Source organism: Anomalospiza imberbis, chromosome 1 (genome assembly GCF_031753505.1).
Source record: "Anomalospiza imberbis isolate Cuckoo-Finch-1a 21T00152 chromosome 1, ASM3175350v1, whole genome shotgun sequence".
NCBI classification, from domain to species: domain Eukaryota; kingdom Metazoa; phylum Chordata; class Aves; order Passeriformes; family Viduidae; genus Anomalospiza; species Anomalospiza imberbis.
Window position 1 is genome coordinate 2,397,923 of NC_089681.1, and position 62,416 is coordinate 2,460,338.

General features: G+C 62.3%; 2 protein-coding genes across 2 annotated transcripts; one reads left to right on the forward strand and one right to left on the reverse strand.

Annotated features, from left to right (window-relative positions):
- Window positions 1-661: 661 nt before the first annotated feature.
- CYC1 (cytochrome c1) lies at window positions 662-14,537 on the forward strand. The gene is given in 9 exon segments (XM_068177213.1): window positions 662-787; window positions 3,834-3,907; window positions 3,909-4,043; window positions 8,016-8,142; window positions 10,229-10,386; window positions 12,468-12,486; window positions 13,042-13,183; window positions 13,671-13,771; window positions 14,380-14,537. Coding segments are annotated over 9 exon segments (987 nt in total). The 3' UTR covers window positions 14,485-14,537.
- Window positions 14,538-17,478: 2,941 nt separating this feature from the next.
- LOC137465270 (ranBP-type and C3HC4-type zinc finger-containing protein 1-like) lies at window positions 17,479-52,750 on the reverse strand (the record flags this gene model as incomplete). Its single annotated transcript, XM_068177224.1, has 13 exons — window positions 17,479-17,816; window positions 19,714-19,857; window positions 19,963-20,061; window positions 20,137-20,316; window positions 21,370-21,481; window positions 24,968-25,128; window positions 37,451-37,620; window positions 40,841-40,975; window positions 41,775-42,117; window positions 43,892-43,982; window positions 46,833-46,974; window positions 49,648-49,770; window positions 52,129-52,750. Coding segments are annotated over 13 exons (2,403 nt in total), but the record flags the coding sequence as incomplete, so codon positions are not given.
- Between the last annotated feature and the right edge of the window lie 9,666 nt (window positions 52,751-62,416).

Here is a 62,416-nt window from a genome sequence, read left to right on the forward strand (position 1 = left end):
TAATGATGGGCGTGATTGGACGGTGGGCGTGGCTTTTCTACAGGGGCGTGGTCAATGTGTACGGTGTATTCAACAATGGGCGTGGTTTGACTATGGGCGTGGCTTTTGTACAGGGGCGTGGTTAATTTGGGGCGGAGCATTTAATGATGGGCGTGATTGGAAGGTGGGCGTGGCTTTTCTACAGGGGCGTGGTCAATGTGCGGGGTATTCAACAAGGGGCGTGGTTTGACGGTGGGCGTGGCTTTTGTACAGAGGCGTGGTCAATGTGGGGGTATTCAACAAGGGGCGTGGTTTAACTGTGGATGTGGCTTTTATACAGGGGCGTGGTCAATGTGGGCGGGGCGTTCAACAAGGCGTGGCTTGACGGTGGGCGTGGCTCCTCTACACGGGCGTGGTTAATTTGGGGCGGGGCACTTAACGAGGGGCGTGGTTTAGAGCTGGGCGTGGCTTCTGTACCGCTGCGCGTCCGGTTTGGGGCGGGGCTTTTGCCGGTGGGCGTGGTTTTGCCGGTGGGCGTGGCCTGTGCGCTTCTCCCGCCGTTCCGCCGGGGGGCGCCGCAATAAAACCCGTCAGCGGCGGGTCACGTGCGTGTCGGTGACGTCACTCCCGCCGTCCCTGCGTCACTTCCGGGGCGTCGCGGCGCGTCCCCTCGACCTCGGCGATGGCGGCGCTGCGGGGCCTGCGGGGCCTCCCGGGGCTGCGGCTGCTCCCGGGCCCGCCGCGGCCCGGCCTCGCCGCCCGCGCGCTGCTGCGGCCCCGGGGCTGCCCCGCCGGCGGCCCCGGCACGGTGAGTGCGGGCCCCGGCCGCGGGAAGGTCACGGCGGGCGGCGGGCCCGGGGCCGCCCCCTCACGGGCACGGCGCGGCCTCGGCGCCCGGCACGGCGTCCGCCCCGCGCCGAGCTCCCCGGCGCTGCCCGGCGGCTCTCGGTGCCTGCCCCGCTGCGCCCGGTGCCCCCCAGCCGCGCTTCCCGGTGCCCCCGGGCCCTTTGCCCACCCTGCTCGGTGCCCCCGGTTCCCGGTGCCCCCGGTTCCCGGTGCCCCCGGTGCCTTTGCCCGCCCTGCTCGGTGTCCCCGGTTCCCGGTGCCCCCGGTCCCTTTGCCCTCCCGGTTCCCGGTGTCCCCGGTTCCCGGTGCCCTCGGTCCCTTTGCCCTCCCAGTTCCCGGTGTCCCCGGTTCCCGGTGCCCCCGGTCCCTTTGCCCTCCCGGTTCCCGGTGTCCCCGGTTCCCGGTGCCCCCGGTGCCTTTGCCCGCCCTGCTCGGTGTCCCCGGTTCCCGGTGCTCCCGGTTCCCGGTGCCCCCGGTGCCCCCGGGCCCTTTGCCCACCCTGCTCGGTGCCCCCGGTTCCCGGTGTCCCCGGTTCCCGGTGCCCCCGGGCCCTTTGCCCACCCGGTTCCCGGTGCCCCCGGTCCTTTTGCCCACCCTGCTTGGCCTCCCCGGTTCCCGCTGTCCCCGGTTCCCGGTGTCCCCGGTTCCCGGTGCCCCCGGTCCCTTTGCCCACCCTGCTCGGCCTCTCCGGTTCCCGGTGTCCCCGTTTCCCGGTGCCCCCGGCCCCTTTGCCCGCCCGGTTCCCGGTGCCCCCGGTTCCTCTCCCAGCCCCTCCCGGTTCCCGGTTCCCCCGGTCCCCTCTCCCGGTGCCCCCGGTTCCCCTCCCAGCCCCTCTCGGTTCCCGGTGCCCCCGGCCCCTTTGCCCACCCGGTTCCCGGTGTCCCCGGTTCCTCTCCCAGCCCCTCCCGGTTCCCGGTGTCCCCGGTCCCCTCTCCCGGTGCCCCCGGTTCTCCCCTCCCGTTGGGCGCGGGCTCCCCGGGAGTTGTCCCCCCGCGGTGCCCTCTGCCCGCCCTTCCCGCTGTTCCTCCCATTCTCCCTGTTCCCGGTATTCCCGGTCATTCGGGTATTCCCCCTGTTTCCGGTATTCCTGCTCTTCCTCCCGTTCCCGTTATTCCCGGTGATTCCGGTATTCCCGCTGTTCCCGTTCCTCCCGTTCCCGGTATTCCCGGCTAATCCCTTATTCCCATTTTCGCTGTTCCCGTTCCTCTTGTTCCCGGTAATTCCGGTATTCCCGCTGTTCCCGTTCCTGGTATTCCAGGCGAATCCATTATTCCCATTTTCGCTGTTCCCGCTGTTCCTGTTCCCGCTGTTCCCGCTGTTCCCGCTGTTCCCGCTGATCCCATTCCCGGTATTCCCGGCAATTCCATTATTCCCATTTTCGCTGTTCCGCTGTTCCCGCTGTTCCCGTTCCCGGTATTCCCGCTGTTCCCGGTATTCCCGCTGTCCCCGGGACCCCCCCCCCCCACCCCACTGCTTTTGTCCCCCCTCCCCCGACACGTGGGGTCCCCGGTGTCCCCCCAGGTGTCCCTGTCCCCCCCAGGTGTCCCTGACCCGGGTGTCCCCCCAGGTGTCCCCCCAGGTGTCCCTGACCCGGGTGTCCCCCCAGGTGTCCCCCCAGGTGTCCCCCCAGGTGTCCCTGTCCCCCCAGGTGTCCCCGTCCCCCCCAGGTGTCCCTGACCCAGGTGTCCCTGACCCCCAGGTGTCCCCCCAGGTGTCCCTCCAGGTGTCCCTGACCCCCCGTGTCCCCCCAGGTGTCCCTGTCCCCCCCAGGTGTCCCTGACCCCCAGGTGTCCCTGACCCCCCCAGGTGTCCCTGAGCCCCCCGGGTGTCCCCCCAGGTGTCCCTGTCCCCCAGGTGTCCCTGACCCGGGTGTCCTGACCCCCCGTGTCCCCCCAGGTGTCCCCCCAGGTGTCCCCCCAGGTGTCCCTGACCCCCTGTGTCCCCCCAGGTGTCCCTGACCCCCCGTGTCCCCCCAGGTGTCCCTGTCCCCCCAGGTGTCCCCGTCCCCCCAGGTGTCCTGACCCCCCGTGTCCCCCCAGGTGTCCCTGTCCCCCCAGGTGTCCCTGTCCCCCCCAGGTGTCCTGACCCCCCGTGTCCCCCCAGGTGTCCCTGTCCCCCCAGGTGTCCCTGTCCCCCCCAGGTGTCCCTGACCCCCCGTGTCCCCCCAGGTGTCCCCGTCCCCCCAGGTGTCCTGACCCCCCGTGTCCCCCCAGGTGTCCCTGTCCCCCCAGGTGTCCCTGTCCCCCCCAGGTGTCCCTGACCCCCCGTGTCCCCCCAGGTGTCCCCGTCCCCCCAGGTGTCGCTGACCCCCCGTGTCCCCCCAGGTGTCCCTGACCCCCCCAGGTGTCCCTGACCCCCCGTGTCCCCCCAGGTGTCCCCGTCCCCCCAGGTGTCCCCGTCCCCCCAGGTGTCCCCGTCCCCCCAGGTGTCCTGACCCCCCGTGTCCCCCCAGGTGTCCCCGTCCCCCCAGGTGTCGCTGACCCCCCGTGTCCCCCCAGGTGTCCCTGACCCCCCCAGGTGTCCCTGACCCCCAGGTGTCCCCCCAGGTGTCCCCGTCCCCCCAGGTGTCCCTGTCCCCCCAGGTGTCCTGACCCCCCGTGTCCCCCCAGGTGTCCCTGTCCCCCCAGGTGTCCCCGTCCCCCCAGGTGTCCCCCCCAGGTGTCCCCCCAGGTGTCCCCCCAGGTGTCCCTGTCCCCCCAGGTGTCCCCGTCCCCCCAGGTGTCCCCCCCAGGTGTCCCCCCCAGGTGTCCCCCCAGGTGTCCCCCCAGGTGTCCCTGTCCCCCCCAGGTGTCCCTGACCCCCCCGTGTCCCCGTCCCCCCAGGTGTCCCTGTCCCCCCCAGGTGTCCCTGACCCCCCGTGTCCCCCCCAGGTGTCCCTGACTCCCCATGTCCCCCCCAGGTGTCCCCGTCCCCCCAGGTGTCCCCGTCCCCCCAGGTGTCCTGACCCCCAGGTGTCCCCCCAGGTGTCCCCGTCCCCCCAGGTGTCCTGACCCCCCGTGTCCCCCCAGGTGTCCCTGTCGTCCCTCCCGGGCCGCTCCCGCTCCCGCTGCCGGCGGGCTCTGGCCGTGCTGGGGGCGGTGGCCGGGGGGGGGGTCCCTGGCGGTGGCGCTGTCCCTGTCCCTCGGGGGGGGCCCCGTGAGCGCGGGGGAGCTGGAGCTGCACCCCCCGAGCCTGCCCTGGAGCCACGGCGGCTACCTGGAGGCGCTGGACCACGCCAGGTGAGGGGGCACGGGGGTTTGGGGGGTCCTGGGGGGGTCCTGGAGGCGCTGGACCACGCCAGGTGAGGGGGCACGGGGGTTTGGGGGGTCCTGGGGGGGTCCTGGGGGCGCTGGACCACGCCAGGTGAGGGGGCACGGGGGTTTGGGGGGTCCTGGGGGGGTCCTGGAGGCGCTGGACCACGCCAGGTGAGGGGGCACGGGGGTTTGGGGGGTCCTGGGGGGGTCCTGGGGGCGCTGGACCACGCCAGGTGAGGGGGCACGGGGGTTTGGGGGGTCCTGGGGGGGTCCTGGAGGCGCTGGACCACGCCAGGTGAGGGGGCACGGGGGTTTGGGGGGTTTGGGGGGTCCTGGGGGCGCTGGACCACACCAGGTGAGGGGACACGGGGGTTTGGGGGGTCCTGGGGGGGTCCTGGAGGCGCTGGACCACGCCAGGTGAGGGGGCACGGGGGGTCCTGGGGGGTCCTGGAGGCGCTGGACCACGCCAGGTGAGGGGGGACAAGGGGGTCCTGGGGGGTCCTGGGGGGTCCTGGGGGGGTCCTGAGAGCGCTGGACCACGCCAGGTGAGGGGGGACAAGGGGGTTTGGGGGGTTTGGGGGGTCCTGGTGGCGCTGGACCACGCCAGGTGAGGGGGGACAAGGGGGTCTGGGGGGGTTTGGGGGGTCCTGGGGGGTCCTGGGGGGGTCCTGGAGGCGCTGGACCACGCCAGGTGAGGGGGCACGGGGGTCCTGGGGGGGTTTGGGGGGTCCTGGGGGCGCTGGACCACGCCAGGTGAGGGGGGACAAGGGGGTTTGGGGGGGTCCTGGGGGGTTTGGGGGGTCCTGGGGGCACTGGACCACGCCAGGTGAGGGGGGACAAGGGGGTTTGGGGGGTCCTGGGGGGTTTGGGGGGTCCTGGGGGCACTGGACCACGCCAGGTGAGGGGGGACAAGGGGGTCCTGGGGGGTTTGGGGGGTCCTGGGGGGGTTTGGGGTGTCCGGGGGGGGTCCTGGGGGCGCTGGACCACGCCAGGTGAGGGGGGACGGGGGGGACAAGGGGGTTTGGGAGGTCCTGGGGGGACAAGGGGGGGTTTGGGGGGTCCTGGTGGTGCTGAATCACGCCAGGTGAGGGGGTTTGGGGTCTGTGGGGGTTTGGGGTCCCTGGAGCACAGCAGGTAATGGGGGTGTAGGGATTTGGGGTCACGGGTTTGGGGTCTCTGGGGCACAGCAGGTAACGGGGGTGTGGGGGTTTGGGGTCTTGGGGGGTCCCTGGGGGGATTTGGGGTCCCTGGGTCTGTGGGGGTTTGGGGTCCCTGGGGTCTGTGGGGATTTGGGGTCTCGGGGGGTCCCTGGGGGGTTTGGGGTCCCTGGGGATTTGGGGTCTCTGGGGGTCTGTGGGGGTTTGGGGTCTCGGGGGGTCCCTGGGGGGTTTGGGGTCTGTGGGGATTTGGGGTCTGTGGGGGTTTGGGGTCTGTGGGGATTTGGGGTCCCTGGGGCACAGCAGCTGTGGGGGTCCCGGGGGTCTGGGCCCTGTCCCTGCCGCGTGCACAGCCGGATTTTGGGGTCTGGGACCCCTCTGTGTGCAGGGGGTGCCGGGTGCTTTTGGGGTGATTTGGGGTATTTTGGGGTGATTTTGGGGCCTCTGTCCCCGCAGTGTCCGCAGGGGGTTCCAGGTGGTTTTGGGGTGGTTTTGGGGTGATTTTTTGGGTGGTTTTGGGGTATTTTGGGGTGATTTTGGTGTCTCTGTGTCCCCGCAGTGTCCGCAGGGGGTTCCAGGTGGTTTTGGGGTGATTTTGGGGTGGTTTTGGGTGATTTGGGGTGATTTTGGGGTCTCTGTGTCCCCGCAGTGTCCGCAGGGGGTTCCAGGTGGTTTTGGGGTGATTTTTGGGTTGTTTTGGGGTGATTTTGGGGTGATTTTGGGGTCTCTGTGTCCCCGCAGTGTCCGCAGGGGGTTCCAGGTGATTTTGGGGTTATTTTTGGGGTGGTTTTGGGGTATTTTGGGGTGATTTTGGGGTCTCTCTGTCCCCGCAGTGTCCGCAGGGGGTTCCAGGTGATTTTGGGGTATTTTGGGGTTATTTTGGGGTGATTTTGGGTGATTTTGGTGTCTGTGTCCCCGCAGTGTCCGCAGGGGGTTCCAGGTGGTTTTGGGTTATTTTGGGGTTATTTTTGGGTGGTTTTGTGGTATTTTGGGGTGATTTTGGGGTCTCTGTCCCCGCAGTGTCCGCAGGGGGTTCCAGGTGATTTGGGGGTTATTTTTGGGGTGGTTTTGGGGTATTTTGGGGTGATTTTGGGGTCTCTGTCCCCGCAGTGTCCGCAGGGGGTTCCAGGTGGTTTTGGGGTTGTTTTTGGGTGATTTTTGGGTTGTTTTGGGGTATTTTGGGGTGATTTTGGGGTCTCTCTGTCCCCGCAGTGTCCGCAGGGGGTTCCAGGTGGTTTTTGGGTGGTTTTTGGGGTATTTTGGGGTGATTTTGGGGTGATTTTGGGGTGATTTTGGGGTCTCTCTGTCCCCGCAGTGTCCGCAGGGGGTTCCAGGTGATTTTTGGGTTGTTTTGGGGTTGTTTTGGGTGATTTTGGGGTCTCTGTCCCCGCAGTGTCCGCAGGGGGTTCCAGGTGATTTGGGGGTTATTTTTGGGGTGGCTTTGGGTGATTTGGGGTGATTTTGGGGTCTCTGTCCCCGCAGTGTCCGCAGGGGGTTCCAGGTGGTTTTGGGGTTATTTTTGGGTTGTTTTGGGGTATTTTGGGGTGATTTTGGGGTCTCTGTCCCCGCAGTGTCCGCAGGGGGTTCCAGGTGGTTTTGGTGTTATTTTTGGGTGGTTTTGGGGTATTTTTGGGTGATTTTGGGGTCTCTGTGTCCCCGCAGTGTCCGCAGGGGGTTCCAGGTGGTTTTGGGGTTGTTTTGGGGTGATTTTTGGGTTTTTTTGGGTGATTTTTGGGTGATTTTGGGGTCTCTCTGTCCCCGCAGTGTCCGCAGGGGGTTCCAGGTGGTTTTGGTGTTATTTTTGGGTGGTTTTGGGGTATTTTTGGGTGATTTTGGGGTCTCTGTGTCCCCGCAGTGTCCGCAGGGGGTTCCAGGTGGTTTTGGGGTTGTTTTGGGGTGATTTTTGGGTTTTTTTTGGGTGATTTTTGGGTGATTTTGGGGTCTCTCTGTCCCCGCAGTGTGCGCAGGGGGTTCCAGGTGGTTTTTGGGTTATTTTGGGGTTGTTTTTGGGTTGTTTTGGGTGATTTGGGGTGATTTTGGTGTCTCTGTGTCCCACACAGTGTCCGCAGGGGGTTCCAGGTGATTTTTGGGTGGTTTTGGGGTTATTTTTGGGTGATTTTGGGGTGATTTTGGTGTCTCTGTGTCCCCGCAGTGTGCGCAGGGGGTTCCAGGTGGTTTTTGGGTTATTTTGGGGTTGTTTTTGGGTGGTTTTGGGTGATTTTGGGTGATTTTGGGGTCTCTCTGTCCCCGCAGTGTCCGCAGGGGGTTCCAGGTGATTTTGGGGTTGATTTTGGGGTGATTTTGGGGTATTTTGGGGTGATTTTGGTGTCTGTGTCCCCGCAGTGTCCGCAGGGGGTTCCAGGTGGTTTTGGTGTTATTTTTGGGGTGTTTTGGGTGATTTTGGGGTGATTTTGGGGTCTCTCTGTCCCCGCAGTGTGCGCAGGGGGTTCCAGGTGGTTTTGGGGTTATTTTTGGGGTTGTTTTGGGGTATTTTGGGGTGATTTTGTTGTCTCTGTCCCCGCAGTGTCCGCAGGGGGTTCCAGGTGATTTTAGGGTTATTTTTGGGGTGGTTTTGGGGTATTTTGGGGTGATTTTGGGGTCTCTGTGTCCCCGCAGTGTCCGCAGGGGGTTCCAGGTGGTTTTGGGGTGGTTTTGGGGTGATTTTTGGGTGGTTTTGGGGTGATTTTGGGGTCTCTCTGTCCCCGCAGTGTGCGCAGGGGGTTCCAGGTGATTTTGGGGTTATTTTTGGGGTGATTTTAGGGTATTTTTGGGTGATTTTGGGGTCTCTGTGTCCCCGCAGTGTCCGCAGGGGGTTCCAGGTGTACCGCCAGGTGTGCTCCGCCTGTCACTCCATGGAGTTCGTGGCCTTCCGGAACCTCATCGGCGTCACCCACAGCGAGGCCGAGGCCAAGGCGCTGGCAGAGGAGGTGACCCCGGGACCCCTGCCCCCCCTGCCACGCCCGCTGTCCCTGCTGCCACCCGCAGTGTCCCTGTCCTGCTGTCCCCGGTGTCCCCGGTGTCCCTGTCCTGCTGTCCCTGCTGCCACCCGCAGTGCCCGCAGTGTCCTGCTGTCCCCGGTGTCCCCACTGTCCCTGTCCCACCATTCCCAGTGTCCCACTGTCCCTGTCCTGCTGTCCCCAGTGTCCCAGTGTCCCACTGTCCCTGTCCTGCTGTCCCCGCTGTCCCCAGTGTCCCTGTCCTGCTGTCCCCGGTGTCCCTGTCCTGCTGTCCCTGTCCTGCTGTCCCCAGTGTCCCAGTGTCCCACTGTCCCTGTCCTGCTGTCTCTGGTGTCCCCGGTGTCCCACTGTCCCTGTCCTGCTGTCCCTGTCCTGCTGTCCCTGGTGTCCCCAGTGTCCCCAGTGTCCCTGTCCTGGTGTCCCCGGTGTCCCCCATGTCCCCAGTGTCCCAGTGTCCCTGTCCCACCATTCCTGGTGTCCCCAGTGTCCCAGTGTCCCTGTCCTGCTGTCCCTGGTGTCCCCAGTGTCCCCAGTGTCCCTGTCCTGCTGTCCCCACTGTCCCCAGTGTCCCAGTGTCCCAGTGTCCCTGTCCTGCTGTCCCCAGTGTCCCACTGTCCCTGTCCTGCTGTCCCCGGTGTCCCTGTCCTGCTGTCCCCAGTGTCCCCAGTGTCCCAGTGTCCCTGTCCCACCATTCCTGGTGTCCCAGTGTCCCTGTCCTGCTGTCCCCGGTGTCCTGCTGGCTCCATCCCAGTGTCCCCACCCTGCTGTCCTGGTCCCTGTCTCACCTGTCCATGTCTCACCTGTCCATGCCTCACCGTTGTCTCACCTGTCTCACCTGTCCATGTCTCACCTGTGTCACTTGTCCCTGTCCGTGCAGGTGGAGGTGCAGGACGGCCCCGATGAGAACGGGGAGATGTTCCTGTGTCTCACCTGTCTCACCTGTCCATGTCTCACCTGTGTCTCACCTGTGTCTCACCTGTCCGTGTCTCACCTGTCTCACCTGTGTCTTACCTGTCCATGTCTCCCCTGTCTCACCTGTCTCACCTGTCTCACCTGTCCGTGTCTCACCTGTCCCACAGGTGGAGGTGCAGGACGGCCCCGATGAGAACGGGGAGATGTTCCTGTGTCTCACCTGTCCATGTCTCACCTGTCCATGTCTCACCTGTCCGTGTCTCACCTGTCCCACAGGTGGAGGTGCAGGACGGCCCCGATGAGAACGGGGAGATGTTCCTGTGTGTCCCCTGTGTCTCACCTGTCCATGTCTCACCTGTCTCACCTGTGTCTTACCTGTCCATGTCTCCCCTGTCTCACCTGTCTCACCTGTCTCACCTGTCCGTGTCTCACCTGTCCCACCAGGTGGAGGTGCAGGACGGCCCCGATGAGAACGGGGAGATGTTCCTGTGTCTCACCTGTGTCTCACCTGTGTCTCACCTGTCCATGTCTCACCTGTCTCACCTGTCCGTGTCTCACCTGTCCCACCAGGTGGAGGTGCAGGACGGCCCCGATGAGAACGGGGAGATGTTCCTGTGTCTCACCTGTCCATGTCTCACCTGTCCATGTCTCACCTGTCCGTGTCTCACCTGTCCCACAGGTGGAGGTGCAGGACGGCCCCGATGAGAACGGGGAGATGTTCCTGTGTGTCCCCTGTGTCTCACCTGTCCATGTCTCACCTGTCTCACCTGTGTCTTACCTGTCCATGTCTCCCCTGTCTCACCTGTCTCACCTGTCTCACCTGTCCGTGTCTCACCTGTCCCACCAGGTGGAGGTGCAGGACGGCCCCGATGAGAACGGGGAGATGTTCCTGTGTCTCACCTGTGTCTCACCTGTGTCTCACCTGTCTCACCTGTCCATGTCTCACCTGTCCATGTCTCACCTGTCTCACCTGTCCGTGTCTCACCTGTCCCACAGGTGGAGGTGCAGGACGGCCCCGATGAGAACGGGGAGATGTTCCTGTGTCTCCCCTGTGTGTCCCCTGTGTCTCACCTGTCTGTCTCACCTGTCCATGTCTCACCTGTCCATGTCTCACCTGTCTCACCTGTGTCACCTGTCCGTGCAGGTGGAGGTGCAGGACGGCCCTGATGAGAACGGGGAGATGTTCCTGCGGCCCGGGAAGATCTCCGATTATTTCCCCAAGCCCTACCCCAACCCCGAGGCCGCGCGGGCGGCCAACAACGGCGCGCTGCCCCCCGACCTCAGCTACATCGTCAACGCCCGGTGAGGGGGGCTCTGGGGGTCCTGGGGGGTCCTGGGGGGCTTGGGGGGCTTCTGGGGTCACCCCACAATGGCGCGCTGCCCCCCGACCTCAGCTACATCGTCAACGCCCGGTGAGGGCTGAGGGGGTCCTGGGGGACTCAGGGGTCCTGGGGGGCTTTGGGGGGCTTGGGGGTCCTGGGGTCTCGGGGGTCCTGGGGGGCTCTGGGGGATCCTGGGGGGCTCTGGGGTCACCCCACAGCGGGGCGCTGCCCCCCGACCTCAGCTACATCGTCAACGCCCGGTGAGGGGCACGGGGGTCCTGGGGGCCTCTGGGGGGCTTTGGGGGCTCAGGGGTCCTGGGGGTCCTGGGGGGCTCAGGGGTCCTGGGGGTCCTGGGGGGCTTGGGGGGATCCTGGGGGGCTTGGGGGGCTTCGGGGTCACCCCACAACGGGGCGCTGCCCCCCGACCTCAGCTACATCGTCAATGCCCGGTGAGGGCTGAGGGGGTCCTGGGGGGCTTTGGGGGTCCTGGGGGGCTCAGGGGGTCCTGGGGGGCTTTGGGGGGCTCTGGGGTCACCCCACAACGGCGCGCTGCCCCCCGACCTCAGCTACATCGTCAACGCCCGGTGAGGGGCTCGGGGGTCCTGGGGGGCTCTGGGGGGTCCTGGGGGGCTCTGGGGGTCCTGGGGGGCTTTGGGGGGTCCTGGGGGGCTTTGGGGGGCTTTGGGGGGCTCTGGGGTCACCCCACAGCGGCACGCTGCCCCCCGACCTCAGCTACATCGTCAACACCCGGTGAGGGGGGCTCTGGGGGTCCTGGGGGGCTTTGGGGGGCTCAGGGGTCCTGGGGGGCTTTGGGGTGCTTTGGGGGTCCTGGGGTCTCGGGGGTCCTGGGGGGCTCAGGGGTCCTGGGGGTTTTTTGGGGGCTTTGGGGGGCTCTGGGGTCACCCCACAACGGCGCGCTGCCCCCCGACCTCAGCTACATCGTCAACGCCCGGTGAGGGGCACGGGGGGCTTTGACCCCGTTATTGACCCCGTTATTGACCCCATTGACCCTGTTATTGATCCCATTGACCCCGTTATTGACCCTGTTATTGACGCCATTGATTCTGTTATTGACCCTGTTATTGATCCCATTGATCCCATTATTGATCCCGTTATTGATCCTGTTATTGATCCCATTGACACCGTTATTGACCCTGTTATTGATGCCATTGATCCCGTTATTGATCCCATTGACCCAGTTATTGATCCCGTTATTGACCCCGTTATTGACCCCGTTATTGATCCCATTATTGACACCATTGATCCCATTATTGACCCCGTTATTGACCCCATTATTGATCCCATTGACCCCGTTATTGACCCCATTATTGACCCTGTTATTGACCTTCTTATTGACCCCGTTATTGATCCCGTCACTGACCCCAGTATTAACCCTTTAGGCACGGGGGCGAGGACTACGTGTTCGCCCTGCTCACGGGGTGCTGTGACCCTGTTATTGATCCCATTGATCCCGTTATTGATCCCGTTATTGACCCCGTTATTGATCCCATTGATCCTGTTATTGATCCCGTTATTGATCCCATTGATCCCGTTATCGATCCTGTCACTGACCCCAGTATTAACCCTTTAGGCACGGGGGCGAGGACTACGTGTTCGCCCTGCTCACGGGGTGCTGTGACCCCGTTATTGATCCCATTGATCCCGTTATTGATCCCATTATTGATCCCGTTATTGATCCCGTTATTGATCCTGTTATTGATCCCATTGACACCGTTATTGACCCTGTTATTGATGTCATTGATCCCGTTATTGATCCCGTTATTGACCATGTTATTGATCCCATTATTGACGCCGTTATTGACCCCGTTATTGACCCCGTTATTGATGCCATTGATCCCGTTATTGATCCCATTATTGACCCCATTATTGATCCTGTTATTGATCCCATTGACCCAATTATTGACCCCGTTATTGATGCCATTGATTCTGTTATTGATCCTGTTATTGACCCTGTTATTGACCTTGTTATTGACCCTGTTATTGACCTTCTTATTGACCCCGTTATTGATCCCGTCACTGACCCCAGTATTAACCCTTTAGGCATGGGGGCGAGGACTACATGTTCGCCCTGCTTACGGGGTGCTGTGACCCTGTTATTGATCCCATTGATCCCGTTATTGATCCCGTTATTGACCCCGTTATTGATCCCATTGATCCTGTTATTGATCCCGTTATCGACCCTGTTATTGACCTTCTTATTGACCCCGTTATTGATCCCGTCACTGACCCCAGTATTAACCCTTTAGGCACGGGGGCGAGGACTACGTGTTCGCCCTGCTCACGGGGTGCTGTGACCCTGTTATTGATCCCATTGATCCCGTTATTGATCCCGTTATTGACCCCGTTATTGATCCCATTGATCCTGTTATTGATCCCGTTATTGATCCCATTGATCCGTTATCGATCCTGTCACTGACCCCAGTATTAACCCTTTAGGCACGGGGGCGAGGACTACGTGTTCGCCCTGCTCACGGGTGCTGTGACCCCGTTATTGATCCCATTGATCCCGTTATTGACCATGTCATTGACCCCGTTATTGACCCCGTTATTGATCCCGTTATTGATCCCGTCACTGACCCCAGTATTAACCCTTTAGGCACGGGGCGAGGACTACGTGTTCGCCCTGCTCACGGGGTACTGCGACGCCCCCCCGGGGGTCTCGCTGAGGGAGGGGCTCCACTACAACCCCTACTTCCTGGCCAGGCCATCGGCATGGCCCCCCCCCATCTACGACGAGGTGCTGGAGTACGACGACGGTACGGGCCTGGGGGGGCTTGGGGGGCTTGAAGGGGCCTTTGGACTGGGGGGCAGGTGGGAGGGGTCTGGGGGGGGCGGCTAGGGGGTCCTGGGAGGGGTCTGGGGGTGCCCCGGGAGGCCCTGGCTCATGCTGGGTCCTGGGGGTGTCAGGGGGTTCAGGAAGGGTCTGGGCAGCTCTGAGGGGGCCTGGGGTGACATTGGGGTACAGGGGGGTCCTGAGGGGGTGGGGGGGGGTCTGTGGGGGTCAGAGGAGGTCCCTGGGGGGCTTTGACCACACCAGGTATTGGGGGGGGGGGGGGGGGGGGTCCTGGGATCTGGGGGTCCCGGTGGGGTCCAGGGGGTCCCGGTGGGATCCACGGGGTCCCGGTGGGCTCTGTTGGCTCTCGGGGGGTCCCGGTGGGGTCCAGGGGGTCCCAGTGGGCTCTGTTGGCTCTCGGGGGGTCCCGGTGGGCTCTGTGGGGGTCTCACTGCCCGTGTCCCCCCAAGGGACCCCGGCCACCATGTCCCAGATCGCCAAGGACGTTTGCACCTTCCTGCGCTGGGCGGCCGAGCCCGAGCACGACCACCGCAAGAAGATGGGCCTCAAGGTGGGGCTGGGGGCTGGGGGGGCCTCAAGATGGGGCTGGGGGGGCCTCAAGGTGGGGCTGGGGGGGCCTCAAGGTGGGGCTGGGGGCTCAGAGGGGTCTGAAGGTGGGGCTGGGGGGGCCTCAAGGTGGGGCTGGGGGCTGGGGGGGGATTCAGGGTGGGGCTGGGGGCTCAGAGGGGATTCGGGGGGGGCTGAGGGGGCCTTAAGGTGGGGCTGGGGGCTGGGGGGGCCTCAAGGTGGGGCTGGGGGGGCCTCAAGGTGGGGCTGGGGGGGCCTCAAGGTGGGGCTGGGGGCTCAGAGGGGATTCGGGGGGGGGCTGGGGGCTCAGAGGGGATTCGGGGGGGGCTGAGGGGGCCTTAAGGTGGGGCTGGGGGCTCAGAGGGGTCTGAAGGTGGGGCTGGGGGGACTCAGGGTGGGGTGGGGGCGCTTGGGAGGGTCTCAGTGCGGGGTTTGGGGGCTGGAGGGACTCGGGGTGGGGCTGGGGGCTCAGTGGTGGTGGTGGTGGGGGGGGGTCTCTCAAGGTGGGGCTAGGGGGGCCTCAGGGTGGCTTGGGGCTCTCAGGGGGGCTCGGGACCCCTTTGCTCTGCCCCCCTGACCGCCGTGCCCCAGGTGCTGCTGATCTCGGGGCTCCTCGTGCCCCTGCTGTACTACATGAAGCGGCACAAGTGGGCGCTGCTCAAGAGCAGGAAGATGTTCTATCGGCCCCCCAAGTAGGGCCCGCGCCCCAGAACCGGGCTCCGGGGGGGCCCCCGAGCTCCCGGCCCCCCACGCAGCGGGGGGGGGGGGGGAGGGGAGGGGCATTTGGGGGGGGTCCTCGCCCCCCACCTCGTGTTCGACCCCAGCCTCGGCCCCCGCGGGGCTGCGGGGTGGGAATAAAGTCTGGGGTTCCACCGGAGAGACCCGTGTGGGGCTGGGCGTGTGTGGGGCTGGGTGTGTGTGGGGCTGGGTCTGTCCTTGGTGTGGGGCTGGGCGTGTGTGGGGCTGGGTGTGTGTGGGGCTGGGTGTGTGTGGGGCTGGGCGTGTGTGGGGCTGGGCGTCTGTGGGGCTGGGTGTGTGTGGGGCTGGGCGTGTGTGGGGCTGGGTGTGTGTGGGGCTGGGCGTGTGTGGGGCTGGGTCTGACCTTGCTGTGGGGCTGGGTGTGTGTGGGGCTGGGCGTGTGTGGGGCTGGGTGTGTGGGGGGCTGGGTCTGTCCTTGGTGTGGGGCTGGGTCTGTGTGGGGCTGGGTCTGTCCTTGGTGTGGGGCTGGGTCTGTGTGGGGCTGGGTCTGTCCTTGGTGTGGGGCTGGGCGTGTGTGGGGCTGGGTCTGTGCGGGGCTGGGCGTGTGTGGGGCTGGGTCTGACCTTGCTGTGGGGCTGGGTGTGTGTGGGGCTGGGCGTGTGTGGGGCTGGGCGTGTGTGGGGCTGGGTGTGTGGGGGGCTGGGTCTGTCCTTGGTGTGGGGCTGGGTGTGTGTGGGGCTGGGTGTGTGTGGGGCTGGGCGTGTGTGGGGCTGGGTGTGTGTGGGGCTGGGTCTGTCCTTGGTGTGGGGCTGGGCGTGTGTGGGGCTGGGTGTGTGTGGGGCTGGGTGTGTGTGGGGCTGGGCGTGTGTGGGGCTGGGTCTGACCTTGCTGTGGGGCTGGGTCTGTGCGGGGCTGGGCGTGTGCGGGGCTGGGTCTGTCCTTGGTGTGGGGCTGGGCGTGTGTGGGGCTGGGTCTGTCTTTGGTGTGGGGCTGGGTGTGTGTGGGACTGGGTGTGTGTGGGACTGGGTGTGTGTGGGGCTGGGTGTGTCCTTGCTGTGGGGCTGGGCGTGTGTGGGGCTGGGTCTGTGTGGGGCTGGGTGTGTGTGGGGCTGGGTCTGTCCTTGGTGTGGGGCTGGGTCTGTGTGGGGCTGGGTCTGTGTGGGGCTGGGTCTGTCCTTGCTGTGGGGCTGGGTCTGTGTGGGGCTGGGTCTGTGTGGGGCTGGGTCTGTCCTTGCTGTGGGGCTGGCAGTGGGGCTGGGTGTGTGTGGGGCTGGGTGTGTGTGGGGCTGGGTGTGTGTGGGGCTGGGCGTGTGTGGGGCCGGGTCTGTCCTTGCTGTGGGGCTGGGCGTGTGTGGGGCTGGGTCTGTGTGGGGCTGGGTGTGTGTGGGGCCGGGTCTGTCCTTGCTGTGGGGCTGGGTGTGTGTGGGGCCGGGTCTGTCCTTGGTGTGGGGCTGGCAGTGGGGCTGGGCGTGTGTGGGGCTGGGCGTGTGTGGGGCTGGGTCTGTCCTTGGTGTGGGGCTGGGCGTGTGTGGGGCTGGGTCTGTGTGGGGCTGGGTGTGTGTGGGGCTGTGGCTGTGCGGTGCTGGGTGTGTGTGGGGCTGGGTCCGTCCTTGGTGTGGGGCTGGGTGTGTGTGGGGCTGGGTCTGTCCTTGCTGTGGGGCTGGGTGTGTGTGGGGCTGGGTGTGTGTGGGGCTGTGTCTGTCCTTGGTGTGGGGCTGGGCGTGTGTGGGGCTGGGCGTGTGTGGGGCTGGGTCTGTCCTTGCTGTGGGGCTGGGTGTGTGTGGGGCTGGGTGTGTGTGGGGCTGGGTCTGTCCTTGCTGTGGGGCTGGGTGTGTGTGGGGCTGGGTGTGTGTGGGGCTGTGTCTGTCCTTGGTGTGGGGCTGGGTGTGTGTGGGGCTGTGTCTGTGTGGGGCTGGGTCTGTCCTTGCTGTGGGGCTGGGCGTGTGTGGGGCTGGGTCTGTGTGGGGCTGGGTCTGTCCTTGCTGTGGGGCTGGGTGTGTGTGGGGCTGGGTCTGTCCTTGCTGTGGGGCTGGCAGTGGGGCTGAGTCTGTCTGCTGCGTCCCCACCGCAGCCCCCGCTGGCTTTGGGCTCATTCAGCACCAGCTCCCCTTGACCCATCCCGAGAGTGACCTGTGTCCCCTCCATGTCCCCATCCCTGTCCCTGTCCCCTCCACGTCCCTGTCCCTGTCACTGTCCCCATCCCGAGAGTGACCTCTGTCCCCTCCATGTCCCCTCCCTGTCCCTGTCCCTGTCCCTGTCCCCATCCCCGTCATTGTCCCCATGTCCCTGTCCCCACAATGGTGGCCATGCTAGGGTGATTCCCGTGTCCCCGTCCCCACGCTGGGGATGTCTCCATGTCCCCGTCCCCACGCGGGTGGCAGTGCCAGGGTGTCCCCGTGTCCCCATCCCAGGGTGTCCCCGTGTCCCCATCCCCACGTGGGTGGCAGTGCCAGGGTGTCCCCATGTCCCCGTCCCCACACTGGGGGTGTCCCCGTGTCCCCGTCCCCACGCGGGTGGCAGTGCCAGGGTGTCCCTGTGTCCCCGTCCCCATCCCAGGGTGTCCCCGTGTCCCCGTCCCCACGATGGGGGTGTCCCCATGTCCCTGTCCCCACGCGGGTGGCAGTGCCAGGGTGTCCCCGTCCCCACGCTGGGGGTGTCCCCATGTCCCCGTCCCCACGCGGGTGGCAGTGTCAGGGTGTCCCCGTGTCCCCGTCCCCACGCTGGGGTGTCCCTGTGTCCCTGTCCCCACGCGGGTGGCAGTGCCAGGGTGTCCCCGTCCCCACACTGGGGGTGTCCCCGTGTCCCCGTCCCCACACTGGGGTGTCCCAGTGTCCCCGTCCCCATCCCAGGGTGTCCCTGTGTCCCCGTCCCCACACTGGGGGTGTCCCCATGTCCCTGTCCCCATCCCAGGGTGTCCCGGTGTCCCCGTCCCACGCGGGTGGCAGTGCCAGCCTGTCACACTCAGTGGCTTTATTGGCCCCCCCGGGCTGGGACCCCCGCGGGTCCTGGGCCCCCCGGCCCCTCCACGCCCTGGGGCCGTCCGTGTGTCCATCCTGGGCTCCGTCCGTGTGTCCATCCTGGGCTCCGTCCAGTGTCCATCCTCCCTGTCCCTCTGTCCGTCCCTGTGTCCGCTCTCTCGGTCCCCGCTGTGAGAGGCCGTGGCCTCTCCCGGCGCCGTCTCGGGCCCGGGGCCGGTCCCGTCAGTCGCTCGGTGTCCCCGGGGTGTCCCCGGGGGTGGCCTGGGGGGGTCAGTGGCAGTTCTGGCACCGGGGGTGGCACCTCTGCCCGTTGACGTTGCAGCGACAGCCGCCGCTGGTGTCCCCGGGACCCTGCGGGGACAGGGCAGGGGTCAGCGGGGAGCCCGCCCGGGGGTCACCCGGGGTCCCCCCTAACCCTGGGGTCACCCTGGGTCCCCCCCCCCCCACCCTGGGGTCACCCTGTGTCCCCCCCCCCCCCCCGGGGTCACTCTGTGTCCCCCCCCTCACCCTGGGGTCACCCTGTGTCCCCCCCCCTCACCCTGGGGTCACCCTGTGTCCCCCCCCTCACCCTGGGGTCACTCTGTGTCCCCCCCCTAACCCTGGGGTCACCCTGTGTCCCCCCCCCTCACCCTGGGGTCACCCTATGTCCCCCCTCCTGCCCGGGGGTCACTCTGTGTCCCCCCCCCCTCACCCTGGGGTCACCCTGTGTCCCCCCCTCACCCTGGGGTCACCCTGTGTCCCCCCCCCTCACCCTGGGGTCACTCTGTGTCCCCCCCCCCCTCACCCTGGGGTCACTCTGTGTCCCCCCCCCTCACCCTGGGGTCACCCTGTGTCCCCCCCCCCTCACCCTGGGGTCACTCTGTGTCCCCCCCCTAACCCTGGGGTCACTCTGTGTCCCCCCCCCTCACCCTGGGGTCACCCTGTGTCCCCCCCCCTCACCCTGGGGTCACCCTGTGTCCCCCCCCTCACCCTGGGGTCACTCTGTGTCCCCCCCCTAACCCTGGGGTCACCCTGTGTCCCCCCCCCTCACCCTGGGGTCACCCTATGTCCCCCCTCCTGCCCGGGGGTCACCCTGGGTCCCCCCTCACCCAGGTGTCACCCTGTGTCCCCCCCCTCACCCTGGGTCACCCTGTGTCCCCCCTCCTGCCCGGGGGTCACCCTGGGTCCCCCCTAACCCGGGGGTCACCCTGGGTCCCACCCCTCACCCTGAGGTCACTCTGTGTCCCCCCCCTCACCCTGGGGTCACCCTGTGTCCCCCCCTCACCCTGGGTCACCCTGTGTCCCCCCCCCTCACCCTGGGGTCACTCTGTGTCCCCCCCCCCCTCACCCTGGGTCACTCTGTGTCCCCCCCCCTCACCCTGGGGTCACCCTGTGTCCCCCCCCCCTCACCCTGGGGTCACTCTGTGTCCCCCCCCTAACCCTGGGGTCACTCTGTGTCCCCCCCCTCACCCTGGGGTCACCCTGTGTCCCCCCCCCTCACCCTGGGGTCACCCTGTGTCCCCCCCCCTCACCCTGGGGTCACTCTGTGTCCCCCCCCTAACCCTGGGGTCACCCTGTGTCCCCCCCCCTCACCCTGGGGTCACCCTATGTCCCCCCTCCTGCCCGGGGTCACCCTGGGTCCCCCCTCACCCAGGTGTCACCCTGTGTCCCCCCCCTCACCCTGGGGTCACCCTGTGTCCCCCTCCTGCCCGGGGGTCACCCTGGGTCCCCCCTAACCCGGGGTCACCCTGGGTCCCACCCCTCACCCTGAGGTCACTCTGTGTCCCCCCCCCTCACCCTGGGGTCACCCTGGGTCCCCCCCTCACCCTGGGGTCACCCTGTGTCCCCCCCCCTCACCCTGGGGTCACCCTGGGTCCCCCCCTAACCCTGGGGTCACCCTGTGTCCCCCTCCCTCACCCTGGGGTCCCCCATCACCCTGAGACCCCAGCACAGCTCTTGGGGACCCCCCCCGGGACCCCCCCTCACCGCCGGTCCCCATCGCGGTCCCTTGGTGACCCAGCAGATCTCGGTGTGGCACACGGTGCAGCGGATCCCCCCGGATCCCCCGGGATCCCCGCTCGCCCCAAACCCCCCGGGACCCCTCCCCCGGGACCCCCCCTCACCGCCGGTCCCCATCGCGGTCCCTTGGTGACCCAGCAGATCTCGGTGTGGCACACGGTGCAGCGGATCCCCCCGGATCCCCCGGGATCCCCGCTCGCCCCAAACCCTCCGGGACCCCTCCGGGACCCCCCCCGGGACCCCCCCTCACCGCCGGTCCCCATCGCGGTCCCTTGGTGACCCAGCAGATCTCGGTGTGGCACACGGTGCAGCGGATCCAGTCGCACCCGTCCTTCTTCTGCACCACGATGCGGCACGTGGGGCAGTGCATGGCCTCCCCCCGCTGCACCAGCGTCTGGAGGGGCACGGGGGGTGGGCTGTGCTGGGGGGCGTCAGGGCCGCGGGGACCCCCCCCCACCCCCGGGGACCCCTCCCCTCCCCGGGGAGCCCCCGCCCCGACCTGCAGCATGTCCCGCGTCTGGCGCGCCGCCGCGTCGTGGAGCGCCCGCAGCTGCAGCTCGTCCTGGTACTGCCGGCAGTTCTGGCCCTCGTGGATGGCCTGGGGGGGCCGGGGGTCAGCGCGGGACCCCCGGGACCGACCCCGGGACCCCCCCTCCACCCACCGCGGGCTCACCTTGCACAGGAGGCAGTTGAGGGCGCCGCACACCGGGCACGGGAACTCGTTCACCGCGTCCTCGTAGAAGCACCAGCCCGGGCAGTCCCGGCCCCGGCAGTGGAAGCTGTTCCGGCTGCGGCGCTCGGCCAGCGCCAGCCCCCGGGCCAGGAACCGCGCGTGCTCCTCGGGGGACAGCAGCTGCGACACCGGGGGGAGCGGCGTTGGACCCCCCGAGTGACCGTCACCCACCCCCGGGGACCCCGAGCCAGCCCCCGGGCCAGGAACCGCGCGTGCTCCTCGGGGGACAGCAGCTGCGACACCGGGGGGAGCGGCGTTGGGACCCCCCGAGTGACCGTCACCCACCCCCGGGGACCCCCGTGTCACCAGCCCCGCTCCGGGGGTGGCACGTCCACGTTGGGACCCCCCCGAGTGACCGTCACCCACCCCCGGGGACCCCCGTGTCACCAGCCCCGCTCCGGGGGACAGCCCGGTCCCCTGGGAGCTCCCCCGCGGGTGTGGCTGTGACACCCCCGGTGTCCCTGGACCCCCCCGGTCCCCCCCGGTGCTCTCGGACCCCCCAGTGCCCCCTGGTCCCCCCGGACCTCCGGTGCTCCCCGGTCCCCCCGATGCTGCCCGGTTCCCCCGATCCCCCTGGACCCCCTGTTCTCCCGGTTCCCCCGGACCCCCCGATCCCCCCGGTGCTCCCCGGACCCCCTGTTCTCCCGATCCCCCCGGTTCCCCCGATCCCCCTGGACCCCCTGTTCTCCCGGTTCCCCCGGACCCCCCGGTTCTCCCGGTGTCCCCGATCCCCCTGGACCCCCCGGAGCTCCCAGTTCTCCCGATCCCCCCGGACCCCCTGTTCTCCCGGTTCCCCCGGTGCCCCCGATCCCCCTGGACCCCCTGTTCTCCCGATCCCCCCGGTGCTCCCGGTTCCCCCGGTGCCCCCGATCCCCCTGGACCCCCTGTTCTCCCGATCCCCCCGGTGCTCCCGGTCCCCCCAGTGCCCCCGATCCCCCCGGTGCTCCCCGGACCCCCTGTTCTCCCGATCCCCCCGGTTCCCCCGATCCCCCTGGACCCCGCGGTGCCCCCGATCCCCCCGGACCCCCCGGTTCTCCCGATCCCCCCGGAGCTCCCAGTTCTCCCGGTTCCCCCGATCCCCACGGTGCTCCCGGTTCTCCCGGTCCCCCCGGAGCTCCCAGTTCTCCCGGTTCCCCCGGACCCCCCGGTTCCCCCGGTGCCCCCGGGCCGCACCGCGCGGATCTCGCGCTCCTGCAGGTGGCTGCCGCAGGCGTAGGTGACATCGCGGAAGGGACAGGCCACCACCGGCTCCGCGCTGAAGTTGATCACCTGGCGCAGGCACTCCCTGCGGACAGCGGGGACACCGGGGCGTCACGGGGACACCGGGGACACCGGGGGGCTCGGGGACACCGGGGACACTGGGGGGCCCGGGGACACCAGGGACACCGGGGGGCCCGGGGACACCGGGGACACCGGGGGCTCGGGGACACCGGGGGGCTCGGGGACACCGGGGACACCGGGGGGCTCGGGGACACCGGGGGGCTCGGGGACACCGGGGGCTCGGGGACACCGGGGACACCGGGGCGTCACGGGGACACCGGGGGGCTCGGGGACACCGGGGGCTTGGGGACACCGGGGGCTTGGGGACACCGGGGCGTCACGGGGGGCTCGGGGACACCGGGGGGCTTGGGGACACCAGGGGGCTCGGGGACACGGGGGGGCCAGGGACACTGTGGTGGTCACTGGGATGGAGTGGGGGTGGTCACTGGTGGTCACTGGTGGTCACTGTGGTGGTCACTGGTGGTCACTGTGGTGGTCACTGTGGTGGTCACTGGGATGGAGTGGGGGTGGTCACTGGTGGTCACTGGTGGTCACTGGTGGTCACTGTGGTGGTCACTGGTGGTCACTGGGGTGGTCACCGGTGGTCACTGGTGGTCACTGTGGTGGTCACTGGTGGTCACTGGTGGTCACTGTGGTGGTCAGTGGGGTGGTCACTGGTGGTCACTGTGGTGGTCACTGGGGTGGTCACTGGGGTGGTCACTGGTGGTCACTGGTGGTCACTGGGGTGGTCACTGGTGGTCACTGTGGTGGTCACTGGTGGTCAGTGGGGTGGTCACTGTGGTGGTCACTGTGGTGGTCACTGGTGGTCACTGTGGTGGTCACTGTGGTGGTCACTGGTGGTCACTGGTGGTCACTGTGGTGGTCACTGGTGGTCACTGTGGTGGTCACTGTGGTGGTCACTGGGATGGAGTGGGGGTGGTCACTGGTGGTCACTGGTGGTCACTGGTGGTCACTGTGGTGGTCACTGGTGGTCACTGGGGTGGTCACCGGTGGTCACTGGTGGTCACTGTGGTGGTCACTGGTGGTCACTGGTGGTCACTGTGGTGGTCAGTGGGGTGGTCACTGGTGGTCACTGTGGTGGTCACTGGGGTGGTCACTGGGGTGGTCACTGGTGGTCACTGGTGGTCACTGGGGTGGTCACTGGTGGTCACTGTGGTGGTCACTGGTGGTCAGTGGGGTGGTCACTGTGGTGGTCACTGTGGTGGTCACTGGTGGTCACTGTGGTGGTCACTGTGGTGGTCACTGGGGTGGTCACTGGTGGTCACTGGTGGTCACTGTGGTGGTCACTGGTGGTCAGTGGGGTGGTCACTGTGGTGGTCACTGTGGTGGTCACTGGTGGTCACTGTGGTGGTCACTGGTGGTCAGTGGGGTGGTCACTGTGGTGGTCACTGTGGTGGTCACTGGTGGTCACTGTGGTGGTCACTGTGGTGGTCACTGGGGTGGTCACTGTGGTGGTCACTGGTGGTCACTGGTGGTCACTGTGGTGGTCACTGGGGTGGTCACTGGGGTGGTCACTGGGGTGGTCACTGTGGTGGTCACTGGTGGTCACTGTGGTGGTCACTGGTGGTCAGTGGGGTGGTCACTGTGGTGGTCACTGTGGTGGTCACTGGTGGTCACTGTGGTGGTCACTGTGGTGGTCACTGTGGTGGTCACTGGTGGTCACTGTGGTGGTCACTGTGGTGGTCACTGTGGTGGTCACTGGTGGTCACTGTGGTGGTCACTGTGGTGGTCACTGGGGTGGTCACTGTGGTGGTCACTGTGGTGGTCACTGTGGTGGTCACTGTGGTGGTCACTGGTGGTCACTGTGGTGGTCACTGTGGTGGTCACTGTGGTGGTCACTGGTGGTCACTGTGGTGGTCACTGTGGTGGTCACTGTGGTGGTCACTGGTGGTCACTGTGGTGGTCACTGGTGGTCACTGTGGTGGTCACTGTGGTGGTCACTGGGGTGGTCACTGGTGGTCACTGTGGTGGTCACTGAGGTGGTCACTGGGGTGGTCACTGGTGGTCACTGGTGGTCACTGGGGTGGTCACTGTGGTGGTCACTGTGGTGGTCACTGGTGGTCACTGTGGTGGTCAATGGTGGTCACTGGGGTGGTCACTGTGGTGGTCACTGGTGGTCACTGGGGTGGTCACTGGGGTGGTCACTGGTGGTCACTGGGGTGGTCACTGTGGTGGTCACTGTGGTGGTCACTGGTGGTCACTGGTGGTCACTGGGGTGGTCACTGGGGTGGTCACTGGTGGTCACTGGTGGTCACTGTGGTGGTCACTGGGGTGGTCACTGGGGTGGTCACTGTGGTGGTCACTGGTGGTCACTGGGGTGGTCACTGGTGGTCACTGTGGTGGTCACTGTAGTGGTCACTGGTGGTCACTGGTGGTCACTGGGGTGGTCACTGGTGGTCACTGGTGGTCACTGGGGTGGTCACTGTGGTGGTCACTGTGGTGGTCACTGTGGTGGTCACTGGTGGTCACTGGGGTGGTCACTGGTGGTCACTGGGGTGGTCACTGGGGTGGTCACTGTGGTGGTCACTGTGGTGGTCACTGGTGGTCACTGGTGGTCACTGTGGTGGTCACTGGGGTGGTCACTGGTGGTCACTGTGGTGGTCACTGGGGTGGTCACTCTGGGGTGGGGGATGCTGGCACCGGTCATGGCAGTGGGGGGGGTCCCAGGGCCGGGCCCAGGTGTGTCCCAGGTGTCCCCAGGTGTGTCCCAGGTATGTCCAGGTGTGTCCAGGTGTCCCCAGGTGTCCCCAGGTGTGCTCAGGTGTGCCCCAGGTGTATCCTGGGTGTCCCCAGCTGTATCCCAGGTGTCCCCAGGTGTATCCAGGTGTATCCCAGGTGTGCCCAGGTGTGTCCCAGGTGTATCCTGGGTGTCCCCAGCTGTGTCCCAGGTGTGCCCAGGTGTCCCCAGGTGTATCCCACGTGTATCCCAGGTGTGCCCATGTGTATCCCAGGTGTGTCCAGGTGTATCCCAGGTGTAACCCAGGTGTCCCCAGCTGTATCCCTGGTGTGTACCCAGGTGTGCCCAGGTGTATCCAGGTGTGCTCAGGTGTATCCCAGGTGTCCCCAGGTGTCCCCAGGTGTCCCCAGGTGTCCCCAGGTGTCCCCAGCTGTATCCCTGGTGTGTACCCAGGTGTGCCCAGGTGTATCCAGGTGTGCCCAGGTGTATCCCAGGTGTCCCCAGGTGTCCCCAGGTGTATCCCAGGTGTCCCCAGGTGTCCCCAGGTGTCCCCAGGTGTATCCCAGGTGTCCCCAGGTGTCCCCCAGGTGTCCCCGGGTGTCCCCGGGTGTATCCCAGGTGTGCCCAGGTGTCTCCAGCTGTATCCCAGGTGTCCCCAGCTGTGTCCCAGGTGTCCCCAGGTGTATCCAGGTGTATCCCAGCTGTATCCCAGGTGTGTCCCAGCTGTCCCCAGGTGTATCCCAGCTGTGTCCCAGGTGTGTCCCCAGCTGTATCCCAGGCGTGCCCAGCTGTGTCCCGCCGTGGCCCCGGTACCGGCAGAAGCTGTGCAGGCAGTCGCGCAGCAGCACGGCCCGGCCCGCCGGCACCTCCTGCAGGCAGATCCCGCACTCGAGCGGCTCCGGGTTCGGCACCAGCTCCGCCTGCTCCGCCCGCAGCAGCTGCTGGAAGTTCTGCTGCCGCTCCGCCTCCAGCGCCTGGGAACGGGGGAAAAAACCGGGAAAATGGGAAAAACGGGAGCGGCTGCTGGAAGTTCTGCTGCCGCTCCGCCTCCAGCGCCTGGGAAGGGGGAAAAACCGGGAAAATGGGAAAAACCGGGAAAATGGGAAAAACGGGAGCGGCTGCTGGAAGTTCTGCTGCCGCTCCGCCTCCAGCGCCTGGGAACGGGGGAAAAAAACGGGAAAATGGGAAAAACCGGGAAAATGGGAAAAACGGGAGCGGCTGCTGGAAGTTCCGCTGCCGCTCCGCCTCCAGCGCCTGGGAATGGGGGAAAAAACCGGGAAAATGGGAAAAACGGGAGCAGCTGCTGGAAGTTCTGCTGCCGCTCCGCCTCCAGCGCCTGGGAACGGGGGAAAAAAACGGGAAAATGGTAAAAACCGGGAAAATGGGAAAAACGGGAGCGGCTGCTGGAAGTTCCGCTGCCGCTCCGCCTCCAGCGCCTGGGAACGGGCGAAAAAACCGGGAAAAACGGGGAAAATGGGAAAAACGGGAGCGGCTGCTGGAAGTTCTGCTGCCGCTCCGCCTCCAGCGCCTGGGAACGGGGGAAAAAACGGGGAAAATGGGAAAAACGGGGAAAATGGCAAAAACGGGAGCGACTGCTGGAAGTTCTGCTGCCGCTCCGCCTCCAGCGCCTGGGAACGGGGGAAAAAACGGGGAAAATGGGAAAAACGGGAGCGACTGCTGGAAGTTCTGCTGCCGCTCCGCCTCCAGTGCCTGGGAATGGGCTGAAAAAACCGGGAAAATGGGAAAAACCGGGAAAATGGGAAAAACGGGAGCGGCTGCTGGAAGTTCTGCTGCCGCTCCGCCTCCAGCGCCTGGGAATGGGGGGAAAAACCGGGAAAATGGGAAAAACGGGAGCGGCTGCTGGAAGTTTTGCTGCCGCTCCGCCTCCAGCGCCTGGGAACGGGCGAAAAAACCGGGAAAATGGGAAAAACGGGAGCGGCTGCTGGAAGTTCTGCTGCCGCTCCGCCTCCAGCGCCTGGGAACGGGGGAAAAAACCGGGAAAATGGGAAAAACCGGGAAAATGGGAAAAACGGGAGCGGCTGCTGGAAGTTCTGCTGCCGCTCCGCCTCCAGCACCTGGGAACGGGGGAAAAAAACGGGAAAAATGGGAAAAATGGGAAAAACGGGAGCGGCTGCTGGAAGTTCTGCTGCCGCTCCGCCTCCAGCGCCTGGGAATGGGGGGAAAAACCGGGAAAATGGGAAAAACATGAAAAATGGGAAAAACGGGAGCGGCTGCTGGAAGTTCTGCTGCCGCTCCGCCTCCAGCGCCTGGGAACGGGCGAAAAAACCGGGAAAATGGGAAAAACGGGAGCGGCTGCTGGAAGTTCCGCTGCCGCTCCGCCTCCAGCGCCTGGGAACGGGGGAAAAAACCGGAAAAATGGGAAAAATGGGAAAATAGGAAAAACGGGAGCGACTGCTGGAAGTTCTGCTGCCGCTCCGCCTCCAGCGCTTGGGAACGGGGGAAAAAACCGGGAAAATGGGAAAAACGGGGAAAATGGGAAAAACGGGAGCGGCTGCTGGAAGTTCCGCTGCCGCTCCGCCTCCAGCGCCTGGGAACGGGCGAAAAAACCGGGAAAATGGGAAAAAACCGGGAAAATGGGAAAAACGGGAGAGACTGCTGGAAGTTCTGCTGCTGCTCCGCCTCCAGCGCCTGGGAACGGGCGAAAAAACCGGGAAAATGGGAAAAACGGGGAAAATGGGAAAAACGGGAGCGGCTGCTGGAAGTTCTGCTGCCGCTCCGCCTCCAGCGCCTGGGAAAGGGCGAAAAAACCGGGAAAATGGGAAAAACCGGGAAAATGGGAAAAACGGGAGCGGCTGCTGGAAGTTCTGCTGCCGCTCCGCCTCCAGCGCCTGGGAACGGGCGAAAAAATCGGGAAAATGGGAAAAACGGGAGCGGCTGCTGGAAGTTCTGCTGCCGCTCCGCCTCCAGCGCCTGGGAACGGGGGGAAAAACGGGAAAATGGGAAAAACCGGGAAAATGGGAAAAACGGGAGCGGCTGCTGGAAGTTCCGCTGCCGCTCCGCCTCCAGCGCCTGGAAACGGGCAAAAAAACCAGAAAAATGGGAAAAACAGGGAAAATGGGAAAAACGGGAGCGGCTGCTGGAAGTTCTGCTGCCGCTCCGCCTCCGGCGCCTGGGAACGGGGGAAAAAACCGGAAAAATGGGAAAAACTGGGAAAATGGGAAAAACGGGAGCGGCTGCTGGAAGTTCTGCTGCCGCTCCGCCTCCAGCGCCTGGGAACGGGGGAAAAAACCGGGAAAATGGGAAAAACCGGGAAAATGGGAAAAACGGGAGCGGCTGCTGGAAGTTCTGCTGCCGCTCCGCCTCCAGCGCCTGGGAACGGGGGAAAAAACCGGGAAAATGGGAAAAACCGGGAAAATGGGAAAAACGGGAGCGGCTGCTGGAAGTTCTGCTGCCGCTCCGCCTCCAGCGCCTGGGAACGGGGGAAAAAACCGGGAAAAATGGGAAAAATGGGAGCGGCTGCTGGAAGTTCTGCTGCCGCTCCGCCTCCAGCGCCTGGGAACGGGCGAAAAAACCGGGAAAATGGGAAAAACGGGAGCGGCTGCTGGAAGTTCCGCTGCCGCTCCGCCTCCAGCGCCTGGGAACGGGGGAAAAAACCGGGAAAATGGGAAAAACCGGGAAAATGGGAAAAACGGGAGCGGCTGCTGGAAGTTCTGCTGCCGCTCCACCTCCAGCGCCTGGGAACGGGGGAAAAAACGGGGAAAATGGGAAAAACGGGGAAAATGGGAAAAACGGGAGCGGCTGCTGGAAGTTCTGCTGCCGCTCCGCCTCCAGCGCCTGGGAACGGGGGAAAAAAAAGGGGAAAATGGGAAAAACGGGGAAAATGGGAAAAATGGGAGTGGCTGCTGGAAGTTCTGCTGCCGCTCCGCCTCCAGCGCCTGGGAATGGGCGAAAAAACCGGGAAAATGGGAAAAACGGGGAAAATGGGAAAAACGGGAGCGGCTGCTGGAAGTTCTGCTGCCGCTCCGCCTCCAGCGCCTGGGAACGGGGGAAAAAACTGGGAAAATGGGAAAAACGGGGAAAATGGGAAAAACGGGAGCGGCTGCTGGAAGTTCTGCTGCCGCTCCGCCTCCAGCGCCTGGGAATGGGCGGAAAAACCGGGAAAATGGGAAAAACCGGGAAAATGGGAAAAACGGGAGCGGCTGCTGGAAGTTCTGCTGCCGCTCCGCCTCCAGCGCCTGGGAACGGGCGAAAAAACCGGGAAAATGGGAAAAACCGGGAAAATGGGAAAAACGGGAGCGGCTGCTGGAAGTTCTGCTGCCGCTCCGCCTCCAGCGCCTGGGAACGGGCGAAAAAACCGGGAAAAACGGGGAAAATGGGAAAAACGGGAGAGGCTGCTGGAAGTTCTGCTGCCGCTCCGCCTCCAGCGCCTGGGAACGGGCAAAAAAACCGGGAAAATGGGAAAAACGGGGAAAATGGGAAAAACGGGAGCGGCGGCTGGAAGTTCCGCTGCCGCTCCGCCTCCAGCGCCTGGGAATGGGCGGAAAAACCGGGAAAATGGGAAAAACGGGGAAAATGGGAAAAACGGGAGCGGCTGCTGGAAGTTCTGCTGCCGCTCTGCCTCCAGCGCCTGGGAACAGGCGAAAAAACCGGGAAAATGGGAAAAATGGGAAAAACGGGAGCGGCTGCTGGAAGTTCCGCTGCCGCTCCGCCTCCAGCGCCTGGGAACGGGGGAAAAAACCGGGAAAATGGGAAAAACCGGGAAAATGGGAAAAACGGGAGCGGCTGCTGGAAGTTCTGCTGCCGCTCCGCCTCCAGCGCCTGGGAACGGGGGAAAAAACCGGGAAAATGGGAAAAACCGGGAAAATGGGAAAAACGGGAGCGGCTGCTGGAAGTTCTGCTGCCGCTCCGCCTCCAGCGCCTGGGAACGGGGGAAAAAACCGGGAAAAATGGGAAAAATGGGAGCGGCTGCTGGAAGTTCTGCTGCCGCTCCGCCTCCAGCGCCTGGGAACGGGCGAAAAAACCGGGAAAATGGGAAAAACCGGGAAAATGGGAAAAACGGGAGCGGCTGCTGGAAGTTCCGCTGCCGCTCCGCCTCCTGGGAACGGGGGAAAAAACCGGAAAAATGGGAAAAACCGGGAAAATGGGAAAAACGGGAGCGGCTGCTGGAAGTTCTGCTGCCGCTCCGCCTCCAGCACCTGGAAACGGGCAAAAAAACCAGAAAAATGGGAAAAACGGGAGCGGCTGCTGGAAGTTCCGCTGCCGCTCCGCCTCCAGCGCCTGGGAACGGGGGAAAAAACCGGGAAAATGGGAAAAACGGGGAAAATGGGAAAAACGGGAGCGGCTGCTGGAAGTTCTGCTGCCGCTCCGCCTCCAGCGCCTGGGAACGGGCGAAAAACCGGGAAAATGGGAAAAACGGGAAAAATGGGAAAAACGGGAGCGGCTGCTGGAAGTTCCGCTGCCGCTCCGCCTCCAGCGCCTGGGAACGGGGGGAAAAACCGGGAAAATGGGAAAAACGGGGAAAATGGGAAAAACGGGAGCGGCTGCTGGAAGTTCTGCTGCCGCTCCGCCTCCAGCGCCTGGGAACGGGGGAAAAAACCGGGAAATTGGGAAAAACGGGAGCGACTGCTGGAAGTTCTGCTGCCGCTCCGCCTCCAGCGCCTGGGAATGGGCGGAAAAATGGGGAAAATCAGAAAAACCCCGGGCAGTAACGGGAATCACCCCGGGCAGTGACAGGAATGACCCCGGGCATGGATGGGAATGACCCCGGTCAGGAACGGGAATGACCCCGGACAGGGATGGGAATGACCCCGGTCAGGGATGACCCCAGTGAGGGACATCCCAAGGGGAAAGAGGAAAAGGGGAGAAAGAGACGAGTGGGAGGAGGAAAGGGGAAAACAGGGAAAAGAAAAGGGGAAAATGGTAAGGGGAAGGGAAAAGGGAAAAGAGGAGGAGGAAAAGGGGAAAGGGAAGAGGAGGAGGAAAAGTGGAAAAAGGGAAAGGGGAAAGAGGAGGAGGAAAAGGGGAAGGGGAAAGGGAAAAGAGGAGGAGGAAAAGGGGAAGGGGAAAAGGGGAAGGGAAAAGGGAAAAGAGGAGGAGGAAAAGGGGAAAAGGGGAAAGGGAAAAGAGGAGAGGGAAAAGGGGAAGGGGAAAGAGGAGGAGGAAAAGGGGAAAAGGGGAAAAGGGGAAGGGGAAAGAGGAAGAATAAAACAGCGGAAGGAAAGAGATCGGGAACGAGAAGAGCGGAAAGGAAGGAGAAGCGGGAAAGGGAACGGGGAGAAGGAAGGGGCGATGGAAGAGGGATGGGGAAGGGAAGGGGAGGCGTCCCGGCCCCAGCTGTGTCCCCAAATGTCCCCAGCCTGGCGGGGATTCCGGGACATTCTGGGGACACATGGAGGGGCTCCAGGGAATCCCCAGGATCCAGGTGGGAATGGGACCCCCCAAAGCCCAGAATCCCCCCAGCCCCCTCCCCACAGACGGAGCCGCCGGAGCCGGGGGTGGGACGAGGCTTTAATGGGGTGACAGAACCAGGACCCCCAAATCTGGGGCCACAGCTCCTCCCCATTGCCGCGGTGCCAGCTGAGGACTGGGGACCCCCGAAGCACGGGACCCCCAAACCTGGGACCCCAAAACCTGAGAGACCCCAAACCTGGGACCCCAAAACTGAGAGACCCAAACCTGGGACCCCAAACATGAGACCCCAAACCTGGGACCCCAAAACTGAAAGACCCCAAACCAGAGAGACACAAACCTGAGAGACCCCAAACCTGGGACCCCAAAACTGAGAGACCCCAAACCTGGGACCCCAAAACTGAGAGACCCCAAACCTGAGATACCCAAACCGGAGACCCCAAACCTGGGACCCCAAACCTGGGACCCCAAACTGAGACCCCAAACCTGGGACCCCAAACCTGAGAGACCCAAACCTGGGACCCCAAAACTGAGAGACCCCAAACCTGAGAGACCCAAACCGGAGACCCCAAACCTGGGACCCCAAACCTGGGACCCCAAACCTGGGACCCCCAAACCTGGGACCCCAAAACTGAGAGACCCCAAACCTGAGAGACCCAAACTGAGACCCCAAACCTGGGACCCCCAAACCTGGGACCCCAAACTGAGACCCCAAACCTGAGACCCCAAACCTGGAACCCCAAACCTGGGACCCCAAACTGAGACCCCAAACCTGGGACCCCCAAACCTGGGACCCCAAACCTGAGAGACCCCAAACATGACACCCCAAACCTGGGACCCCCAAACCTGGGACCCCAAACCTGGGACCCCAAACTGAGACCCCAAACGTGGGACCCCAAACCTGGGACCCCAAACCTGAGACCCCAAACCTGAGAGACCCCAAACCTGAGACCCCAAACCTGAGACCCCAAACCTGAGAGACCCCAAACCTGAGACCCCAAACCTGAGACCCCAAACCTGGAACCCCAAACCTGAGAGACCCAAACCTGAGACCCCAAACTGAGACCCCAAACCTGGGACCCCAAACTGAGACCCCAAACCTGAGACCCCAAACGTGGGACCCCCAAACGTGGGACCCCCAAACCTGGGACCCCAAAACTGAGAGACCCAAACCTGGGACCCCAAACATGAGACCCCAAACCTGAGAGACCCCAAATGTGGGACCCCAAATGTGGGACTCCAAATCTGGGACCCCAAACCTGAGACCCCAAACCTGAGAGACCCCAAACCTGAGAGACCCAAACCTGGGACCCCAATCCCAGGACCCCAAACCTGAGACCCCAAACCTGGGACCCCAAACTGAGACCCCAAACCTGGGACCCCAAACCTGGGACCCCAAACGTGGGACCCCAAACTGAGACCCCAAACCTGGGACCCCAAACCTGAGACCCCAAACCTGAGAGACCCCAAACCTGAGAGACCCCAAACGTGGGATCCCAAACCTGGGACCCCAAACCTGAGACCCCAAACCTGGGACCCCAAAACTGAGAGACCCCAAACCTGAGACCCCAAACCTGAGACCCCAAACCTGGGACCCCAAACCTGAGACCCCAAACCTGAGAGATCCAAACCTGAGAGATCCAAACCTGAGAGACCCCAAAACTGAGACCCCAAACCTGAGACCCCAAACCTGAGAGACCCAAACCTGGGACCCCAAACCTGGGACCCCAAACCTGGGACCTCAAACCTGGGACCCCAAACCTGAGACCCCAAACCTGGGACCCCAAACCTGGGACCCCAAAACTGAGAGACCCCAAACCTGAGAGACCCAAACCAGAGACCCCAAACCTGGGACCCCAAACCTGGGACCCCAAACCTGGGACCCCAAACTGAGACCCCAAACCTGAGACCCCAAACCTGAGAGACCCAAACCTGGGACCCCAAAACTGAGAGACCCCAAACCAGAGAGACACAAACCTGAGAGACCCCAAACCTGAGATACCCCAAACCTGGGACCCCAAACCTGGGACCCCAAATCTGGGACCCCAAACCTGAGAGACCCCAAACCTGAGAGACCCCAAACCTGGGACCCCAAACCTGAGAGACCCCAAACCTGCAACCCCAAACCTGAGACCCCAAACCTGGAACCCCAAACCTGAGACCCCAAACCTGAGACCCCAAAACTGAGAGACCCCAAACCTGAGACCCCAAACCTGAGAGACCCCAAACCTGCAACCCCAAACCTGAGACCCCAAACCTGGGACCCCAAACCTGGAACCCCAAACCTGAGACCCCAAACCTGAGACCCCAAACCTGGAACCCCAAACCTGAGACCCCAAACCTGAGACCCCAAAACTGAGAGACCCCAAACCTGAGACCCCAAACCTGGAACCCCAAACCTGAGACCCCAAACCTGAGACCCCAAACCTGGAACCCCAAACCTGAGACCCCAAACCTGAGACCCCAAACCTGGGACCCCAAACTGAGACCCCAAACCTGGGACCCCAAACTGAGACCCCAAACCTGGGACCCCAAACCTGGGACCCCAAACGTGGGACCCCAAACTGAGACCCCAAACCTGGGACCCCAAACCTGAGACCCCAAACCTGAGAGACCCCAAACCTGAGAGACCCCAAACGTGGGATCCCAAACCTGGGACCCCAAACCTGAGACCCCAAACCTGAGAGATCCAAACCTGAGAGATCCAAACCTGAGAGACCCCAAAACTGAGACCCCAAACCTGAGACCCCAAACCTGAGAGACCCAAACCTGGGACCCCAAACCTGGGACCCCAAACCTGGGACCCCCAAACCTGGGACCCCAAAACTGAGAGACCCCAAACCTGAGAGACCCAAACTGAGACCCCAAACCTGGGACCCCCAAACCTGGGACCCCAAACTGAGACCCCAAACCTGAGACCCCAAACCTGGAACCCCAAACCTGGGACCCCAAACTGAGACCCCAAACCTGGGACCCCCAAACCTGGGACCCCAAACCTGAGAGACCCCAAACATGACACCCCAAACCTGGGACCCCCAAACCTGGGACCCCAAACTGAGACCCCAAACTGAGACCCCAAACGTGGGACCCCAAACCTGGGACCCCAAACCTGAGACCCCAAACCTGAGAGACCCAAACCTGAGACCCCAAACCTGAGACCCCAAACCTGGAACCCCAAACCTGGGACCCCAAACTGAGACCCCAAACCTGGGACCCCAAACCTGGGACCCCCAAACCTGGGACCCCAAAACTGAGAGACCCCAAACCTGAGAGACCCAAACTGAGACCCCAAACCTGGGACCCCCAAACCTGGGACCCCAAACTGAGACCCCAAACCTGAGACCCCAAACCTGGAACCCCAAAACTGGGACCCCAAACTGAGACCCCAAACCTGGGACCCCCAAACCTGGGACCCCAAACCTGAGAGACCCCAAACATGACACCCCAAACCTGGGACCCCCAAACCTGGGACCCCAAACCTGGGACCCCAAACTGAGACCCCAAACGTGGGACCCCAAACCTGGGACCCCAAACCTGAGACCCCAAACCTGAGAGACCCCAAACCTGAGACCCCAAACCTGAGACCCCAAACCTGAGAGACCCAAACCTGAGACCCCAAACCTGAGACCCCAAACCTGGGACCCCAAACTGAGACCCCAAACCTGAGACCCCAAACGTGGGACCCCCAAACGTGGGACCCCCAAACCTGGGACCCCAAAACTGAGAGACCCAAACCTGGGACCCCAAACATGAGACCCCAAACCTGAGAGACCCCAAATGTGGGACCCCAAATGTGGGACTCCAAATCTGGGACCCCAAACCTGAGACCCCAAACCTGAGAGACCCCAAAACTGAGAGACCCCAAACCTGGGACCCCAATCCCAGGACCCCAAACCTGAGACCCCAAACCTGGGACCCCAAACTGAGACCCCAAACCTGGGACCCCAAACCTGGGACCCCAAACGTGGGACCCCAAACTGAGACCCCAAACCTGGGACCCCAAACCTGAGACCCCAAACCTGGGACCCCAAAACTGAGAGACCCCAAACCTGAGACCCCAAACCTGAGACCCCAAACCTGGGACCCCAAACCTGAGACCCCAAACCTGAGAGATCCAAACCTGAGAGACCCCAAAACTGAGACCCCAAACCTGAGACCCCAAACCTGAGAGACCCAAACCTGGGACCCCAAACCTGGGACCCCAAACCTGGGACCTCAAACCTGGGACCCCAAACCTGAGACCCCAAACCTGGGACCCCAAACCTGGGACCCCAAAACTGAGAGACCCCAAACCTGAGAGACCCAAACCAGAGACCCCAAACCTGGGACCCCAAACCTGGGACCCCAAACCTGGGACCCCAAACTGAGACCCCAAACCTGAGACCCCAAACCTGAGAGACCCAAACCTGGGACCCCAAAACTGAGAGACCCCAAACCTGGGACCCCAAAATTGAGAGACCCCAAACCTGAGATACCCCAAACCTGGGACCCCAAACCTGGGACCCCAAATCTGGGACCCCAAACCTGAGAGACCCCAAACCTGAGAGACCCCAAACCTGGGACCCCAAACCTGAGAGACCCCAAACCTGCAACCCCAAACCTGAGACCCCAAACCTGGAACCCCAAACCTGAGACCCCAAACCTGAGACCCCAAAACTGAGAGACCCCAAACCTGAGACCCCAAACCTGAGAGACCCCAAACCTGCAACCCCAAACCTGAGACCCCAAACCTGGGACCCCAAACCTGGAACCCCAAACCTGAGACCCCAAACCTGAGACCCCAAACCTGGAACCCCAAACCTGAGACCCCAAACCTGAGACCCCAAAACTGAGAGACCCCAAACCTGAGACCCCAAACCTGGAACCCCAAACCTGAGACCCCAAACCTGAGACCCCAAACCTGGAACCCCAAACCTGAGACCCCAAACCTGAGACCCCAAACCTGGGACCCCAAACTGAGACCCCAAACCTGGGACCCCAAATCTGAGAGACTCAAACCTGGGACCCCAAACCTGAGAGACCCAAACGTGGGACCCCAAACCTGGGACCCCAAACCTGGGACCCCCAAGGTCTGATGGTGCCCCCCCAAATACCCCCCTTCCCTAGAACGTTCCAGAACCACCTGGGGCTGAGCAGGGGGGTCCCGGGGGGGTCGGGATCGGGGGGGATCCGGCAGTTCTTGGATCCGGGATCCATCTCCTCATCCAGGGCCCACGGTGGGCACAGGGGATCCCGGGGGATCCGTGGGTCTGGGGGAGTCCTGGGGGGGTCCCGGGGGATCCCAGGAGTCCAGAGGGATCTGGGGGGGTCCCGGGGGATCCCAGGAGTCCAGTGGGATCTGGGAGGGTCCTGGGGGGTCCCAGGAGTCCAGCGGGATCTGTGGGTGTCCCGGGGAATCCCAGGAGTCCAGAGGGATCTGAGGGGGTCCTGGGGGGATCCCAGGAACTCTCGGGGGATCTGGGGGTCCCGGGGGGGTCCGGGGGGTCCCGGGTCAGCCAAAGTCGGAGGAGAGGTGGAGGAATCCCTGCAGGGCCCCGGCGGAGCCGTCCTCGCTCCGTCCCTGCTGCGGCGGATCCGGGAGAGCGCGGAGAGAGCGGAGAGGGATCCCTCAGGGGAGAGGGATCCCTCAGGGGAGAGGGATCTGTCCGTGCCCCCAGGATCCCCTCTGGGGGGCTTGGAATGGGGGCGGATCCTGGGAATGGGGACGGATCCCAGGCATGGGAACAGATCCTGGGAATGGGAACAGATCCCAGGAACAACCCAACGGCTCCTGGGCTGGCGCAGGGGAGGGACGGATCCCTGATCCCAGAACTGCCAGGTACTCCAGGTACTGACGGCGCCTCTGATCCCACAGATCCCACAGATCCCATAGATCCCACAGATCCCTGATCCCGTGTCCCCGTACCTGCTGGCACTGGCGGGCCCCGTCGCGCTGATCCCAGTGATCCCACTGATCCCACAGATCCCACAGATCCCTGATCCCGTGTCCCCGTACCTGCTGGCACTGGCGGGCCCCGTCGCACAGATCCCACAGATCCCAGTGATCCCACAGATCCCGTGTCCCCGTACCTGCTGGCACTGGCGGGCCCCGTCGTGCTGATCCCAGTGATCCCACAGATCCCACAGATCCCACTGATCCCACAGATCCCGTGTCCCCGTACCTGCTGGCACTGGCGGGCCCCGTCGCGCTGATCCCAGTGATCCCAGTGATCCCAGTGATCCCACAGATCCCGTATCCTGTGTCCCCGTGCCTGCTGGCACTGGCGGGCCCCGTCGCGCTGATCCCACAGATCCCACTGATCCCACAGATCCCTGATCCCGTGTCCCCGTACCTGCTGGCACTGGCGGGCCCCGTCGCGCTGATCCCAGTGATCCCACAGATCCCACAGATCCCACAGATCCCACAGATCCCTGATCCCGTGTCCCCGTACCTGCTGGCACTGGCGGGCCCCGTCGCGCTGATCCCAGTGATCCCACAGATCCCACAGATCCCACAGATCCCACAGATCCCGTGTCCCCGTACCTGCTGGCACTGGCGGGCCCCGTCGCGCTGATCCCACAGATCCCACAGATCCCGGATCCCGTGTCCCCATACCTGCTGGCACTGGCGGGCCCCGTCGCGCTGATCCCACAGATCCCACAGATCCCACAGATCCCGTATCCGTGTCCCCGTACCTGCTGGCACTGGCGGGCCCCGTCGCGCTGATCCCAGTGATCCCACTGATCCCAGTGATCCCACAGATCCCGTATCCCGTGTCCCCGTACCTGCTGGCACTGGCGGGCCCCGTCGCGCTGATCCCACTGATCCCAGTGATCCCACAGATCCCGGATCCCGTGTCCCCGTACCTGCTGGCACTGGCGGGCCCCGTCGCGCTGATCCCACTGATCCCACAGATCCCACAGATCCCGGATCCCGTGTCCCCGTACCTGCTGGCACTGGCGGGCCCCGTCGCGCTCCTGCTGCAGCCGCCGCAGCTCGGCGGGGTCGGGCCGGTGCCCCCCGGGCACGCGGTAGCCGTCGGGCCGGGGGGCGCTGCACATCTCGCAGCCCGGGCGCGTGGGCTTGTTCAGGAACGTGCACCGGGGGCACGGCCAGCCCGCCTGCCACGGGAACGGGATCGGGATTGGGATCGGGAACGGGGTCGGGATCGGGAACGGGATGGGATTGGGATCGGGATGGGATTGGGATCGGGATGGGATTGGGAACGGGATCGGGATTGGGATCGGGAACGGGATTGGGAACGGGATGGGATTGGGAACGGGACTGGGATTGGGAACGGGATTGGGATTGGGATTGGGATTGGGAACGGGATGGGATTGGGATGGGATTGGGATCGGGATGGGATTGGGAACGGGATCGGGATTGGGATTGGGATTGGGAACGGGATGGGTTTGGGAATGGGATTGGGATTGGGATCAGGATTGGGATCGGGATGGGATTGGGAACGGGATGGGATTGGGACTGGGATTGGGATTGGGAACGGGATGGGATTGGGATTGAGACGGGATTGGGAGCGGGACTGGGATTGGGATGGGATTGGGATGGGATCGGGATTGGGATCGGGATGGGATTGGGAACGGGATGGGATTGGGAACGGGATGGGATTGGGATTGAGACGGGATTGGGAGCGGGACTGGGATTGGGATGGGATTGGGATGGGATCGGGATTGGGAAGGGGATGGGGATTGGGATTGGGATTGGGATTGGGATTGGGATTGGGATGGGATTGGGAGTGGGATGGGATTGGGAATGGGATTGGGATGGGATTGGGAGTGGGATTGGCATTGGGGTTGGGAATGGGATTGGGAACAGGATTGGGATGGGAATGGGACTGGGATTGGGAACGGGATGGGATTGGGATTGGGATTGGGAACGGGATGGGATTGGGATTGGGATTGGGATTGGGATTGGGAACGGGATGGGACTGGGATTGAGACGGGATTGGGAGCGGGACTGGGATTGGGATGGGATTGGGATGGGATCGGGATTGGGAACGGGATGGGGATTGGGATTGGGATTGGGATTGGGATGGGATTGGGAGTGGGATGGGATTGGGGATGGGATTGGGAGTGGGATTGGCATTGGGGTTGGGAATGGGATTGGGAACAGGATTGGGATGGGAATGGGACTGGGATTGGGAACGGGATGGGATTGGGAACGGGACTGGGATTGGGAACGGGATTGGGATTGGGATTGGGATTGGGAACGGGATGGGATTGGGATGGGATTGGGATCGGGATGGGATTGGGAACGGGATCGGGATTGGGATTGGGATTGGGAACGGGATGGGTTTGGGAATGGGATTGGGATTGGGATCAGGATTGGGATCGGGATGGGATTGGGAACGGGATGGGATTGGGAACGGGATGGGATTGGGACTGGGATTGGGATTGGGAACGGGATGGGATTGGGATTGAGACGGGATTGGGAGCGGGACTGGGATTGGGATGGGATTGGGATGGGATTGGGATTGGGATCGGGATGGGATTGGGAACGGGATGGGATTGGGAACGGGATGGGATTGGGATTGAGACGGGATTGGGAGCGGGACTGGGATTGGGATGGGATTGGGATGGGATCGGGATTGGGAAGGGGATGGGGATTGGGATTGGGATTGGGATTGGGATTGGGATGGGATTGGGAGTGGGATGGGATTGGGAATGGGATTGGGATGGGATTGGGAGTGGGATTGGCATTGGGGTTGGGAATGGGATTGGGAACAGGATTGGGATGGGAATGGGACTGGGATTGGGAACGGGATGGGATTGGGATTGGGATTGGGAACGGGATGGGATTGGGATTGGGATTGGGATTGGGATTGGGAACGGGATGGGATTGGGATTGAGACGGGATTGGGAGCGGGACTGGGATTGGGATGGGATTGGGATGGGATCGGGATTGGGAACGGGATGGGGATTGGGATTGGGATTGGGATTGGGATGGGATTGGGAGTGGGATGGGATTGGGGATGGGATTGGGAGTGGGATTGGCATTGGGGTTGGGAATGGGATTGGGAACAGGATTGGGATGGGAATGGGACTGGGATTGGGAACGGGATGGGATTGGGATTGGGAACGGGATGGGATTGGGAACGGGACTGGGATTGGGAATGGGAGGGGATTGGGAACAGGATTGGGATGGGAATGGGACTGGGATGGGATGGGATTGGGATTGGGAACGGGATTGGGAAGGGGATGGGATTGGGAATGGGATGGGTTTGGGAACAGGATTGGGATGGGAATGGGACTGGGATGGGATAGGATTGGGATTGGGAACGGGATTGGGATGGGATTGGGAACAGGACTGGGTTTGGGAATGGGATTGGGATTGGGAATGGGATTGGATTGGGAACGGGATTGGGATTGGGAATGGGGCTGGGAACGGGGCACATCTCGCAGCCCGGCCGGGTGGGAATGGGCGGTGCCCAGGGGCAGTGTCCACCCTGGAACACTGGGATCGGGATCAGGGATTGGGATCAGCATCAGGGAAGGACCCCCCGACCCCGTACCTGCTCAGGTGAGGGCGGGCGGGGCTCAGGGGCCGCGGGATTGGGATCAGGGATCAGGATCGGGATCAGGGATCAGGATCAGGATCGGGATCAGGGATCAGGATCATGGATCAGGATTAGGGACCAGGATCAGGGATCAGGATCAGGGATCAGGATCAGGGATCGGGATCAGGGATTGGGATCAGGACCAGGACCCTCCTCCCCTGTACCTGCTCAGGTGAGGGCGGGCAGGGCTCAGGGGCAGTGGGATTGGGATCAGGGATCGGGATCAGGATCAGGGATCAGGATCAGGATCGGGATCAGGGATCGGGATCAGGACCAGGACCCTCCTCCCCGTACCTGCTCAGGTGAGGGCGGGCGGGGCTCAGGGGCAGTGGGATTGGGATCAGGGATCGGGATCAGGATCGGGATCAGGGATCAGGATCAGGGATCGGGATCAGGACCAGGACCCTCCTCCCCCGTACCTGCTCAGGTGAGGGCGGGCAGGGCTCAGGGGCAGTGGGATTGGGATCAGGGATCAGGATCGGGATCAGGGATCAGGATCAGGATCAGGGATCGGGATCAGGACCAGGACCCTCCTCCCCGTACCTGCTCAGGTGAGGGCGGGCGGGGCTCAGGGGCAGTGGGACTGGGATCAGGGATCGGGATCAGGATCAGGGAGCAGGATCAGGGATCAGGATCAGGATTAGGGACCAGGATCAGGATCAGGATCATGGATCAGGATCAGGATCAGGGATCATGATCAGGATCAGGGATCAGGGATCGGGATCAGGGATCAGGATCAGGACCAGGACCCTCCTCCCCCGTACCTGCTCAGGTGAGGGCGGGCGGGGCTCAGGGGCCGCGGGCGGGGCCCCGGCGCCGTCCCAGAGCTGCAGCGAGTCCAGGTGAGCCTGGATGTCCCCGATGTCCATCCGCTCCGGGGGCTCCTCGGGGACACGGCCTGGGGACAGCCGGACACGGCGCGGGCTGGCACCGGGAGGGACGGGAGGAGAAAGGGAGGAGGAAGGAACGGGGCAGGGCGAGGAGGAGGATGAGGAAGGAGCAGCAGGTTGAGGATGATGAGGAAGGGGCAGGGTGAGGATGATGAAGAGGAAGAGGCAGGCCAAGGCTGAAGAGGAAGGAGCAGGCCGAGGATGATGAGGAAGGGGCAGGCCGAGGATGATGATGAGGAAGGAGCAGGCTGAGCGTGATGATGAGGAAGGGGCAGGGTGAGGATGAAGAGGAAGGATCAGGCCGAGGATGCTGAGGAGGATGCTGAGGAAGGGGCAGGCCGAAGATGATGAGGAGGAAGGGGCAGGCTGAGGATGATGAGGAAGGAGCAGGCTGAGGATGATGAAGAGGAAGGAGCAGGCTGAGGATGATGAAGAGGAAGGAGCAGGCTGAGGATGATGAGGAAGGAGCAGGCCGAGGATGATGAAGAGGAAGGAGCAGGCCGAGGATGATGAAGAGGAAGGAGCAGGCCGAGGATTATGAAGAGGAAGGAGCAGGCTGAGGATGAAGAGGAAGGAGCAGGCTGAGGATGATGAGGAGGAAGGAGCAGGGTGAGGATGATGAGGAGGAAGGGGCAGGCTGAGGATGATGAGGAAGGAGCAGGCTGAGGATGATGAGGAAGAAGGAGCAGGACGAGGATGATGAGGAAGAAGGAGCAGGCCGAGGATGATGATGAGGAAGGATCAGGCCGAGGATGATGAAGAGGAAGGATCAGGCCGAGGATGCCGAGGAAGGCTCCGAGGCCGTACCTGTGCCAGGTGAGCCGTCCCCGTCCCCGTCGCCGTGCAGCCCCGCAGCGCGCAGCAGCTCCTGCGCCTGCCGCTGCCGCTGGGCTCCCGCTGCCTGAGCCGCTCCAGCTGCCGGAGCCGCTGCCGGTGCCGATCCCGGTGCCGATCCCGGCGCCGATCCCGGTGCCGGTGCCGCTCCCGGTGCCGGTGCCGGGGCCGGCGGCCGTGCCGAGAGCAGGAAGAGGAAGGCCGGGTCGCCGTCGCGGCGGATGCCGTAGGAGCCCAGGCTGCGCCCGTCCCGGCACAGGCTCTGCCCGATGATCCAGCGCTGCGCCGCGGGGGGAAAGCCGTACTCGCGGAACACCTGGGGATCGGGGGATCACACGGGATCGGGAGGATCACACGGGATCAGGGGGATCACACGGGATCGGGGGATCATCCGGGATTGGGGGGGATCATAAAGGATCGGGAGGATCACACGGGATCGGGGGGATCATCCGGGATCAGTGGGATCACCCGGGATTGGGGGGGATCACACGGGATCGGGGGGATCATAAAGGATCGGGGGAATCACACGGGATCGGGGGGATCACACGGGATCGGGGGGATCATCCGGGATCGGGGGGGATCATAAAGGATCGGGGCAAACCCATACTTGTGGAACACCTGGGGATCGGGGGATCACACGGGATCGGGGGGATCCTATGGGATCAGGGGGAAAGCTGTACTCATGGAACACCTGGGGGGTCGGGGGGATCACATGGGATCGGGGGATCATGTGGGATCGGGGGGGTTCCTGTGGGATCGGGGGGATCACACGGGATCGGGGGGATCCTGTGGGACCGGGGGGGTTCCTGTGGGATCAGGGGGATCATATGGGATTGGGGGGATCCTGTGGGATCCTATGGGATCGGGGGGAATCACATGGGATCAGGGGCAAACCCGTACTCGCAGAACACGTGGGGGATCACGTGGGATCAGGGGATCACATGGGATCAGGGGGATCCTATGGGATCAGGGGGATCCCATCGGGGATTGGGGTCACGGGGGAACCCGTACTCGTGGAACATCTGTGGGGGAGAGATCCCGGGGATCGGGGGGGATCGGGGGAAGCCGTACTCCTGAAACGCCTGGGGGATCGGGGATCATATGGGATCGGGGGGATCACATGGGGCATCAGGGGAGATCCCTTGTGGGATCCTGGGGGAGCCTGGAGAAATCCTGGGGATGTACCAGGAGATCCTGGGGAAGCCCTGGGGAGATCCTGCAGGAGATCCTGAGGAGATCCCAGGTGAGCCCCCAGGTAAAAACCCCAGGGGAGATCTCCAGGGAAACCCAGGGGAGACCCTGGGAGCTCCAGGGTGAGCCCCAGGTGAGATCCCGGGGGAGATCCCAGATGGGATCCCAGGTGAGATCCCGGGTGAGCCCTGGGTTAGACCCAGGGGAGATCCTGGGGGAGGTCCCAGCGGAGATCCCAGGTAAAATCCCAGGTGAGCCCCAGGTGAGATCCCAGATGGGATCCCAGGTGAGATCCCAGGTAAAATCCCAGGTAAAATCCCAGGTGAGCCCTGGGTTAGACCCAGGGGAGATCCCAGGTGAGCCCCAGGGGAGATCCCAGGTGAGCCCTGGGTTAGACCCAGGGGAGATCCCAGGTGAGCCCCAGGGGAGATCCCAGGTGAGCCCTGGGTTAGACCCAGGGGAGATCCCAGGTGAGCCCCAGGGGAGATCCCAGGTGAGCCCTGGGTTAGACCCAGGGGAGATCCCAGGTGAGATCCCAGGGGATCCCAGGGACCCTGGTCCCGCACAGCAGGGGCTGGCCCGGCTCCCAGGTGACCCCATTCCCTCCAGGTGACCCCCGGTGTCCCCAGGTGACCCCAGGTGTCCCCAGGTGACCCCCGGTGGCCCTGGATGACCCCAGGTGGCCCCCGGTGGCCCCAGGTGACCCCCGGTGGCCCTGGATGACCCCAGGTGTCCCCAGGTGACCCCAGGTGTCCCCAAGTGACCCCCGGTGGCCCTGGATGACCCCAGGTGACCCCCGGTGACCCCTGGTGGCCCCAGGTGACCCCCGGTGGCCCTGGATGACCCCAGGTGGCCCTGGATGACCCCAGGTGTCCCCCGGTGGCCCCGGTGGCCCGTACCTGCTCCTTGAGGGTGCCGATGGTGATGTGGGGCTGCACCCGCAGGGTGATGCTGGCCGAGGACGTGGCGTCCTCCACCCCCACCGGCATGCTGGCACGGGAGAGAGAGCGGGGTTGGGGTTGGGGTGTGGGGTTTGGGGTTTGGGGTGTGGGGTGTGGGGTGTGGGGTTTGGGGTGTGGGGTGTGGGGTTTGGGGAGTGGGGTGTGGGGTTTGGGGTGTGGGGTTTGGGGTACGCCATGCTGGCATGGGAGAGAGAACGGGTTTGGGGTTTGGGGTGTGGGGTGTAGGTGTGGGGTTTGGGGTGTGGGGAGTGGGGTGTGGGGTATGGGATTGGTGTGTGGGGTTTGGGATTGGGATTGGGGTGTGGGGTATGGGGTGTGGGGTTTCGGGTTTGGGATTGGAGTGTGGGGTGTGGGGTATGGGGTGTGGCATGCTGGGATCGGGGAGAGAACGGGGTTGGGATTGGGGTGCGGGATATGGGGTGTGGGGTTTCGGGTTTGGGATTGGGGTTTGGGGTGTGGGATTGGGGTTTGGGATTGGGGTTTGGGGTGTGGGATTGGGGTGTGGGATATGGGATTGGGATGTGGGGTTTGGGATTGGGGTGTGGGGTGTGGGGTATGGGGTACGGCATGCTGGAATCAGGGAGAGAACGGGGTTGGGATTGGGGTGTGGGGTTTCGGGTTTGGGATTGGGGTTTGGGGTGTGGGATATGGGATTGGGGTTTGGGATTGAGGTTTGGGTTTGGGGTGTGGGATATGGGATTGGGATATGGGATTGGGGTGTGGGGTTTGGGATTGGGGTTTGGGGTGTGGGATATGGGATTGGGGTTTGGGATTGGGGTTTGGGATTGGGGTTTGGGGTGTGGGATATGGGATTGGGGTTTGGGATTGGGGTTTGGGATTGGGGTTTGGGGTGTGGGATTGGGGTTTGGGATATGGGATTGGGATGTGGGGTTTGGGATTGGGGTTTGGGGTGTGGGCTATGGGATTGGGGTGTGGGGTATGGGGTACGGCATGCTGGAATCAGGGAGAGAACGGGGTTGGGATTGGGGTGTGGGATATGGGATTGGGGTTTGGGGTGTGGGGACAGGGGATATGGGATGTGGGAAGGACAGGGACACTCGGGAACGTGGGATACGGCATCTGGGAATGGGGGGGAGGGAGGGGGAAAAGGAGCAATGAGAAGGGAGGAAGAGGAGGAAGAGGAGAAAGAGGAGAGAGAGGAGGAAGAGGAGGAAGAGGAGGAAGAAGAGGAAGAGGAGAAAGAGGAGGAAGAGAAAAAGGAAAAAAAGAAGAAGAAAAACCAGGAAAAAGGGAAAAAAAGAAGGAAGGAAAAAGAAGGAAAAGGAAGAAATGACAGAAAAATGAGGAAGGAGGAGGAGGAGGAGGGAGAGGGCAGGGGAGGAACAGGGAGGAAGTAAGAGGAGAAAGACGGAGCATGAGGAAGGCAGAGGATGAGGAAGGCAGAGGATGAGGATGATGAGGGAGACGAGCAGAGGACGAGGATGAAGATGAGGACGACGACAACGATGAGGGTGATGAGGAAGGCAGAAAATGAAGATGACAACGAGGATGAGGAAGGCAGAGGATGAAGATGAGGAGGATGAGGATGAGGAAGGCAGGGGCAGAGGATGAAGATGAGGAGGATGAGGATGAGGAAGGCAGGGGCAGAGGATGAGGATGAGGAGGATGAGGATGAGGAAGGCAGGGGCAGAGGATGAAGATGAGGAGGATGAGGAAGGCAGGAGCAGAGGATGAAGATGAGGAGGATGACGATGAGGAAGGCAGGGGCAGAGGATGAGGATGATGAGGATGACGATGAGGAGTATGAGGAAGGCAGAGAACGAGGATGAGAATGAGAACGATGAAGATGAGGAAGACAGAGATTGGGGATAGGGGACAATGATGATGATGATGATGACGATGATGAAGAAGGCAAAAGTTGGGGATGGGAGGAAAATGACGATGATGATGGTGATGACGAGGAAGGCAGAGGCTGGGGATGGGAGGACAATGATGAAGATGACGATGATGAGGAAGGCGGAGGTTGGGGATGGCAGGACAATGATGATGAAGATGATGATGAGGAAGGCGGATGTTGGGGATGGCAGGACAATGATGATGAAGATGATGATGAGGAAGGCGGATGTTGGGGATGGGAGGACAATGATGATGAAGATGATGATGAGGAAGGCAGAGGCTGGGTATGGGAGAACAATGATGATGATGATGATGAGGAAGGCACAGGTTGGGGATGGGAGGACAATGATGATGATGACGATGATGAGGAAGGCGGATGTTGGGGATGGTAGGACAATGACGACGATGATGACGATGATGATGAAGGCAGATGTTGGGGATGGGAGGACAATGATGATGACGATGATGAGGAAGGCAGAAATTGGGGATGGGAGGATGATGATGATGATGATAAAGGCAGAGACTGGGGATGGGAGGACAAGGATGAGGATGATGATGACGACGATGAAGAAGACAAGGGTGAGAATGGGAGAACATTGATGATGAAGATGACGATGATGAGGAAGGCGGAAGTTGGGGAAAGGAGAACAATGACGATGACGATGATGATTGAAGGCAGAGATTGGGAATGGGAGGACAATGATGATGAAGATGATGACGATGACGGCGGAGGTTGGGGATGGGAGGACAATGACGATGATGGTGATGATGATGAAGGCAGAGATTGGGGATGGGAGGACAATGATGATGATGACGGTGATGATGAAGGCAGAGGTTGGGGATGGGAGGACAATGACGATGAAGATGATGATGAGGAAGAAGGCAGAGATTGGGAAAGGGAGGACAATGATGATGAAGATGATGACGATGACGGCGGAGGTTGGGGATGGGAGGACAATGACGACGATGATGATGACGACGATGACGATGATGACGATGACGAAGAAGGCGGGATCCCCACCTGATGTCGGCCCCGGCGCGCTCCCTCTCCCGCAGGCGCACGCTCAGCTCCGCGTGCCGCCGGGCCAGCGCCGCCGCGCTCTGCGCCGCCGCCGCCGCGTCCCCGAGCGCCACCGCCTCGGCCAGCTGCAGGGCCAGCTCCTCTGGGGACACACGGGGACACACGGGGACACCGGGGTGGCACCAGGAGCGGGAACGGGGACACACGGGGACACCGGGGACACACGGGGACACCGGGGACACACGGGGACACCGGGGACACATGGGGACACCGGGGTGGCACCCGGAGCGGGAATGGGGACACACGGGGACACATGGGGACACCGGGGACACCGGGGTGGCACCCGGAGCGGGAATGGGGACACACGGGGACACACGGGGACACCGGGGACACCGGGGTGGCACCCGGAGCGGGAATGGGGACACACGGGGACACACGGGGACACCGGGGTGGCACCCGGAGCGGGAACGGGGACACACGGGGACACACGGGGACACACGGGGACACCGGGGACACATGGGGACACCGGGGTGGCACCCAGAGCGGGAATGGGGACACACGGGGACACATGGGGACACCGGGGTGGCACCCCGAGCGGGAATGGGGACACACGGGGACACACGGGGACACACGGGGACACCGGGGACACATGGGGACACCGGGGTGGCACCCGGAGCGGGAATGGGGACACACGGGGACACATGGGGACACCGGGGTGGCACCCGGAGCGGGATCGGGGACACACGGGGGACACACGGGGACACATGGGGACACCGGGGTGGCACCCGGAGCGGGATCGGGGACACACGGGGGACACACGGGGACAACGGGGTGGCACCCGGAGCGGGAACGGGGACACAAGGGGACATACGGGGACACCGGGGTGGCACCCGGAGCGGGAATGGGGACACACGGGGACACACGGGGACACACGGGGACACACGGGGACAACGGGGTGGCACCCGGAGCGGGAACGGGGACACAAGGGGACATACGGGGACACACGGGGACACCGGGGTGGCACCCGGAGCAGGAATGGGGACACACGGGGACACACAGGGACACACGGGGACACCGGGGACACCGGGGTGGCACCCAGGGACACCGGGGTGGCACCCGGAGCGGGAATGGGGACACACGGGGACACCGGGGTGGCACCTGGAGTGGGAACGGGGACACACGGGGACACCGGGGTGGCACCCGAGCGGGAACGGGGACACATGGGGACACACGGGTGGCACCTGGAGCAGGAATGGGGACACCCGGGGACACACGGGGACACACGGGGACACCGGGGTGGCACCCGGAGCGGGAACGGGGACACACGGGGACACCAGGGACACACGGGGACACACGGGGACACCGGGGTGGCACCCGAGCGGGAATGGGGACACACGGGGACATCGGGGACACCGGGGACACACAGGGACACACGGGGACACATGGGGACACCGGGTTGGCACCCGGAGCGGGAACGGGGACACACGGGGACACCGGGGACACACGGGGACACCGGGGTGGCACCCGGGGACACCGGGGTGGCACCTGGAGCGGGAACGGGGACACACGGGGACACACGGGGACACACGGGGACACACGGGGACACCGGGGACACACGGGGACACACGGGGACACACGGGGACACCGGGGTGGCACCCGGGGACACCGGGGTGGCACCTGGAGCGGGAACGGGGACACACGGGGACACACGGGGACACCGGGGACACACGGGGACACACGGGGACACCGGGGTGGCACCCGGAGCGGGAATGGGGACACACGGGGACACACGGGGACACACGGGACACAGGGATGGCACCCGGAGCGGGAATGGGGACACACGGGGACACCGGGGACACCAGGGTGGCACCCAGAGCGGGAACGGGGACACACGGGGGACACACGGGGACACCGGGGACACAGGGATGGCACCCGGAGCGGGAACGGGGACACACGGGGACACCGGGGTGGCACCCGGAGCGGGAATGGGGACACATGGGGACACACGGGGACACCGGGGTGGCACCCGAGCGGGAACGGGGACACACGGGGACACCGGGGTGGCACCCGGAGCGGGAACGGGGACACACGGGGACACCGGGGTGGCACCCGGAGCGGGAACGGGGACACACGGGGACACACGGGGACACACGGGGACACACGGGGTGGCACCCGAGCAGGAATGGGGACACACGGGGACACACGGGGACACCGGGGTGGCACCCGGAGCGGGAACGGGGACACACGGGGACACACGGGGTGGCACCCGGAGCGGGAATGGGGACACACGGGGACACACGGGGACACTGGGGTGGCACCCGAGCGGGAACACACGGGGACACCGGGGACACACGGGGACACCGGGGTGGCACCCGAGCGGGAATGGGGACACACGGGGACACCAGGGACACACGGGGACACACAGGGACACAGGGATGGCACCCGAGCGGGAATGGGGACACACGGGGACACACAGGGACACCAGGGACACCAGGGACACAGGGATGGCACCCGGAGCGGGAATGGGGACACACAGGGACACGGGGGACACGGGGGGTGACACCCACAGCCCCTCAGAGCGGGAATGGGGACACACGGGGGACACCAGGGGTGGCACCCCCAGCCCCCGGGGCAGGACTGTCCCAGCCCGGGGACGCCGTGGGGACACCATGGGGACAGGAGGTGACCCCAGGGGCGGTTCCAGTGGGATTTCAGGGAACATCCCCCCGGGAAGGGCTGTCCCCCCCCATCCCTGCGCCGGTGGCACTTGGGGACAGGCCGGGGTGGCCCTGGCGTGTCCCACCCCCCGGGTCACCTGTCTGGGCCAGCTCCAGGACCTGCTCCTCCTCCGCGTCCGGCTCGGGACCCTCGGCGGGTGGCACCGGAGATGTCCCCGCGGGTGGCACCGGAGACGATGTCCCCGTGTCGCCCTCGGCGGCTGCGGGAGCACGGCGGGGACGGGGCTGTCACCGCTGTCCCTGCCGTCACCTCCCGGGACAGCCAGCCCCGCCAGGGGACACGGGGACAGCAGCAGGGGACACCCGTGACCCTCGGGGGTCACCCCGAGTGGCCGGCTCTGCCTGGCACGTGCGGCTGGGATGTCACCCTGTGCCGCGTCCCTGTCCCCATCCCCGTGTCCCTGTCCCCCATCCCCGTGTCCCTGTCCCCATCCCCGTGTCCCCATCCCCATGTCCCCATCCCCATCCCCGTGTCCCCATCCCCGTGTCCCCAGCCCCGTGTCCCCATCCCCATGTCCCCATCCCCATCCCCGTGTCCCTGTCCCCATCCCCGTGTCCCCAGCCCCGTGTCCCCATCCCCATGTCCCCATCCCCATCCCCGTGTCCCCATCCCCGTGTCCCTGTCCCCATCCCCGTGTCCCCATCCCCGTGTCCCTGTCCCCATCCCCGTGTCCCCATCCCCGTGTCCCTGTCCCCATCCCCGTGTCCCCAGCCCCGTGTCCCTGTCCCCATCCCCGTGTCCCCATCCCCGTGTCCCCATCCCCGTGTCCCCATCCCCATCCCCGTGTCCCCATCCCCATGTCCCCGTGTCCCCATCCCCGTGTCCCTGTCCCCATCCCCGTGTCCCCATCCCCGTATCCCTGTCCCTGTCCCCGTGTCCCCATCCCCGTGTCCCCACCCCCGTGTCCCCATCCCCTTGTCCCTGTCCCCAGCCCCGTGTCCCCACCCCCGTGTCCCCATCCCCGTGTCCCCACCCCCGTGTCCCCATCCCCGTGTCCCCACCCCCGTGTCCCTGTCCCCGTGTCCCTGTCCCCGTGTCCCTGTCCCCAGCCCCGTGTCCCCAGCCCCGTGTCCCTGTCCCCGTGTCCCTGTCCCCATCCCTGTGTCCCCACCCCCGTGTCCCCATCCCAGTCCCCACCCCCGTGTCCCCATCCCCATCCCCGTGTCCCCATCCCCGTGTCCCCATCCCCGTGTCCCTGTCCCCGTGTCCCTGTCCCCAGCCCCGTGTCCCCAGGCCACCACCTTGGCTGTCCCCCCAGCCCTGTCCCCACGTGTCCCTGTCTCTCCAATGTCCCCGTCCCCATCTCCCATGTCCCTGTGTTCTGACTTGTGTCCCCAGCCCTGTCCATGTCCCCAGTGTCCCCATGTCCCTGTCCTGTGTCCCCAGTGTCCCCAATGTCCCCAGTGTCCCCATGTCCCTGTCCTGTGTCCGCAATGTCCCCCCAGTGTCCCCAGTGTCCCCGATGTCCCCATGTCCCCAGTGTCCCCCATGTCCCCAGTGTCCCCAATGTCCTCAGTGTCCCCAATGTCCCCGGTGTCCCCAGTGTCCCCTGTGTCCCCAATGTCCCCAGTGTCCTCAATGTCCCCCAGTGTCCCCAATGTCCTCCATGTCCCCAGTGTCCTCAGTGTCCTCAGTGTCCCCGATGTCCCCAGTGTCCCCAGTGTCCTCAATGTCCCCCAGTGTCCCCCATGTCCCCAGTGTCCCCAGTGTCCCCAATGTCCCCAATGTCCCCAGTGTCCTCAATGTCCCCAGTGTCCCCCATGTCCCCGGTGTCCCCAGTGTCCCAGTGTCCCCAATGTCCCCAGTGTCCCCCCAGTGTCCCCAGTGTCCCAATGTCCCCAGTGTCCCCATGTCCCCAGTGTCCTCAATGTCCCCCAGTGTCCCAGTGTCCTCAGTGTCCCCGATGTCCCCAGTGTCCCCAGTATCCCCAGTATCCCCAATGTCCCCCCAATGTCCCCAGTGTCCCAATGTCCTGAGTGTCCCCAATGTCCCCAGTGTCCCCCATGTCCCCAATGTCCCCAGTGTCCCCAATGTCCCCCATGTCCCCAGTGTCCCCAGTGTCCCCAATGTCCCCAGTGTCCCAGTGTCCCCAGTGTCCCCAATGTCCCCAGTGTCCCCAGTGTCCCCAATGTCCCCGATGTCCCCATGTCCCCAGTGTCCCCAGTGTCCCCAGTGTCCCCAATGTCCTCAGTGTCCCCAATGTCCCCGATGTCCCCATGTCCCCAGTGTCCCCAGTGTCCCAATGTCCCCAGTGTCCCAGTGTCCCCCCAGTGTCCCAGTGTCCCCAGTGTCCCCAGTGTCCCCAGTGTCCCCGTGTCCCCAGTGTCCCCAGTGTCCCCCCAGTGTCCCCAGTGTCCCCAATGTCCCCGATGTCCCCATGTCCCCAGTGTCCCCAGTGTCCCCGTGTCCCCAGTGTCCCCAGTGTCCCCCCAGTGTCCTCAGTGTCCCCAGTGTCCCCGTGTCCCCAGTGTCCCCAGTATCCCCAGTGTCCCCCCAATGTCCCCAGTGTCCCCAATGTCCCCAGTGTCCCCAGTGTCCCCAGTGTCCCCAGTCCCACCTCTCCGTGCCTCCCTGAGGGAGCTGCTCAGCACCGTCCACCACTGCTGGGCCTCGCGCTCCTCGGGGAACCGCAGCGCCACCGCCTCCTGTCCCGCTGTCCCCGCTGTCCCCTCTGTCCCCGCTGTCCCCGCTGTCCCCTCTGTCCCCGCTGTCCCCTCTGTCCCCGCTGTCCCCGCTGTCCCCGGCGCTGGCAGCTGCAGCTCGTGGCAGGCGGGGCCGCACAGGCGGTAGGAAACGTCCCGCAGGTCACACTCTGCCAGGGGCTGGGGACACAGGGGACACCAGGGGACACCAGGGGACAGAGGGGACACCAGGGGGACAAGAGGGGACACCAGGGGACAGAGGGGACACAGGGGGACAGAGGGGACACCAGGGGACAGAGGGGACAGAGGGGACACCGGGGGACACCAGGGGACACCAGGGGACAGAGGGGACACCAGGGGACACAGGGGACACCAGGGGACACAGGGGATAGAGGGGACACCAGGGGACAGAGGGGACAGAGGGGACAGAGGGGACAGGGAGAAGGACGGGACAGGGACAGGGATGGGACAGAGCCAGGAAGGGACAAGGACAGAGGGAACAGGGATGGGACAGGAGGGGACAGAGATGGGGACAGGTGTGGGGTCACCATGGGGTCACCCCCGGTCACTCTTTGGGACACCTTTGGGGTGCCCTGGTCACTCTCGGGGTGCCCCGAGCCCCTCACGGGCGTGTCCCCATCCCCGTGTCCCCGTCCCCGTGTCCCCATCCCCATGTCCCTGTCCCCGTGTCCCCATCCCCGTGTCCCCGTCCCCGTGTCCCTGTCCCCGTGTCCCTGTCGCTGTGTCCCCATCCCCGTGTCCCCGTCCCCGTGTCCCCGTCCCTGGCCGGGGGTGACACGGGACAGCCCTGGGGGGTCCCCAAACCCCGGGACAGCCCCGGGACCCCCGGCCCCTCCCAGGGGACAATCCCGGGGGGGCAATCCCGTGAGACAACCCCGGGGGACAATCCCGTGGACAATCCCGGGGACAACCCCGGGACCTCCCGGGCTCTCCCAGGGGACAATCCCGGGACAATCCCGGGGGACAACCCCGGGACACTCCTGGACACTCCCATGGGACAATCCCGGGACAATCCCGGACTCTCCCGGGGGGACAATCCCGGACTCTCCCGGGGGACAATCCCGACTCTCCCGGGGGACAATCCCGGGACAATCCCGGGACACTCCCGGGGGACAATCCCGGGACAATCCCGGGGGACAACCCCGGGACACTCCTGGACACTCCCATGGGACACTCCCGGGACAATCCCGGACACTCCGGACTCTCCGGACACTCCCCGGGACTCTCCCAGGGGACAACCCCGGGACAATCCCGGACACTCCCGGACTCTCCCGGACACTCCCCGGACTCTCCCAGGGGACACTCCCGAGACTCTCCCCGGACTCTTCCGGGACTCTCCGGACACTCCCCGGACTCTCCCAGGGGACACTCCCGAGACTCTCCCCGGACTCTCCCGGGACTCTCCCGGACTCTCCCGGACTCTCCCAGGGGACACTCCCATGGGACACTCCCGGGACAATCCCGGACTCTCCTGGACACTCCCGGGGGACACTCCCCGGACACTCCCGGACTCTCCCGGGACAATCCGGGACTCTCCCGGACTCTCCCAGGGGACACTCCCGGACAATCCCGGGCCAATCCCGGACACTCCCGGACTCTCCCGGGGACAATCCCGGACACTCCCATGGGACACTCCCAGGGGACCACTCCCATGGGACACTCCCTGGCCAATCCCGGGACACTCCCGGACTCTCCCGGACTCTCCCGTGCTGTCGGGACCGCTCCCCCCCCCGCCCCCCATTTCCCCGGGCCCGGCCGGGGAGGCCCCGCCCCCTCCCTCCCCCCCCACCCCCGACCCCCGGGCGACCCCGCGGGCCCCTCCCCCGCCCCCTCCCCTTCCCCTCAACCGCGCCGCCCCCCCGCCTCCGCCGGCCGCAGCGCCAGGCGGAAGCGGCGCCGGCCGTCGGCTCCCGGTTGCACGCTGAGCTGCAGGCGGAGCGCGGCGCCGGCGGAGGCGGGCAGGAGGCGGCAGGGCGCGGCCAGCTCGGCCCGGGCCGCCATCAGCACCGTGGCGGGGGCGGCGGCCGGGCCCGGCCCCGGCGCTCCGGGCGCCGCCATGGCGGCGCCGCCACTTCCGGCCTCCCGCCCGCGCGGTCCGGCCGCCTCAGGGCTCCCTTCCGGGGGAGCGCCGGGAAACGCGGCCTCGCGCGCGGCAGTTCCGGGGGGAGGAGCGTTCCGCCGCGCCCCGCCCCGCCCCCGCGCTGATTGACAGGCGCTCCCGCCGTCTTTGTCCGCGCCGGCCAATGGCAGCGCCGAGCGCCCCCGCGGTGGGCGGGGCCGCGGGCTCGGCGCGGACCGGCGTCGGTGGCCGCCAATGAAAGGCGAGCGTGGCGGTGATTGACGGGCGCTCCCGCCAATGGGGCCCGCGGGCCGCGGGCGCCGCCCGGGCGGGGCGGGGCGGGCGGGGCCGTGCCGCCGCTGTTGCCGTCCGGTGCCGCGGGAGAAGGTCGCCCGCTCGCCCGCTCGCCCCGGGGCACTCCCAGGATCTCGCCCAGCCGCTCGCGCCGTCCCGAGCACTCGGGGACATGTCGAGGTGGGCGGAGGCCCGGTGGGCCGGCGCCAGACGGCGAACGGCGGCCGCGGCACACGCGCCCCTCCTCGAGCTTGAGCTTTCCCCGGAGACGCCTCCCTTTACAAGCGCCCCGAGCCTGAAGGCGCTGCCACGGCGAGGAGGCACCGATAAGGGAGCAGGACGCGCCGGTAAGCCCGCTCGGCCCCGCCGCCCCTCCTCCGCGCGCCCAGAAGCCGCGCGGCCTACAGCTCCCAGCGCGCCCCGCGCCGCCCGGGCGCGGCCCGGCACCGCGCGCAGCCGCGGGGCACGACGGGAGCAGTAGTCCAGCGGGGGCGAGCCGGGCCGGCCCGCGCGGGGCCCTGCCGGGAGCTGTAGTCCGGCGCGCGGGGCCTGCCGGGAGCTGTAGTGCCGCCCGGGACCGGGGGAGGCTTTCCCGCGTCCTTTTCCTTCCTCCTCTTCCTCTTCCTCTTCCTCCTCCTCTTCCTCCTCCTCTTCCTCCTCCTCTTCCTCCTCCTCTTCCTCCTTTTCCTCCTCTTCCTCCTCCTCCTCCTCCTCCTCCTCTTCCTCCTCCTCCTCCTCTTCCTTCTCTTCCTTCTCTTCCTTCTCTTCCTTCTCTTCCTTCTCTTCCTTCTCTTCCTCCTCTTCCTCCTCTTCCTCCTCTTCCTCTCCTCTTCCTCCTCTTCCTCTTCCTCTTCCTCTTCCTCTTCCTCTTCCTCTTCCTCTTCCTCCTCCTCTTCCTCTTCTTCCTCTTCTTCCTCTTCTTCCTCTTCCTCCTCTTCCTCCCCTTCCTCCTCTTCCTCCCCTTCCTCCTCTTCCTCCTCTTCCTCTCTTCCTCCTCTTCCTCCTCTTCCTCTTCCTCCTCTTCCTCCTCTTCCTCTTCCTCTTCCTCCTCTTCCTCCTCCTCCTCTTTTCCCCATTTCCGCATTTCCCCCTTTCCCATTTCTGCATTTCCCTCTTTTCCATTTCCGCATTTCCCTCTTTTCCATTTCTGCATTTTTCCCTTTTCCATTTCTGTATTTCTCTCTTTTTCCTTTTCCATTTCTGTATTTCTCTTTTTCCATTCCCATTTCTGCATTTCCCTCTTTTCCATTTCCCTTTTTCTTTTTTTCCATTTCTGCATTTTTCCTTTTCCATTTCTGTATTTCTCTTTTTTCCCTTTCCCATTTCCGCATTTCCCTCCTTTCCATTTCCCATTTTCCCTCTTTTCCATTTCTGCATTTCCCTCTTTTCTCTTTTCCACATTTCCCCTTTCCCCTTTTTCCATTCTGCATTTTCCCTCTTTTCCCTTTTCCATTCCCATTTCTGCATTTTTCCCTCTTTCCATTTCCCCCTTTTCCTCTTTCCCATTTCCCCCTTTCCCCTTTTCACATTTCCGCATTTCCCTCTTTTCCATTTCTGCATTTTCCTCTTTTCCCCTTTCCCTTTTCCATTCCCATTTCTGCATTTTTCTCTTTTCCATTTCCCCCTTTCCCCTTTTCCATTTCCCTCTTTCCCTCTTTTCCATTTCCGCATTTCCCTATTTCCTCTTTTCCAATTCTGCATTTTTCCCTTTTCCATTTCTGCATTTTTCCCTTTCCATTTCTGCATCTTCCCTCTTTTCCATTTCTGCATTTTCCCTCTTTTCCCTTTCCGATTTCCGCATTTCCCCATTCCCCCTTTTCATTTCCCTCTTTCCCCTTTTCCATTTCTGCATTTCCCTCTTTTTCCCCTTTCCCTTTTCCATTCCCATTTCTGCATTTTCCTTGTTTTCCCCATTCCCGTGTCAGTATTTTCTCTTTTCCCATTCCCATTTTTTGCATTTTCTCTCTTTTCCCATTTCCGTTCCCGCTTTTTGCACTTTTCTCCTTTTCCCATTCCCATTTCTGTATTTTTCTGTTTTCCCATTTCCATTCCATTCTTCTGCGTTTTGTCGTTTTCCCTTCCCCATTTTTTGCTTTTTTTTCCTTCTCCCATTCCATTTTCCATTCCCATTTCTGTATTTTTTTCCCATTCCCATTCTTGCTTTTTTTTTTTCCTTTTCCCATTCCCTTTTCCCGTTCCCATTTTGTGTTTTTTTGTCTTTTTCCCACTCCCATTCCTTTTTCCATTCCCATTTTTTGTGTTTTCCCATTCCCATTTTTTCTGTATTTTCCCATTCCAATTCCCATTTTTTGTCTTTTCCCATTCCCATTATTTCTGTATTTCATTTTTTTCCATTCCCATTTCTGTGTTTTCTCTCTCTTTTCCCATTCCCATTCCATTTTTGTGTTTTCCATTCCCATTTCTGTATTTTCCAATCCCCATTCCCATTCCCATTTTTGTGTTTTTTTTTTTCCCATTCCCATTTTTGTATTTTCCCATCCCCATCCCCATTCCCATTCCCATTTTTGTCTTTTCCCCCTTCCCATTATTTCTGTATTTCATTTTTTTCCCATTCCCATTCCCATTTCTGTGTTTTCTCTCTCTTTTCCATTCCCTTTCCCATTTTTGTGTTTTCTTATTCCCATTTTTGTCTTTTCCCATTCCCATTCCCATTTTTGTGTTTTCCTATTCCCATTTCTGTATTTTCCAATCCCATTCCCATTCCCATTTTTGTATTTTCACATTCCCATTCCCATTATTTCTGTATTTCGTTTTTTTCCCATTCCCATCCCATTTTTGTATTTCTCTTTTCCTGTTCCCATTCCCATTTTTTGTATTTTCCCATTCCCATTCCCATTCCCGTTTTTGTGGTTTTTTTTCCCATTCCCATTTGTTGTCTTTTCCCATTCCCATTCCTATTATTTCTGTATTTTGTTTTTTCTCCCTTTTCCATTCCCATTTTTTGTATTTTCCCATTCCCATTCCCATTTTTGTGGGTTTTTTTCCCATTCCATTCCCATTTTTTGCATTTTCCCATTTATGTATTTTGTTTTTTTTCCCTTTTCCGTTCCCATTTTTGTATTTTCCCCATTCCCATTCCCATTTTTTGTCTTTTCCCATTCCCATTATTTCTGCATTTCATTTTTCTCCTTTTCCATTCCCATTTCTGTGTTTTCTTTCTATTTTCCCATTCCTATTCCCATTTTTTGCATTTCTTTTCCTTTTCCCATTCCCATTCCCGTTTCTGCATTTTTTTCCCATTCCAATTCCCATTTTTTGTATTTTCCCGTTCCCATTCCCATTATTTCTGTATTTTGTTTTTTTCCCATTCCCATTCCCATTTCTGTGTTTTCTCTCTCTTTTCCCATTCCCATTTTTGTCTTTTCCCATTCCCATTCCCATTTTTGTATTTTCCCATTCTCATTCCCATTTTTTGTCTTTTCCCATTCCCGTTCCCATTATTTCTGTATTTCGTTTTTCTCCCTTTTCCATTCCCATTTTTTGTATTTTCCCATTCCCATTCCCATTTTTGTGGTTTTTTTTCCCATTCCCATTTTTTGCATTTTCCCATTCCCATTTCTGTATTTTGTTTTTTTCCCCATTTCCATTCCCATTTTTGTATTTTCCCATTCCCATTTTTTGCATTTTCCATTCCCATTATTTCTGCATTCATTTTTCTCCCTTTTCCATTCCCATTTCTGTGTTTTCTTTCTCTTTTCCCATTCCTATTCCCATTTTTTGCATTTCTTTTCCTTTTCCCATTCCCATTCCCGTTTCTGCATTTTTTTCCCATTCCAATTCCCATTTTTTGTATTTTCCCGTTCCCATTCCCATTATTTCTGTATTTTGTTTTTTTCCCATTCCCATTCCCATTTCTGTGTTTTCTCTCTCTTTTCCCATTCCCATTTTTGTCTTTTCCCATTCCCTATTCCCATTTTTGTATTTTCCCATTCTCATTCCCATTTTTTGTCTTTTCCCATTCCCGTTCCCATTATTTCTGTATTTCGTTTTTCTCCCTTTTCCATTCCCATTTTTTGTATTTTCCCATTCCCATTCCCATTTTGTGGTTTTTTTTCCCATTCCCATTTTTTTGCATTTTCCCATTCCCATTTCTGTATTTTGTTTTTTTCCCATTTCCATTCCCATTTTTGTATTTTCCCATTCCCATTTTTTGCATTTTCCTATTCCCATTATTTCTGTATTTCGTTTTCCTCCCTTTTCCATTCCCATTTTTTGTATTTTCCCATTCCCATTCCCATTTTTGTGGGTTTTTTTCCCATTCCCATTCCCATTTTTTTGCATTTTCCCATTTATGTATTTTGTTTTTTTTTCCCTTTTCCGTTCCCATTTTTGTATTTTCCCATTCCCATTCCCATTTTTTGTCTTTTCCCATTCCCATTATTTCTGCATTTCATTTTTCTCCTTTTCCGCTCCCATTTCTGTGTTTTCTTTCTCTTTTCCCATTCCCATTCCCATTTTTATATTTTCCTATTTCCATTCCCATTTTTTGTATTTTCCCGTTCCCATTCCCATTATTTCTGTATTTTGTTTTTTTCCCATTCCCATTCTCATTTCTGTGTTTTTTCTCTCTTTTCCCATTCCCATTTTTGTCTTTTCCCATTCCCATTCCCATTTTTGTATTTTCCCATTCTCATTCCATTTTTTGTCTTTTCCCATTCCCGTTCCCATTATTTCTGTATTTCGTTTTCCTCCCTTTTCCATTCCCATTTTTTGTATTTTCCCATTCCCATTCCCATTTTTGTGGTTTTTTTTCCCATTCCCATTCCCATTTTTTGCATTTTCCCATTCCCATTTCTGTATTTTGTTTTTTTCCCATTTTCATTCCCATTTCTGTGTTTTCCCTCTCTTTTCCCATTCCCATTTTTTCTCTTTTCCTATTCCCATTTCTGCATTTTTTCCCATTCCCATTCCCATTTTTGTCTTTTCCCGTTTCCATTCCCATTATTTTTGTATTCCGTTTTCCTCCCTTTTCCCATTCCCATTTCTGTGTTTTTTCTCTCTTTTCCCGTTCCCATTCCCATTCCCATTTTTGTATTTTCTCTTTTCCCATTCCCATTTTTGTCTTTTCCCGTTCCCGTTCCCATTTTTTGCATTTTCCCATTTCTGTATTTTGTTTTCCTCCCTTTTCCATTCCCATTTTTTGCCTTTTCCCATTCCCATTCTCATTTCCATTTTTTGCATTTTCCCATTCCCATTATTTCTGCATTTCGTTTTCCTCCCTTTTCCATTCTCATTTTTGTATTTTCCCATTCCCATTCCCATTTTTGTATTTTCCCATTCCCGTTATTTCTGCATTTCGTTTTCCTCCCTTTTCCATTCTCATTTTTGTATTTTCCCATTCCCATTCCCATTCCCATTTTTGTGTTTTTTTTCCCATTCCCATTCCCATTTTTTGCATTTTCTCATTTCTGTATTTTGTTTTTTTTCCCTTTTCCGTTCCCATTTTTGTATTTTCCCATTCCCATTCCCATTTTTGTGTTTTTTTTTCCCATTCCCATTTTTTTGCATTTTCCCATTTCTGTATTCTCTTTTTTTTCCCTTTTCCGTTCCCATTTTTTGCCTTTTCCCATTCCCATTCCCATTTTTTGCCTTTTCCCATTCCCATTCCCCATTTTTGCCTTTTCCCATTCCCATTCCCATTTTTTGCCTTTTCCCATTCCCGTTATTTCTGCATTCCGTTTTTTCTCCCATTTCCATTCCCATTTCTGTGTTTTCTCTCTCTTTTCCCGTTCCCTTTTCCATTCCCTTTTTTGTCTTTTCCCGTTCCCATTCCCATTTTTTGCCTTTTCCCGTTCCCATTCCCATTTTTTGCCTTTTCCCATTCCCGTTATTTCTGCATTCCGTTTTCCTCCCTTTTCCATTCCCATTTTTTGTATTTTCCCATTCCCATTCCCATTCCCATTTTTGTGGTTTTTTTTTCCCATTCCCATTCCCATTTTTTGCATTTTCCCGTTTCTGTATTTTGTTTTTTTTCCCTTTTCCGTTCCCATTTTTTGCCTTTTCCCATTCCCATTTTTTGCCTTTTCCCATTCCTATTCCCATTTTTGCCTTTTCCCATTCCCATTCCCATTTTTTGCCTTTTCCCATTTCGGTATTTTGGTTTTTCTCCCTTTTTCCCGTTCCCATTCCCATTCTTTGCCTTTTCCGTTCCCGTTCTTTCCGCATTCCCTTTTCCTCCCTTTTCCGTTCCCGTTTTCTGCGTTTCCCCCCTGCCCTCCCCTCCCTTCCCCGGCTCCCCCCCGCTGCCGTTCCCGGTTCCGGGCAATTCCGGGGAATTCACCTGGCCCGTGGCCCTCCCGCGAGCAGCAGCCGCCGGCTCGGGAGCTCCGGGAATCCCGGGAATCGGCGCGGGAGGATGAAGCTGCTGGAGAACTCCAGCTTCGAGGCCATCAACTCCCAGCTGACCGTGGAGACCGGCGACGCCCACATCATCGGCAGGTCAGCGCCGACGCCGGAATCCGGGAATGCTGCCCCGGGAAAAACGGGAAAACCTGGGAATGCTGCCACGGGGAAACCTGGGAATGCTGCCACGGGAAAACCTGGGGAATGCTGCCACGGGGAAAACCTGGGAATGCTGCCACGGGAAAACCTGGGAATGCTGCCCCAGGAATCCGGGAATGCTGCCACGGGGAGAAACGGGAAAACCTGGGAATGCTGCCACGGAGAAAAACGGGAAAACCTGGGAATGCTGCCCCGGGAATCCGGGAATGCTGCCACGGGGAGAAACGGGAAAACCTGGGAATGCTGCCACGGGGAAAAACGGGAATGCTGCCCCGGGGAGAAACGGGAAAACCTGGGAATGCTGCCACGGGGAAAAACGGGAATGCTGCCACAGGGAAAACTGGGAATGCTGCCCCGGGGAAAAACAGGAAAAACCTGGGAATGCTGCCACGGGAAAACCTGGGAATGCTGCCACGGGGAAAAACGGGAATGCTGCCACGGGGAAAAACGGGAATGCTGCCACGGGGAGAAACGGGAAAACCTGGGAATGCTGCCACGGGGAAAAACGGGAAAACCTGGGAATGCTGCCAGGGGAAAAACGGGAAAACCTGGGAATGCTGGCCCGGGAAAAATGGGAAAACCTGGGAATGCTGCCACGGGAAAAACGGGAAAACCTGGGAATGCTGCCACGGGGAAAAACGGGAATGCTGCCACGGGGAAAAATGGGAAAACCTGGGAATGCTGCCACGGGGAAAAACGGGAATGCTGCCACGGGGAAAAATGGGAAAACCTGGGAATGCTGCCACGGGAAAACCTGGGAATGCTGCCCCGGGGAAAAACGGGAAAACCTGGGAATGCTGCCCCGGGGAGAAACGGGAAAACCTGGGAACGCTGCCCCGGGGAAAAACGGGAATGCTGCCCCGGGGAAAAACGGGAATGCTGCCACGGGGAAAAACGGGAAAACCTGGGAATGCTGCCACGGGGAAAAACGGGAAAACCTGGGAATGCTGCCACGGGGAAAACGGGAAAACCTGGGAATGCTGGCCCGGGGAAAAACAGGAAAACCTGGGAATGCTGCCACGGGGAAAAACGGGAAAACCTGGGAATGCTGCCACGGGGAAAAACGGGAAAACCTGGGAATGCTGCCACGGGAAAACCTGGGAATGCTGCCCCAGGAATCCGGGAATGCTGCCACGGGGAGAAACGGGAAAACCTGGGAATGCTGCCACGGAGAAAAACGGGAAAACCTGGAATGCTGCCCCGGGAATCCGGGAATGCTGCCACGGGGAGAAACGGGAAAACCTGGGAATGCTGCCACGGAGAAAAACGGGAAAACCTGGGAATGCTGCCCCGGGAATCCGGGAATG